Raw genomic sequence first — 64,827 nt, 5'->3', positions numbered from 1 at the left:
TTTGGCGAGCGAGAAAACAGTGTTGTTGTGCATAAATACCAGCCAGAAGACTAATATCACAACTGGAGAGAGACCGGTTGGAATGTAATGTAAAAGTGCTGTCTAAAATGTATAAAATATTATTGGAATGGGAGAAAAAGGATGAGCAAGTAAAATCCTCAATGATACACTGGGCAATAGATATCGGTCATAATATAGACATGGAAGCAAAGGAACAATTGGGGAATATGGATATAAAATTTACAGCGTGTTATGGTTTAAGAGAAAATTATATGAAAATGATATATTGTTGGTATCTAACACTGAGTAAACTGGCAAAAATGTATACATTTAAATCAAACAAGTGTTGGAAATTTAAAGAGAAAGGTTCTTTTTATCATATGTCGTGGTCTTGTAGTAAGGTTAAAGCTTACTGGAAAATGATATATAATGAATTGAAAAGGATGTTCAAAATAACCTTTGTTAAAAAAACCCAGAAGCTTTTCTTTTGGGAATTATAGCGACAGAACTACCTAAATTGTATAGAAATTTATTTATGTATGCTACTACAGCAGCAAGAATGCTACTTGCCCAAAAGTCCCAGCTAAAGAAGAATGGATACAAAAATTATGGAATATGTAGAAATGGCGAAAGTTACCAGAAGAATAAGAAATCAAGATAACAATTTTTTATAAAAGAATGGAAATGGTTCATTGAATATTTACAGATAAATTGCAAACAGATCAAAACATTGGCAGGATTATTGTAATAACTTGCAGCTTCATAAGAGTAGATATTTAAAGTAGATAATAAGATGAGTAATTTAAATGAAATTGGATATGCAGAAGATATTTAAAAAATAAATTTAAGGAACCGCAGAAAGAGGGGGAAGGATGTCAAACTTTGAAATGTTAAAATGAATGTAAAATTAATGAAATGTATAAACCTGAAAAGTATTTTTAAAAATTAAAAACAAACAAACTGGCCACTCATTCAAATTGTCTTCTGCTACAATGAGAGCCTCAGGTAGAACTGTGATTAGTGCAAATGGCATGTTTTCCTAGAGGTTATTCAATACACCTCAGTACATCATGTGAAAGATATTCAGAGTCTCAGCCAGAGCATTCTTTTGCTATGAGAGTAGACAGTAAATATTTCTACTCAGAAGACCTGTTGAATTCAGTGGGACTTGCTCCCAGTTGAGCAAGGATGGAGGTTGAAGCCGTAGGCACAAACTGGATATGTAAACAGAGATGTGTGAATGCATTTCTGAAATCTTTAAATTTTTACAAGTGGGGAAGGGTAGCTATCTGGATTGGGACTGCGGTGCAAGAAAAGGAGGCAATGAACATCATTTTATCATTCAGAACCACCACCAACACCCAGCACTATTATTTCCTGGGGAGATAAAACACGTAGGCACAGTTTCTGAAGAGTGTTTGTGTTAATCCCATAATTCTTCTGTGCAGTTATTGTTTCAAAGTCTGTCTAAGTTTGATGCCTACTTAAGAAGATCTTGTGCCCTTGTTTCGAAAGCCACAGGCGATTATGGTAGTAACATGTTGTCATGGTGCCATTTGGCCCACAATGGCCTCAGGATACACTTTTGGCCTTACACTTATGTCTGTGACTTAAAACAAACAATATGAAATTATTCACACATACACACGCAAACTATTTGGGTCCTAAAGGTAAAGGTACCCCTGACCATTAGGTCTAGTCATGGACGACTCTGGGGTTGCGGCGCTCATCTCGCTCTATAGGCCGAGGGAGCCGGCGTTTGTCCGCAGACAGCTTCTGTGTCATGTGGCCAGCGTAACTAAGCTGCTTCTGGCAAACCAGAGCAGTGCATGGAAACGCCGTTTACCTTCCTATATTTTTACTGTTTTTATCCATTTCCAGTGAAACTATTCCATTCAAATCCCCCAATAAGATAATTCTTTGATCGCAGAGATCTAATAAAACACTTTCCAATCATATATATATATATATATATATATATATATATATATATATATTCCCATTGCGTGCACATTGGAGACTAATGTGCTCCGTAACTGCTGGACCAAATCACATCAAATCAGGACAAAGCGTAACATGACCATCAAGGAAGGACCTGGCATCATAAAAATTCAAAAAAACCACACCTGACATACCTAAAATAAAGAATAAATGCAAAAAAAAAATGGTGCGCCTATTAGATGTCACAAGCAACAGCACTGACCTCACAACCAGCAACCAATAGAAAGGCGCCACCTAACTCCCGAGGCGACAACTTACAGCCGCTGCCTCAAACGGCTGCCCGCCATTTGCCGCCTAACTTTCAGCTGCCGCCTCAAGGGGCCCGACAATGCATAACAAGCAGGCAGCTGTTCGCAGAGAGGTGGGTGGGGGGTGGGGGGGGGCGATAGAGTTGCTACTACATGACCAAACCTCAAGAGACAGGAGAAGCCGGGCTTTGAGGCCAGGCAGCATTGTGAGGCCAGGTTGCTATGGTAACGCGGAGCAAAAATGGAGGCCACCAACCCCCGAAGAAGCCATCTGCGTGTGCGTGCGTGCCTTCCCAGGCCACAGCAATCGACAGCCGCTTTCCAGAACGCAAGCTCCATTTGCAATTATACAGCAGTAAGGAGGGGAAGATAGCAGGCAGACACGGGGGGAAAGACAGAGAGGAGGCAGGCGGAAATTCAACGGGAGAAGCTGTGTGGAGGCAGTCAGAAACGGAGGGAAATATGGAGAGGAGGCAGGTGGAAATTCAACGGGAGAAGCTGTGGGGAGGGAGGAAGAAACGGAGGGAAAGGCGGAGAGGAGGCAGCCGGAAATTCAACGGTAGAAGCTGTGGGCATGGACAGTTTACATTTTTATATAGATTCCCACTAAGATAATATTCTCCATTTTTTCTTGAATTTTAACAATTATGATTCTACCTTCGTTATCCTTATAAATTTGCTCAGGTTTTAGTTTGGGATTCACATATATTACCACCCCCTTCTTTTTAATAACATCTGAGGATATAAACTCCTCTCCCAATTTTTTATTAACCAACAATCTGCAGTGTTTTCTTATAATATGTGTCTCTAGGAGACAAATTATATCTATTTTTTTCTTACCCAATAAATGTTCCATTTGATTTCTCTTGGCCTTGTTGTTTAACCCATTAACATTCCAAGTGGTAATTCTCAATTCCATTTTGATCTAGTCTTACTGATTTTATTTCTTATTACTTACTTTTCCAAAAATGAGTAGATATCAAAACAATTAGTACAACAAAATATCAAAACTCAAAATAACAATATTATACACAATTAAAATCACATATCTTCTATTAAGGTATTAGATGGTAGGTGAATTAGACAAACATATTACTTTTTATTATATTCCTTCCTAGCCTTCCTCATTGTCTGACTCTGCTTTATTTCCTTTCTTTCCTAGAACATCCCCCTCAAAGGTTTTTCATATTTCCTCCAGAATTTCTCTATCTCAAGTTCTGTTGTTAACTTCTTCCTGCTTTGCTTGTAGGTGAACGAAATCCCTTCCGGAAACTTCCGCTTGTAGAAGATGTTGTTTCTTTTGAGCGCCTCTGGTTTTATCGTGTTTTTAATATTCAGTTAGGAGCCACCCAGAGTGGCTGGGGAGACCCAGCCAGATGGGTGTAGTATAAGTAATAAATTATTATACATGCTTTGCCTACTTTCCTTACATGACTCAACCAAGTTGCATCTTTCAGCTTATAGTCCTCCAAGGTATGTGCGTGTGAATTAAAACCCAAAACTCTCAATCAGATCAAAGCCTGGCTAGTCTAAGTTTCTTGCCCAACCACGCTTTCAAGTTCTGATAGGAGTTCTGCCAGCAGGGGTGAAGCAAGGGGGTGTGGTGGGGGTGGTCCCCCCCGGGTGTCACCACTGAGGGTGGTGACAAAATGCCGGGTGGCACTTACTGCGGGGCCTGCAGCGTGCCCGAGCCACATGTCTCTCCTGGGAGAGACGCAGTGGCTGGGACACGCACAGGCTCCGCTCTGCCCAAACGGTCTGCCAGCTGCCTCCCCCTCAGCTGTAGGTCAGCTGAGTGGGAGGAGGCAGGCAGACTCCTTGGGGGCCCCGCGGAGCATCCTGCCCTGGCTTGCCCTGCCCCATGGGCGGCTGGCCCTGCCCCATGGCACAGGGCACCACCCCAGGCGCCCAATTGGCTTGCTCCGCTGCTGTCAGCCAGAGTTTTGATACCAGGGTTTTGAAAACATGAAGAAGGCTGCAGTAGGCTCCAGTACATGCCTGTAGCTGCAAGGGACGTTCATGTTGCACCTGTTCCCTGGTCTTATTATTTACTTTTCCAGATTTCACCCCTACGTTGGCAGTCATGCACCTGACAGGTTTGAGCATTTGCCCACATAGAATGCATGACTATTGAAGCTAATGGTCAATGGAGCAACCGCTCCTTTTTCATCACCACTACTGGGGGTCAATTCACCATTTAGGAATACCTTTAAATTGCTCCCTTCATGTTCCTGAATTCCTGTGGTTACAATAAAGGTCAAACTCTGTGCACACAACCTGCCCTTGCCCTGCTTCTCTGATCCTATTCATCCCTCTGAACAAACCTTTCCCAATTTAAAAATAACCATCCGTATTACGTCATACACATTTCTTCCTTGCAAGGTATGCTACAGCAGTTTGAAATTCTCGGACTTGCATTAATTAATAGCACAGCTTCCATTCTTTCCCACAGCATTTCTGCTGTAGAATTGGCTACAGCTATTTGATAAGAAAAGGGGCCTTTCAGCATTTTCTTCTTCTTTTTATATACAAAGAAGGTTCTTGAGCTCTGTCTGAGGTTTGGGGAATTGGCTTTTTAAAAAACACTTTCTCAAAGCACTTTGAATACAGTCAAAGGTATTTTGGAAGTCCATAACATGGGACGGTCAGCCTGTTCTTTGCCATCTTTTCAGGAGGAGAACATGGAGTCATAGGTAGGTATGAATCTCCTTGTAATACAGTCGCACAAAAAGAGTTGCATTGTTTACAAGCTTTCTCTGACTGGAAACCATCTCCACAAATTAGGCATGGAATCTTCTTGCTTTTGTTCTGCAGACCTTTAAAGACAGAGCAAATATTAACACCCATTAACACTGAATTGCATAGTTACTGTAGCAATGCTCCTTTTACTAGGATTCTACAAAAGACTCTACAGAGAAACAATGCATACTCTCCAACATTTCTTAAATAACTTCAAATTCTTAAATAACTTCAAATATTAAATTGCTGATCTCCTAACAAAAAAAGATTGGCTTGACCCTACGGTCAGCTTCTGATGCTGAGAACTGGAAAATAGGGATCTGGGAGATTACAGAACAGTTAGCTTAACATCTGTTCCAGGAAAGTTAGTGGAAAGCAATATTAAATATGGAATAAACAAGCATGTAGAAGAACAAGTCTTGCTGAAGAATAACCTGCATGGCCTCTACAATGGTAATCTCTGCCTCACCAGCCTTTGAGAATTCTTTGTGTGTCAGCAAGCATATAGATAAAGGTGATTCTGTAAATATTGTGTACTTAGATGTTCAAAGTAACATGCCAAAGACTCCTGAGTAAGCTTAGAATTTGAAGGGTAAGAGGACAGGTCATCTTATGGATCAGGAACTGGTTAAGAAATAGGAACCAGAGAACAACTAAACAATTATTGCAGTGGAGGGTTGTAGAAAATGCTAAAAAATGATCAACAGTTAGGGATATGCAGTGTTCAGAGTGCTATGAATAAAAAGGACTATGAGAAGCTCCAAACTGGGTGTACAGGAAGTAAAATGGCAAATGTAACTCAATGTAACCTAGTGCAAAAAGATGCATATTGGGGCAAAGGAATCCTAATTTCACATATATGCTAGCGTGATCTGAACTCATGGAGACTGACCAGACACGAAACCTTGGGACTGTAGTAGACAGCTTGAAGAAGATGTCAACAGCAGCTGTGAAAAAGGTGAACTCCGTGTTAGGGATCATTAAGAAATGAACAGAAAACAAAACTGCCAATTTCATAATTGACTCCTACAATTATATGGTGAGACTGCACTTGAAATGCTGCGTACACTTCTGGCTCCTTCACCTCAGAAAGGATATAGATATGGGAAAATTCCAGAAAGGGGCTACCAAAATGACCGAGGAACTGGAGCAACTTGGCTATGAGAAGGATTACGATAGTGGCCGCTTTTCAGTTTTTTGGCGAGGGAACACAAGTAAGAGGTGGCATGCTAGAGGAGTACAGGATTGTGCATGGCGTAGACAAAGGTTCTTCTCCCTCTTTTATAGTACAAGGAATTATGGCCGTCCAATGAAGCTGAATGTTGGAAGACTGTGGCAGATAAGAGAAAGACACAGTACACAGTTGAACAATGGAATTCACAAGAGGTAATGACGGGCACCACCATAAAAGGGATTTGATAAATGCATGGATGATAAGGCTATCCATAGCTTCTGGCAACAATGGTTGTGGTCTATCTCTATTATTGGAGGCAATATGTCTCTGAGTGCCAGTTTCTGGGAATGATAAGGAAAGTGAGTCTTGCCTCCGAGTCCTTCTTGTAGGCTTCCCATAGGCATCTGGTTGACCACTGTGAGAACAGGAAGCTGGAGAACATGGGCCTTTGGCCTGAACTAGCAGGATTCGTCTTCTTAAATTCTTAAAAGTCAAACTTATAGAATTCTCAATGGTGGTTGTATAACAGGAGAGAAAGCTTCCTTGGTGTCCCTAAAATGTCAGTTTCTTTGGCTGATAACAGAAAAACCCAAATCCAAAAGCTGTCTGAAGTGGTCTGCTTCAGTTTGGGATTCATCCAAATCCTACGCCCATCCTAGTTTCAGTGGCCCCTCAGCATCACCTGCAAATTTCATCCACTTATGCCAATAAATGAATAAATAATGTCATTTCCATAGGATTATTTGAGATGGTTAAACTGGGAGAAAGCCATTAAAATTTTGCTTAACTTCAAAGTGAACTTCATAGAGATTTCCCCCAATATTTCTATTTTAACAAATATCTGCTCTATTTAGTTTAACAAATATTTGCTCTAATTAGTTAACAGTTAATCAATTTATTTTATTTTATTGTCATATTGATTTTCATATATGTATATATAATGGAAAAGTTTTATATTTTAAAGATATATGTAAAAGATTTTCATCCTCATTTTACCTGCATCTATAGAGGGCTGAAGTAATGTCCAGTCCAATGAATGTGACTTTTGAGAGGGAGTGGTAGGTTGACTTCCAATCTGAAGGCTTGGCTCATTAATGGGCTTTGACTTTCTCTTATCAGACACGGAGGTTGCTCCTCGGCCATTAACAATGCGAGGAAAGTCTATAGTTTGGGCAGGCTTTTTGTGGGTGTTTTTCCCTTTAAGGCTTTTCTCTTGCAACTTCTTGAGGGTCTTTGGCAACGGACAAGGAGCGCTATTTCCATGTTTTCCTTTTACAATTTGCTTGTTGTTGGCAGGTGTCCCCCGGTCTTCGTCGTTTTCTAGATTGGTTACAGGTTGTGTTACCCCCAGCAGCGGTTCGAGAAAATTAAAATTAGTGATGTTAACTATATGCTTTTTCAGTTTCTTAACATTGATTCCTTCCACGAAAAGGTCTGTAGGATTAAACGGTGGCAGATCCAACATGGGCTGTGCAGGAAAACAAAATGGTGGTTTTTCAGCACTCTTCTCTTATACAAATGGGTTTGTTCTCACAGTTATATACAGTGGTACCTTGGTTGTCGAACAGCTTGGCTTCCAAAATATCAACTCCTGAACGCCACAAAGTCGGAAGTAAGTGTTCCGGTTTGCAAATGTTTTTTGGAAGCCGAACGTCCGATGCAGCTTCTGCAGCTTCCGATTGAGTGCAGGAAGCTATTGCAGCCAATTGGAAACCGCGCCTTGGTTTTCGAAGGTCAAAGTTTGACCTCAGTACAGTGGTACCTTGGTTTTCAAACTGTTCCGGGAGTTGAACGGACTCCCGGAACAGATTGTGTTCGACAACCAAGGTCAAACTTAAGGTTGTTGAACTTAGTCTGTTCCAGGAGTCCGTCCAACTCCTGGAACAGTTTAAAAAAGCAAGGTCCCACTGTACTGAAGGTAGTTATATACTGATGTACTGATAGGGTGGCTGGATGAAAAGAGGATGGGGCTCCTGCGTCTTTCAGAGTTTCATAGAAATTTCAGTAGGTGAGGCTTCAGAAGCTGCCTCTGAAGATGGTTTGGAAACTTCAGCTGGTGCAGAATTCAGCACCCAGGTCGCTCACCAGTGCAAGGTGGTTTGAGCATATTACACCAATCCTGGCCTGACTGCCAATTAGTTTCTGGGCCCAATTAAAAGTGCTGGTTTTGACCTATAAAGCCTTAAATAGTTCAGGACTGCAATAATTCAAAGAACCACCACTCCCCATAGGATCTGACTTGGACCCTGAGATAATCATCTGAGGCCCTTCTTCATGTAGCTTCCTCATGAGAGGTCCGGAGGGTGGCAACACAAGAATGGGTCTTTTCTACAGTGGCTCCCCATCTGTGGAATGCTCTCCCCAGGGAAGTACGCCTGGCACCTTCATTATACATCTCCAGGAGCCAGGCAAAAACATTCTTCTTCAACCAGGCCTTTAGCTGGTGAACATTCTATGTTCTTTTAAATGTGTTTGTGGGAGTGGTGATTATGGGTTCATTTTGTCCTCGTTTTATTCTGTATTTTGTCTTTGTATTTTGTATATCTATGCTTTGAACCGCCCTGAGATCTTTGGATGAAGAGTGGTATACAAATTCAATTAATAAAATCAATAATAATAAATAATAATACCCCCCTCAATTATTTCAAGATTTGCATTTCATGGTTGGCATCTAAACACAATGAAGGTGAATATTTGAAAAGATTGACTCCCAATTAATCAGAGAGAAAGTTTAAACAATTCTTACCTGTCTCCAGAGAAGTTCAAACTGCCCAATGTCACAGTTCCTGTCATGTTTTCTGTCTATAACTACCTTGATTGTGTCTTCTTGAACCTGAGCACATAGGTTAGATGTTATTGGGGTTGAAGGGTACATGGTTGGACTACTATTGATTTCAATCAACCAAGGTGTAAAATCATTTCCGAGAATGAAATCTGCCCCGTAGAGTTCAAAGCTACTCCTCCGAGGTTCAACTTGGTCCTGAGCCATCTTCATTGTGTAGATTAATATTTTCTTCATGGAAGGATAGATAATATTACGCCAGACGTGGCCAAGACCCCTCTTTTGCAAATACTCTTGGAATTTGCTGCTTGTCCACATATTGTGATATGGCAACTGAGAACTGCGGTCTGGCGCGTTCTTGTAGTTCTTCTGGATGGAGTTATTGCAAAGGTGAATCGAGCTGCGAAAATGGGATGCAAGAATTGCTGTCATAAAGCATAGAAACATGGCACAGAAATGTAGAAAGAAAACCATTTTTGTAAAAAATAAATTCAAGGGGAAGTGTAAAAACACCCTACTTACATAAAGATATAGGCTTGGATCCAGGTTTGGTCATGTTTAAAGTAGTTTGATGTTTTATTGTGTTTTTAATATTCTGCTGGGAGCCACCCAAATTGACTGGGGCAACTCAGTCCCATGGGTGGCAAATTATTATTATTATTATTATTATTATTATTATTATTATTATTATTATTATTATTACAGTCATGACTAAACTCAAGTCCCAGTAATGTCAAAGCACTGTTGAGTTCCATTAAAAAGCAATAAAACCCTAAATGTATTAAAATTACTCAGTGATATAAAGTAAAATGAAGACATGGGAGAAGCATTGCACCTGACAAAACTACAGTTTGAAGCATCAGTTTTGCTTCAGTTTTGGTGTGGATTTGTGACTCCCAATGCCACAACAGGAACTTTGGACAACAGGGTCAGTCTTGCCATGCTACAGGGTGACAGAAACCACTTCAGGAATTATCAAAAGGTTTTGGATATGGGTACAGATGAAGGCGGGACACGGGTGGTGCTGTGGTCTAAAACCAATCAGCCTCTTGGGCTTGCCAATCAGAAGGTCGGCGGTTCGAATCCCTGCGACGGGGTGAGCTCCCGTAGCTCGGTCCCAGCTCCTGCCATCCTAGCAGTTCGAAAGCACACCCAAAAGTGCAAGTAGATAAATAGGTACCGCTCCGGCCAGAAGGTAAATGGCATTTCCGTGCACTGCTCTGGTTTCGGTGTTCCGTTGCGCCAGAAGCAACTTAGACATGCTGGCCACATGACCCGGAAAAACCGTCTGTGAACAAACGCTGGCTTCCTCGGCCAGTAAAGCGAGATGAGTGCAGCAACCCCAGAGTTGTCTGCAACTGGACTTAACTGTCAAGGGTCCTTTACCTTTACCTTTTTTTTTACAGATGAAGGCAGGCACTGGTGTTTGACTTTGCATTGGCCTTAATGAGGGAGAGGGGGTCACCATTGGGTTCCGCTTCAGGTGGCAAAATGTCTATGGCCAGCAGTGTTAGCAATGAAATATGACCTATCTTTGGTTGAGTTGAAACAAGTTTTCATTTCTTGGATCATTCTCATTAGGCTAGGTAGAACCAGATCAAATGCAATTTTATGTATTTAGGCTTTTCCTCCATTGTGGATGAAGACTAAGGGGTTAAAATGAGGTCAAACCTTTTACCTCTTATTCTGTCAACAAAATGTCATGGGCAGTGAGACATCCAAACTGCTGTCATGACAAAAAACAACTTTATACAATAAGCAAAAATGAGAATGTAAGGTCCATGGGGTGGTTGCTCGCGAGTAACCAGGCAAGACTCCAAACCATCTTTTAAGAGGTTTATTGTGCATGCTATTTACAGTGCAGAGCTACAAGTTCATGTCTGTATCAGTCACTCGCAGAATCCGGGAGTGGCCCCTTCCGGCTGTGACCCCAACGTAAGAGTTGCGGTATCCCAAATCTCCGCCTCCCCTCCTTGCGTTTCACCCCTCTGTGCACTTGGGGCACCGGAAATGGCATGTCTCTCTCCTTGCCCGCTGAGCGAGGGGAGTTCAGGGTCTCTCCAACATCCCCAGAGCCTCTGCTCTCAAGACCCGGAGCTGCCTGCCCCTCCCCGCTGGAGACTTTGCTGTTTCCTCCGCTGGTAGAGGAGGTGCTGCTGGTCAGGTGGGGCCGGGGCTCTCTGTAACATCCCAAGAGCCCTTCCACCACCCTGCGCTGAACCAGGGACAGTTCCCTGACAGAGATCAACAGCACACACTGCCTTCATGGTGTCATGATTCTCTCATAACAATGTCAACACTTTTATTCACCCTTGGTTTCATGTGCTCAAACTAGGTCCCACACAATAAAAACACTATAGCAGGGGTCAGCAAACTTTTTCAGCAGGGGGCCAGTCCACTGTCTCTCAGACCTTGTGGGGGGCTGGACTATTTTTTTGGGGGGGGGAGGATGAACAAATTCCTATCCCCCACAAATAACCTCAGAGATGCATTTTAAATAAAAGGACACATTCTACTCATGTAAAAATACGCTGATTCCGGGCCTTAGTTTGCCTACCCATGCACTATAGCATGGTCTACTGTGCCTGGCATGATCTGGTCCATGGGGTCACGAAGAGTCGGACACGACTAAATGACTAAACAACAACAACAACTGTTGGTTACCTGTGCAGATTGTCTAAGGAGAAGCGCTGCGTGGAGAATCTCAGATAGCTTTCTTTGTAGAACCATATAGTCAGCGGGTTCCAGTCTGTCACAAGAAACCACTGTCTAATATCAAACTTTGTATCAAAGATCAATAGAGGAGTTTCGATATACTTTTGGACAACCCACTTATGGTCCTTTATTGGAAACTGGTCCGTTGGTTCCACTAGTTTTAATATATCATCCAGTCGGTTCTTGCATACTATTTCTAGAAGACATGAAAATAAAAATGTGAATGGAATATGCGCAGCCTGCGGACCTAACATACAGAATAAGAGAACAAGAAGGACATATGTTTAAAGAGACTGGAGAATGTTTATTGAATATATGGGGGGGAATTGTGTACACTTGAAAATGTTGGCAGCATTAAGATAAATTCAACAGTGTAAATAAGTTTTGATGGATGTAATAGTGGAATACTGAATGGTTTAGTTTGTATAAAATATGCAGGGATTTATGTTATGCAAAATGTACCATGGAAAGAGAAGAAGGGAAGTTTTTGGTAGTTTAAGGTTGTTTAAATGAATATTCAAAATTGTAAAACAGAAAATTTAATTTAAAAAATATTAAAAAGAGAGAATAAAAATGTGGATATTTAAAATAGTGTATACAGAAAGCAATGCATGAATGAAAGGTGAGAAAATGTAGCTTTTGGGAGACTGTTGCTAAGTCGTATAGCACTTGACCTGCATGCAAAAAAAATAATAATCTCAGATTCAATCTTCACTCTCTCCAGGTAGGATTGCGAAGGTCTCCTGTTTGAAACCTTGGACAGCTGCTGCTGTTCTATTGTAGAGCTAGAGGAACCATTTACCTATTCCAGTGTTAGGCAGCTTCCTAATGTATAATTCCTGAGAGGCATACAAATTAGGGGTCATGCACTAATCCACATCAACTAATCCATGATTTTGAGTAACGCCCTGAATAAATCAATGTTCCGCTATTCTGCTATGTCTGGAAAGATTCTTGATTGTCCCTGTTTACCTGTTTGCCTCATTAAAAACAGTGTTTGTAGAATTTATACTGTTAAAACGGAAAGGGGTCAAACCGTCGTAAGAGGTGTTGAAATTTTGGGAGGTTGGATAGTTGCAATGGAATGGGTGGTGGGGTGCACATTTTTATTTATTTTTATTTGCGATTATTACTTTGTCAAAAGAAAAAAACAGAGAGGGGGGGGAGAGAGAGAGAGAGAGAGAGAGAGAGAAGTTTCAGGTTCATGGGTTCAGTAAGAGTTTGTCTAGTGAAAAGAACGAACATTTTACTGATTCTACTTCGGAATACATTTAGCTATATGTACCCCACACAATTTTGTTTCGTAATTTCCATTGTAACATATATATTAGAGAGAGATTAATGGAGGAGGTGGATTGATTTGCCAAGTACATTTTCAAGATGTTTTAACTCTCCAATGGTTTGACTTCACCCCTGAAGTCATACTTTCCCATTGTCTCCCGAGACAGGCAGATGGCAATTTAATAGCTTATGCCTACATTACATTGTGGTGGCAAAATCAGATACTGCATAAAATGCAAATATTTTCCTAATTATGACAGCTAGAGTTAAAGTATCAAAGAAACCCATTTAAATATATTTTCAGTTGCTGCTTTCCGATATAAATATTTGGGGGTGGGGGGAGAGCCCAGCTGTGTGATACACGGCAGCCCTACCATGTACAACCCAAGAGCCACATGTTGTGGAGACTGCTCAATCAGATCTCTCAGTTATGAAGACAAATTCGCCCACCAAGTATTCCATCCAAATAGGAAGCGTCAAAACTTGGACTCAGATTCCATGAGCATTACTTTAAGTGGCGATGGCCACAGACACTGGCAATTATGAAGCAAGCATCTGAGGTGTCAAGACAAGAACCCATCTGAAGGATAGCAGGCTGAAGCTGAAGACACTGTCATTTCTCCATTTCTCGTTCTAAGGCTGGGATTCAAAGTATCGCATGCCATGTTCCATGCACACATTAGGTGTCCTAGCAACGGTCTCCTGTGGCTTGAAAAGGCTTTTCCAGACTCTCCTGACTCAAAGATGAAGCCACTGGGAGCATGAGGGCTGCCACCAGAAATTTAAAAACAGGGCGCGCACACCTAAGGACATGCAGAAACACGCCACACTTCTGTGCATGAGGATCCCTGGATCCTGGCCAACAATTTAAAATATACATGTTAAGAGGAATGTAAGTTGAACAGTTAAAGCGCAAAACAACCGATCATTGTGCATATTCACCAGGCCTCGTGGAAAATGTGCACATGAACATAATTGTGCACATTTCCCAGTCAATATACATAATCTTATAGAGGCCGTGGGAAATGTGCATATATTCAACGATTTCTGTACATTCTCCAGTCATCACACATCATCCCCAACAGCCTTTGGGGAATGTGCATGTTGGCCAGGAAATGTACAAAATTCAACTGAGAAATGTCCCATTGGGGATTGTGCATAATGGCCAGAGAACATAAAAATGCAGTCCATTTGTGCATTTTGCAGGCTGAGAAGCAATACAACCTTATTTATAAAAGCCGGAGACAATACCGAAAAGTAAGAGAGTCTTTTTATATTAACCTCTTTGAAAAAGCACCATTATCAGTATTGTACGGGTGTACAATTAATATTTCATAGATGACTGAGTACACATATATATAACATTAACAACAACCCAATTAATAAATACAACCAACAGATCAGCAGTATGGGAACAATAAAACGGAAAAGTGGTTACTAATTCACTCCAAATGCCTGGGAGAATGGGATAGGATCGCTTTTACCTGCCAAGTGGAACCTATGAGAGTTTCTCCCATCCAGACTTCCCAAAAAGCATTCCTGTGCTTGAGTGTCTTTATTCACCAAAGGGTAATAATATTCCTACCTCTGCCACGGGATTTTGCTCCGGGTTTAATAATCCAGATGTTGTGGAGGCCATCGATATCTCGTTGAGGGTTTACTGATATAATTCTGCGCAAAATATTTTGACACTGAGTAAAATAGTTCTCTGCGTTACAAATCACTGCACCCTCACTGGGGGGGAAAAACACAACCATGTTAAAACTCCGTAAGAAACATGTTAGAAACGCTTCCTGCAATTTAAAATAAAAGAATTGTTATTTCAGGCAGAGTATTTGAAAATGGAGGGGGGCTAACAAACAGTCTTATAACAGCTTGTGGACTCTCTTGGTCTTTAAAGTGCTATGAAGAGTTCTTGTGGTTTTTCCAGGACAGGAGGAATAATTCACAATAATAATTTTCTTATTTGTACACTACCCGTCTATCCTGGTCAACCCAGAGACTCTGGGCAGCTTCTAGCATATACAGAAACTTTAAAAATAATAATAATCAAACATTGAAAACTTCCCTATACGGGGCTGCCTTCAGATGTCTTCTAAAGGTTGTATAGTTACTTATCTCTTTGACACCTGATGGGAGGGTGTTGCACAGAGTGGGTGCCACTATGGAGGAATTTCAGTACAGCCCTTTAAATTTGACTTGAGCTCCAATTACTGGGTGATTAGACTTCAGTGGAGGGATAGGCTCTCATTGCCCTGCTGGTCGATCTATTTGACACAGAGTTTTTAACTGCTTTCTCCCTCCTCTCCCATACAGCTCAGAGCATGCCAGCTTGGCTAAAGCACAGCTGCCGGTTGGGTCGGATTTAGGTTTGATCTTAGCTTTACCTAAGCTACTGAAGGTCAGGGCTGTGTTACCCATAGGTGCTAGGGGTGCAGGGCTCCCGGGTGCTGGGCTCTCAGGAGCACCAGGCTGAGAGTCCAGGGCCCGAGAGTTGAGTCCAGGGAAGAGCTCTGCCGCGAGTTCGGGGGCAACCGAGCCTGTGAGAGGCTGAGGCGGCCGGCCGGCTCCGCCCTCCTGTGCACCTGGGATTGGGCAACCTGGGGGGGGGGGCGGTGTTGGGTGGATCTTTGCACCCCACCGCCACATATGCTTAAGACAGCTATGCTGAAGTTAATGGGGCCCTTTATGTGTCCAGCTGCCCTTTGTCAACAACAAATTGCCGCTGTTTTTTTGTGTTGAATATATGCTACAGTGGTACCTCGAGTTACATACGCTTCAGGTTACATACACTTCAGGTTACATACTCCACTAGCTAACCCAGAAATAACGCTTCAGGTTAAGAACTTTGCTTCGGGATAAGAAAAGAAATCGTGCTCTGGTGGCGCAGCGGCAGCGGGAGGTCCCATTAGCTAAAGTGGTGCTTCAGGTTAAGAACAGTTTCAGGTTAAGAACAGACCTCTGGAACGAATTAAGTTCTTAACCCAAGGTACCACTGTATATGGTAATTTATGGACCTAATAGGTATCTAAAGCCATTTGCACCTGTTGCCATGCAACCAGTCCATGCAAAATGTAGGCACCCTATATATAGAAATGAGCAAACCAGTGATATTTTAGAGAGCAGGCTAGTAGGCGGGGCCCATTACTTACATCATAGGAGCCTACACAACACAAAGCACTGTTGCTGTATGTAGGTTTTATTTTATTTGTTTTTTATCTTATATTTTGGAAATGTACATCCAGTTTTTTTTCCTTAAAAATTTTTTGGGGGGCCCCCGAGAGAGTGGGGCCCTAAGCTATAGCTTGTTTCGCTTATATGTAAATCCGGCACTGGATGCCGGGCAGAGGCATCACTCATAGAGGATAATAGCAAATAATTCTGACTAGTGGCAGCACCTGATAGGCAGTGTTGCCAACTACCTCAACCTCCCTTACGCCCAAGTCCAAAAACCACTAGACCATGAGGGAAATCACCAACCCAGCCACGAAGCATTGATGTTTGGCTGATTAATATTCTATAGCCTTTTAAATAGGTTTGTGGGAGGGGGCTGCTATCGTTCTGTTGCTTCTGTTTTTTACTATTTATTTGTGCTTTTATATTGTGTTTCTATTTTGTGAGCCGCCCCGAGATCTTTCGACGGAGGGCGGTACGTAAATCTAATAAATAAATGTTATTTGCCACGGCATAACTAATTCAAACACACATTGGAGACACAGAGGTCATCACCAGTAAGCCTTCCATCTTTTGGAAGTGGATTCAGCTACAGCTAAAAAATGTGATTGGTTCTCCGTCATATCTCTAGGTTGGTTAGAAGGAGTGTGAAAGCTCATTACATAGTCAGCTCTGACATCAGTTGCTTCCGACTGACTCAGATCCTGAACATCCCAGCAGAACATCCCATTACCCTTCCGTATGTGGACAGAGATGCTCTGCTGAATGGCCTTCAGAATACAAGGAATACAACATTTCTGCATCAGCCAAGGGCCTAAACATTTTCAGAACATGGATTCTGAATAGACGGCTTTTTTTAATGTATTGCTTACATACCTAGTTTTGTGTCCCGTCCAACACAGCCACCCCAGCAGCTGTGGAGGAGGAGCAGTGAGAGAGAGAAAGGAGCCTCAGATGAACTTTGCACTTCCAAACTCTCCAATTCTATAAATGGGCCTCGGTTTTTGCTATAATGGGGAGGGTCAGATCATGAGAGAACTAAAATGATAGGTCCCATAGACTTCACTATTCCCCTAAAGTACACTCACAAGATGATACCCTTGAGGAGGAGGAGAGTAGAAGAAGAATTCGGATTTGATATCCCGCTTTATCGCTACCCGAAGGAGTCTCAAAGCGGCTAACATTCTCCTTTCCCTTCCTCCCCCACAACAAACACTCTGTGAGGTGAGTGGGGCTGAGAGACTTCTGAGAAGTGTGACTAGCCCAAGGTCACCCAGCAGCTGCATGTGGAGGAGCGGAGACGCGAACCCGGTTCCCCAGATTACGGGTCTACCGCTCTTCACCACTACACCAAACTGGCTCTCCAGTTTGAGCTTCATTTTAATTCATCTGAGATGGGTTTCTTCCTCCTAGATCCACATGATATTCCCAGTTCTTAGTCTGAATTAGAATTCTGCACTCAGAACCCCGATTCAGTAGAGATGGTAAGAAGAGTAAGGAATCAAGAGAAAGGGTCACAATCTTCTGTCAACACAGTTAGACGCCGAAGTGAACACTTACTGAATGAGAGAGTAGTACTGCTCAATTAATTGATTCCATTCTCTGTCGGAAAGTACAGGAGTAGCTTCTGCCTCCGAGTCAATGTCATTATGTTCAAATTGTGCAAGATAGGTTTCGCATGCTTTGCAAGCCATCTCGACTAGTCTTTCAGGGAGCTCCTTTGCTTTCTTATCATCGGAATCTACGGAATACGAAGCAAAGTTTTTATTATGATGCGCACTCTCCCTGCAGGCAAAACCTTCTCTCATCAGGAATCCTCTGTAAGGGACATGCAATTATTCATAGTAATAATAATAATAGTAATAATAATGATGGTGTATTGATTGTCTTCTACACAATCGTCTCAAGGTGATATGGAGTAAAAACAGCAAAGAAAAGATTGAAACACAAAGGACAGCAAATACGTCTTAAACAAAACTAGAACAATGCACAACAGGCGCATTTATCCTGATGGAAAAGCCTGTTAGAAGAAAAAATGTCTTCAATTGTTTCCATGACATGGTAGGATGTGTATCAGTCATTTCAGGCAAATAGCCTGAAGTTCAGATATTTCCATAAAACAAAAATGAATTGTCATATAGGGTATCAGTACATGAAGCCCCAGAGGCGCCATCTTGCATGACATCCTAACGGTGGGTCTGGAAAAAGCTGTTCTGCTGGGAGATGGAAATCTCTGAAGACTCTTGCTAGGGTTCTTCATACTCTGCTGATATATCACACTGGTTGAGGTGTGGTGAACTCTACCAACTGACTTCCGCCAACAGTGTCTAGTCTGGGTCTGATCCAAATGTGTCAAAAGACAAAGAAGCCTTTGAACGCCAACATTGCATCCCACATGGAAACTGATTTGCTTTACATCGGAAAACATAAGCTTTACTCCCTTCAGCTTTATGTCTTATGGACTGCCCTTCAAATATGGAAATGCCCCATTTTGAGATTTTCCTCAAAATTCTATCTGGGATTATGTGTGTACTAAACTTCAAAGTTCTGGCATGTGGGGAAATTTCTTAAACCCCCCATTTTGCCACATAGGCAGACAGGTGCCCCGTATTTCAGCCTGTCTCAGACTATATGTTGCTCCATTTTTAGGTTACAAGTTCATGGGGAAATACCCTAATAATGTGATACTCTTCTGATCTAGCACCCATCAAGGGGACCTAGAATTTGTCACAGCTTGCTAGTGCTTAAAGAAGAGCAGTGGTTCCAAAACTTGGGTCTCCAGCTGTTTTTTGGACTACAAATCCCACCATCCCTGACCACTGGTCTTGATAGCTAGGGATGATGAGAGTTGTAGTCCAAAAAACAGCTGGAGACCCAAGTTTGGGCAACGCTGTTCCAAAGCTTCAAGAAGTAAATGTTCTAGGACTGCCAGTTCCCATATGAGCTGTTCCATATACAGTGGAACATTGGTTGTTGGACATCATCTGTTCCGAAAGACTGTTGGACTTTCAAAACATTCGACAACCGAGGCGCCATGGGCTGTCAGCAAGTTCAATGGGGGAAATTGAGAAACACACTTCGGAAACCATTCAACGAAAGCAATTACTTCTGGGTTTTCGGTGTTGGGGTTCCAAATCGTTTGGCTTTTGAAAAGCTTGAAAACCGAGGTTCCACTGTACTAAGATTAATTAGGCCAGCCTTGCTCCAGATACCTTGATTTAAGAAGTGAGATTACAGTGGTACCTCTGGTTACGTACTTAATTCATTCCGGAGGTCCATTCTTAACCTGAAACTATTCTTAACCTGAAGCACCACTTTAGCTAATGGGACCTCCCGCTGCCGCTGTGCCGCCAGAGCACAATTTCTGTTCTTATCCTGAAGCAAAATTCTTAACCTGAAGCGTTATTTCTGTGTTAGCGGAGTATGTAACCTGAAGCGTATGTAACCTGAAGCGTATGTAACCCGAGGTTACTAAGACGTGTGTAAGAACCTGGAGTGGCACATCTGTCAGGCACCTATGTCAGATTTTTAAAGTGTCTTTTAAAGTGTATATTTCTTTTGCCCAGGCTTGAATGATCAAAATATGACATATAATGATTAGCACCCAGGATTAGTAGAATATATAATATATCAACCAATGGAAACTTCCAGGTCAGAAGGGTTTCCTTTCTGACAGATAATTGACCACCCAGAACTGTTTTCTTTTTTAAAAAAAATGTATATGCAATTTTATATCATTTTAATCTTGTTTTGAGCTTTTAAATTTTAAATTTTGTAATTGGTGTTTTTGTCTTGATACTGGTCATTGACCGTAATAAAACAACTTGTGTTTGTACACTAGTTGGTGGATTTTACACATTTATAAATTGTTTTATGAACTTCCTGTTTGGCTGCCATGGCGAACGGCTGTACCCATAACAGCAGAGCCCTTTCATGTGGATAGCAAGGAAAATATGGGAGTAATTATCCTCCCAAAAAACCCCAGGGCCGGGGGGGGGGACAGCCCACCCGCAGATCGTCCGATACCTGCTGCCCATCCTGAAGGAACGCGGGGGGCAGGGGGAGCTAGGTGCAATGCACCGTGCGTCTTGGCAACTCTCCAGAGCCGGTGCCATGAGCAGAGGACACCTGTTTTTTAAGATAAAAATTCGGACTTAATTAACAGGCATGCTCTGAACTAGTGGAGATAAAATAACTTGCTAATTTAACTGCTTTCAATTTTAACCTGACGATTGTCATTTGTCCAGTTTTAATTTTAATTTTAATTTTAATTTTAATTTATTTTGGGATGCATTTTAATTGAACAATTGCTTGTTTTCATGCATATTGCATTATTTATATGACGTTAGCTGCTCTGAGCTTGGCTCCAGCCAGGGAGAGCGGGGTACAAATAAAATATTATTACTATTATTGTTATTATTGTTATTATTAACCAGCCACTGAGAAGGACTCGATCTAGAGAAAGACTTTCGGCGTAACTAAAGGACAGTTGTTTGAAATATGTGAGTGGACGCTAAGCTTAACTACGAAATGGACTGTGTGAAATTTTGACTATGATTCTGGCATTGACCATTAAGGGAAAGATGAAAGGAATTCCTGATTGGAGTTATTGTGTTGCTGCGGAGGCACCATCCCATTAGCAGCTGGAAAGAGACCAAAGAGAAGAATTCTGGATATCTGACAGGGATTACTGGTGGACTGTAACACAGTTAAAATTATCCCTGTGAGCAGAAAATGAAAGTAACATCGCTGAGGAGCAAGAACAACAGCACAAAGGAGTGACCCACTTGTTGAATTAACTGATGGATTAATTGTATAGCCCCAGGGGTAGGCGAGCCTTTATTATTCTCTTTTGATATATTTGTACTTGCAATTTTACCTGGTAAAGCTACCCCCAAAGGCAACTGTTTGAAATATGCAAGTGAGCTCAAAAGAGCGACCTGCTGCCATTGTGGTTTAATTACAGTGGTACCTCGCTAGACGAATGCCTCGCTAGACGAAAAACTCGCTAGACGAAAGGCATTCGCTAACGAAAGGGTGACTCGCAAGATGAATTTCCCCATGGCCGCGACTTGCAAAATGAAAACGTTTTGCGGTGTTTTTCCCCCGTAAAGCCGCGCTTCCTCCGACTGTGCTTCACAAGACGAAATTTCCGCTATACAACAGCACTCGCGGAATGAATTAATTTCGTTTTGCGAGGCACCACTGTATAATACTGACTGGGTGAAGATTCTGGCAGCTACCCTCAGCGGAAGGATGGAAAGAATTCTGGACAGGAGTTATTGTGTTTTGGCAGAGGTACCAGCATGTTGAGAGATGGAGCGAGATTACAGAGGGGAATTCCGGATGCCTGCCGGATGGCGTCTCTTTGCTTGGGATGTGGCATATTATGGCTCCTGTGAGCAGAAACCGAAAATGGAATTGCTGGCGTGTAGATAACAACAGGGGAAAATATTTCATACAGAACTAAGAAGGCGAAAGTTGAAGAGACCAGTGGCTGCAAAAATAAATGAAAATTAAATGAAGGATTAGCATCAGAACGGTTTAATGATTCATTAAGAAATGCAATGTAATATTAGATGATCAGCACTTTGTGAAATTCAGAGCATGGGAAGTCACCCAAGGATATATAATTTGGCATTTATATTTGGCTTTTCGGGTTGTATTGTAATTTGGAATGTTTTAATGTGGTTTTTATTGGATTATTAAATTGGAAAACTTACTAAATATTATTTTTAAAAATATATATAAATTGTTTTAAAGCTGCTCTAGTCGCTCTTTAGATTTATTTTTCATTCTGTTATGTATTTATTGGTTTGAAGCAGTTACACTTAATTTTAATGTGATTCTAAGCTGCCTTGTTTACATGATCTAAATGCAGCTCGTTTCAACCAGTAACACCTCATGTTATTCTAACCAAGGCAGTGTCCAAAACTGCTCTTACCGGTTTGGTTGTTTTTTCTCTTTTTCTGAAACTGCCACCATCTTTTTGATCTTTTTTGCGTCCTTGTTCGAATTTTTTTGATGTGTTTTGCTGTTTTAAAAAGATGTGTTGCTATTATGCCATAATGCCATCACACAGAAGAAGAAGCTGCAGCAGTAAAATAAAAATAAAAAAATGCCTCAACAGCAGCAGGAGAGGCACAGCACACAAAATACCCCAGGAGTATTTATGTGGAAAGACTAAAATGGAAAAAAGGCAGCATGAACAGTAGTATTTGTGGTGAGCAACAAAGCACACACTGGGCACTTGAAAATGTTCTTGCAGTGTAGGCTATGTACACAATGTACATTTAATGCAAATCGCTTCACCCAAGGAATCCTAGGAACTGTAGTTTACCCTTCACTGGGCTACTTTGCCCTGCACCCTTAACAAACTACAGTTCCCAGGATACTACAGGGGAAGGTGTGTGCTTTAATGTGCTGGCAAGGAAGAAGGGGAACTAGGATTTGAGAGACAACGTAGAACAGAGCATGATGGGAACTGTAGCTTCTGAAGCAGGGCCTAAAACACAAAACCAGGTAGTAGATTAAGGGTTGGACTAGGACCCGGGAGACCAGGGTTCAAATCCCCAACAGGCCATGAAGCTCACTGGGTAATATTGAGCCAGTAGCTGTCTCTCAGCCAAACCCACCTCACAGGTTGTTGTGAGGATAAAACGGGGAGTTGGAGAGCCGTATATGCCACTTAAAACTCCTCAAAGGATAGATAAATAAATAAATAAATGGTAAAATAGAATGAAAACTAGACAACAATTCCATCAAAAGTGCATTTTCTCCTGAAACCAATACTTTGACACCAGTGCTTTCTCATTAACAAGCATGTTTTCACATTTCCCTTTTTCAATACAGTGGTACCTCGGTTTATGAACTTAATCCGTTCCGGAAGTCTGTTCTTAAACCAAAGCATTCTTAAACCGAGGCGTGCTTTCCCATAGAAAGTAATGGAAAATGGATTAATCCGTTCCAGGCGATGAAAAACAACCCCTAAAACAGCAATTTAACATGAATTTTACTATCTAACGAGACCACTGGTCCATAAAAAGAAGACAATAATCAATGTAAAGAAGACAGTATTGTAGATGATAAAAAATGTAAAAAAAATAATTCTTGCATGCACTGATGATGGTCATTGTTTGGATGGGGGGCTTTTATCCATTTCTGCAGTCACACAATCAACCAGTAGCTGAACTGGGTTCCACACAGTCACAAAAATGAAGTCACAAGCCACAGTCACAAGTCAGTCCCATAAATGCAAAAAAAAAGCTCCAAATATCTCCTCTGTGTTGTGTGGGTGCTCGGGACTCAACAGCCGACAGACTCAACAGGAAGCCTCTGATTAGCAGCGGCGGACTCAATTTCCAAATGGAACACATGTTCTTATTCCAAGGCAAAGTTCACAAACCAAAACACCTGCTTCCGGGTTTGCAGCGTTCTTCTTCCAAGTTGTTCCTAAACTAAGCTGTTCTTAAACCAAGGTACCACTGTATCTTAGAACTGAGAGCAACAAGCAATCGGCTGTAGAGAGAATCGACACTGCATATACACACTCAGTTATTTTGTTGAAATCGATAGCCTCAAAGTCAGAAGGGGAGCTATTGTTTGTATATGTGTAGCATTCTCGTTTCAGCAGCCTCAACTTTTGTAGCTGGAGTCAGTCAGGACTCTGCCCTCCCAGGCCAGGCTGGGGAAAGGGCTGCAAGACAAGGAACAGATCTTCCGGGACTCGCAGCCAAGATGGTTAGCTATTGATTGACACAATGTCATCTAACCTCTCCACAAACCAATCAGAATGAATGCACGATAAACTATGGATGTCAGAAAACCTCTCTGCAAACTTTGTGCGAAGAAATCAGGGTGAGTGCTCGATAAATAGGTCACCTGCAAGCGACCTTAGTCTAAATCAAAATTTAAAATAAGAGCACACAAAAATACTGAATTAACTTTTTATCTTAGCTTGTCTGTTAGCAATGGTTTTTGAAGGTTTTCCCTCCACTCGCCAACAATGTCAGAATGAAGATTTTTTTAAAAAAAATTGTAATATTAATACATCTACTATGTAATACCTTTAGTGGAAGTCACATCTTCTTTATCAGCATTAGGCCTATCTTTAAGTGGCCTGTTACAGGTATCACCCGAAATACGTGAATTGACAACCCATTTGATTATGGAAGATGCTGCTGTTTTCCTGAAGTCATCTGAAATAAATGACATATTATTTTGGACTTTGTCCCCTTAAGCAAAACACAATTTAAATGGCAGAGCCCTGGGGAGTTTTGTAAGAATTTGGTGAGAGCATTACAAAGTCCACATAAATCCAGTAAACATTTTGCTACTTGCTGGCCCCCGCAGGTGTCCCAAACCATAAACCTCAGTGTGGCAAGTAAATGATCACAGGGCAACTTTTAGTTCTGCAACTGCAAATGTATTCATGGACAGGACCGGATTTGGGTTTGATGAGGCCCTAAGCTACGGAAGGTAATGGGGCCCTTTATATGTCCAGCTGTCCTTTGTTGACAACAAATTGTCGCTGTTTTTTGTGTTGAATATATGCTATATGGTAATTTATGGACCTAACAGGTATCTAAAGCCATTTGCTGTATGTAGGTTTCATTTTATATGCTTTTTTCTTATATTTTGGAAATGTACATCCAGGTGTTTTTTTCTTTAATTTTTCTGGGGGGGCCAAGAGAGTGGGGCCCTAAGCTATAGCTAGTTTAGCTTATAAGTAAATCCGGCACTGTTCATGGATGGCCTGAATGAGTCACTGAGAATCCCCCCGCGCGGAAGGAAAATAACTCTGTGCATGTTTAAAAGTAAGTGTATAAAACATTTCTGCCTATCGAGGCTAAAACCGTGCCACATTCCCAAGACTGAAAGAAATTTAAAGCAACTCACCAATAAAATCTAGTTTCTCGTCTTCCATGCAAATGCCATAACACCGAGGGAAGAAAGAGTTTGGGTTGGCTGACACATACCATGGCAAATTCCTCATATGCAAACAAAGTCCAATCTTTAAATAAAACAAGGGTATTTACCTGAGGTTTGTTGCTTTAATAGACACGTGCAAGTCAAAAGAAAAAGGAAGGGTTCTGTGATTCTAAGAAAACAATCCTGCCTCTCTCCAAATGTGCAAAAATGATATATGTTCTAAGCCTGCTTACAGGGGATAGGGACGCGGGTGGCGCTGTGATCTAAACCACTGAGCCTATTGGAAGGTCGGCGGGTTCAAATCCCCAAAACGGAGTGAGCTCCTGTTGCTCTGTCCCAGCTTCTGCCAACCTAGCCGTTTGAAAGCACCCCAGCACAAGTAGATAAATACCGTATTTTTCTGTGTATAAGACGATGCTTTTGTAAAAAAAAAAAAAAAAATTAGGCAAAAATTGGGTGTTGTCTTATACAGTCGTACCTTGTTTTGTGACCGGGATCTGTCCCGGAGCACCGACCGCTAGCTGAAAAGGTTGCAGGGCAAAGTGTCGCGATTTAGCGTTTCTGCGTATGTGTGAGCGGTAAACCCGGAAGTAACCCGTCCCGGTACTTCTGGGTTTGCCATGGACGTTTGCTGGAATGGACACTAGACGAGGCGGACATTCACGGAGGTATTACTGCACACGGATAGTGAATGCAGAGGGGGACGTGCAATTAATGGCAGCAGCAAGCAGGAGGTTGGCAGTGGCGATTGGGCGGGTGATTGGGGGCTGCGGCAAGGCCTGCTAGCAATTGGCTGTGGCTGTGGCAAACGGGCAGGCGATTGGTGGCTGTGGTGAGGCGGGCAAGCGATTGGCGGCTGCGGCAAGTGGGCGGGTGGGCTGTTGGTGGCGGCGAGCGGGCAGACAATTGGCGGCTGCGGCGAGGTGTGCGATCAGCAGTGGCTGTGGCGAGCGATCGGCAGTGGCGGGCAGGTGGGTGAGCGATTGGCAGAAGTGACCTCCCCCACCCTCCCAAAAAGCTAAACAACTTAATTTCTTAATTTTGGGTTATAAAAAATAGGGGTTGTCTTATACATGGGGGTGTCTTATGCATGGAAAAATACGGCAGGTACCACTGCAGCAGGAAGGTGAATGGCGTTTCCGTGCACTCTGGCTTCCATCACGGTATCCCATTGCACCAGAAGCGGTTTAGTCATGCTGGCCACATGACCCGGAAAGCTTCTGTGGACAAACGCCGACTCCCTTCGCCTGAAAGTGGAGATGAGCGGGGCACCCCATAGTTGAATTCAACTGGACTTAACCATCCAGGGGCCCTTTACTTTTACCCTTTTTACTTTACTCTATCAGGTACTGGAAACGACCCTGATGTTGGGAAAGATGGAGGGCACAAGGAGAAGGGGACGACAGAGGATGAGATGGTTGGACAGTGTTCTCGAAGCGACTGGCATGAGTTTGGCCAAACTGCGGGATGCAGTGGAGGATAGGGGTGCCTGGCGTGCTCTGGTCCATGGGGTCACGAAGAGTCGGACACGACTGAACGACTGAACAACAACAAATCAGGTACTGTAGTTTCGCGGGCTGGAACTGCAGTCTTTGGACACATGTGTCCAGAGATCAGCCTTCGTTTTTTTAATTACATTTTTACTCCGCTTTCTCTCAGAGGAGCTGAGCTTGCATACGGTTCACATTGAGGGAGTTTACATGACGAGACCTTCTTGGTTTCAGCTGTACTGTGGAAGGGGGGGGGGAAACCCGGCTGTTTTTGGGAGGTGGGAGCAGGGTTGTGACCAACCAAGGCCCCCACCAACCATGCATTCAGAATGCATACGGGTATCGCAGCATTCTGATGAAAATTGCTGCCGTTGGTGGATTTTATCTTTGGACAGGAATGGAAATCGATCAAGTGAATGCCATCAGTATTTGTAAGAGCCTTAGTCGAAACGAAATAGAAAATTCTTTCCAGTAGCACCTTAGAGACCAACTGAGTTTGTTCTTGGTATGAGCTTTCGTGTGCATGCACACTTCTTCAGATACACTTCAGATGCATAAGAGCCTTATGCATCACTGAAGCGGCCCGCAAGGTGATTTCTGATTTCCTAATGGGATGGGAGGGAGTTTGCCAGCTAGCAAGCACTTAGGCTCTGATTTTCTCCTGTTCAGTAGCATCCCTTCTGTTAAGTCGTGGGTGCAGTGTCTATGTGATTTCAGCTCTTCGTGTAATCAGCTCTGGGTAGTGATTCAGCATGCTAGCAAGGATATGCTAGGAGTCAAGTCTAACAAGAACAATCTCCTTTAATGCAGTAGGAACTTGCCGGAGGGAGGGAAGGGGGTAGAAAAAGGGAGGTAGTTTTTTAAAATTATTGTTAGAATAGCTAAAATTGGTTAAGAAATTAGAAAAGTTCAGAAGTATATTGAGGCCGAGGTAGAGAAGAAAATATAAGTAATTAAGTTTGATGTATTAATGATTTTAAAAATGTTAAGGAGGAAAGAAATGTAGTATAAATTAGATTTGAAGATGATTGGAAAACTGGGAAATGTGTTTTTCCTTTGAAGTCAACAGGGGGGATTTGAGGAAGTCAATTTAAAGATGAAATTGAAAGGAGTAGGAATACCTGGCCCAGGAAAAGGGTCAGCACTAAGCAATGATTTATGCAAAATGATGAGTTAAATGTGAAATTATATTATATGTGCTCCTGTGGATTTGGATATTTTGCTCTCCTCGGTAGGAGAGGGGGGAGTATGAAAAATTTAACCATGTAATGATTTGTGCTTTAAAATGAAAAATCTTATAAATTTTAAATAATAATGATGATGATGATGATGATGATGATGATGATGCAGTAGGAACTTGACTGACTGGAGGGAAAGGGCGAGCTCCCTTTATACTCTCAGAACAGGAGTGGGGGAAAGGATACATTTAGATTTTGGCGGGACCCAATCAGAGTAAGGATCCAAATTATGCCAACAAGTTAACCAATAGCAACTGTCACCGCCCCCGTCTGAATTACCCTGGAGCGGGAAAGGTAGTTACAGAACTAGCAGTGAAACTCATGTATGCATATTAAACCAATACATAACACCTTCCATTCAGGAAGCAGTGCTGCCCAGACCCCAAACATGGCATGGTGATGCAAAGGAAGGAATCAGACTAGAGGTCTGCAAACTATGATCCGCAGGCCAGATCCAGCCCAATTGCCCTGAGGATCCGGCCCGTGGACATTCCGTGGATCAGCAATTCTGTTTGTTAAATTTTTCCGTTAATTTTTTACGGCGGTGCCATTTTTTTGGTGCGATTTTTTCCTTCTCTCCCTCTCTGGAGAGCCAGTGTGGTGTAGTGGTTAAGAGCGGTAGACTCGTAATCTGGTGAACCGGGTTCGCGTCTCCGCTTCTCCACATGCAGCTGCTGGGTGACCTTGGGCTAGTCACACGTCTTTGAAGTCTCTCAGCCCCACTCACCTCACAGAGTGCTTGTTGTGGGGGAAGAAGGGAAAGGAGAATGTTAGCCGCTTTGAGACTCCTTCGGGTAGTGATAAAGCGGGATATCAAATCCAAACTTTTCTTCTTCTTCTCTCACACACACCGCAGGGCCTCCTCCTTCCCTCCTCCTAGCTTCTCCCCGCCCTTCTCCGCACCCTGCATCTTGGAGGAAAGGCTGGGCTGAGCTTGCCGAGCGCCATTTTGAGAAGCGCCTTTCCTGACCCAGCTAGCCCTTTCGGGCTGCTCGTCCCTCCACCGCCGCCCACAGCCTCCGCCACTCACAAGGGCAGGCACAAGAGCTGTGGTTGGCAGAGCCCAGCGCAGCGCCTCTCTCAGCTGTGGATCCCGTGCCTGCCCTTGCGAGTGGCAGAGGCTGTGGGCGGCGGCGGAGGGACGAGCGGCTCTGCAGCAGCATAGGTAGGCAGGGGGAGGGAGAGAAGTCCCCTCCGCAGCACGTGGTCCAGCCCGCCACAAGGTCTGGGAGATGGTGAATCAGCCCCCTTCAAAAAAAGTTTGCTGACCCCTGAATTAGACCAAGGCACTCGCCCATTGCAAAGGGCCAGTTAACAGTAGATAACTTATGCATATAAAATCCTGCAAGGAAAAGGTGGCAAGCGTTGGAGAAAATCAGGAAGGAGGTGGAAGCTGACAAGTGACAGCTTGTGCTCTGTTAGAACCTGGGTGGAACAATACTGTACAATCCTTCTAAACAAGATGAAAGAAGAGGTTCTCACCGGTAAGTGGTATTGATCAGTAATAAGTGTAAGAAATCAAAGCTCACACAATTAGGATGTGTTCCCTAATCAATACCAATGCTGAGCTTTCTTTATTGGTGGGGTGGTTTCCGACAAAATGGGTGGATTATTATTATTTTTAATTCCTAATAGTATTCCAAAACGATGTGGGGGGTGGAAAGGGATGGAAAGCGCCGATTCGGCTACAAGACCGCTTTTTTTACACAGATATTCCCAAACGTTGCTTTCTTTACACTTCTGATACCAGAAGTCAGCCACTGCTGTAATGGCAAGTTATCCTACCCACTATTTACAAGACTTACTTTAGTTGTAAAAGAGCCAGTTCTTGCATAATGGTTCATTATCTGATCAATGTGGAGATTATAGTAATCAACGGCATCCTTTTTTATCGTCCAGTAAAAGGTAGTTTCTTCATTTCTTACCAACCTAGACTGGCCCAAAGAAGACTGCATTATGATTCCACCAGGAAAATCCTATCCTATTAACCCAGTATTTATCTATTTCATAAAATTTGTATGCCTCTTGGTTGTTGTTTCTTCTGCGTGTAAACCGCCTTGTGAATGGTCATGTAGAAAGGCAGTATACAATTTAAAAGTGAAATGAAAATTAAACGAAAAAACCATCAAAGCGGTTTACAGAAAAAGACAAAGGAATAAAATTATCACAAAATGTTACCACCAGAATTTAACAACAACAACAACAACAACAACAATTTATTATTTATACCCCACCCATCTGGCTGGGTTTTCCCAGACACTCTGGGCAGCTCCCAACAGAATAGTAAAAACACGATAAAACACCAAACATTAAAAACTTCCCTAAACAGGGCTGCCTTCAGGTGTCTTCTAAATGTCTGGTAGTTATCTATCTCTTTGACATCTGAAGGGAGGGAGTTCCACTACCGAGAAGGCCCTCTGCCTGGTTCCCTGTAACCTCGCTTCTTGCAGCGAGGGAACAGCCAGAAGGCCCTCAGAGCTGGACCTCAGTGTCCGGGCTGAATGATGGGGGTGGAGACGCTCCTTCAGGTGTACTGGCACAAGGCCATTTGGGGCTTTAAAGGTCAGCACCAACACTTTGAATTGTGCTCGGAAACGTACTGGGAGCCAATGCAGATCTCTCAGGACTGGTGTTATGTGGTCCCGGCGGCCACTCCCAGTCACCAGTCTAGTTGCCGCATTCTGGATTAGTTGTAGTTTCCGGGTCACCTTCAAAGGTAGCCCTTTATACAGAAAGTTTAAAACCAACATAGAACAGACTGAAACAAATTAAAACTCATGCAGACTTTCTAAACATCTGGGTTGGCTTGTCTAAATAAGAATATCTTCAGCGGGTGCCAAAAAGAATACAGTAAAGGCACCTGCCTGATTTCTATACTTTTGCAAGTGAACAAAACTACAAGTGGCATTTGTCATGTGCTTAAACAAGCATGCGTAACCTGGTCACTTTTATCTTGGAGGGGGGGGAAACAGGTGTAGGCCTCTGATTTGGAACATTCGCTGAATTCTGCTCACAGTCTCACACTGGTTTTCGGCTAAAGGTTGCCCTCTATTTGGGTGCAAGTTGTCCTCAAAAGTGTTGTTTGCACCAACTCTGCTTTCTCTCCAAAAAAATAACAATTGCCGGGTTCTGCACACTTACTTAAACATGTGACTAGTTTCATGTTTCACCGTGATCTGCCCGCAAACATTGGTCCCATGTTTAGGGGCATATCACAGTGCCATGAGAGGACTGCCAGTTTGTAATTGGAAATGAGGTGATTAAATGCTCCAGTGAACCCATCCAGACAAAACGGTCCTTGCTACATCTCACATAGCTGTGGTGGCTTTGTAGGTTTGGGGGAATTGCAAAATCTTTCGGGGGGGGGAGCCTGAAGGAGGCGGAACCTCACAAACAGCCCAATGAGGACGAAGCTTGCTCCGAGGCAAAAATATGTTGCCTAGCGGTGGAGAGGTCTGTGGAAAACCAGGGGAATGAAATCCAGAGCAGATTTTTCATATATATTTCACAAAGGTTGCTTCACTGGAACGCTCATTACCTCTGTAACCTTACCATTATATCATGGATGTCACTTGAATTGGCAATCTGACCTTCCTCATCGCGCAAAGTAGTTTTGCTTTCTTTTCAGAGAGCCGTGAAAAATAACAGAACAGGAATCATCAGTATGTTGCTTTCAGGCAAGTCAAAGAGATTGCAGCAAATTAAACTGAGCAGGAACTGAGAGGAACTGAGTTCCCTTACCTTTTAAAAATCAATTAATTACCCAGTGCCTGAGCCAAAATTCCACCTATATCTGTAATCCAATAAAGTTGTGGCCATTTCTAATCCAGTTTATTAATCCCATTTTACAGAAAGCAATTTACCAGGAGTGAGCTTCTTCACTTTTTGAAATATGGCAACCCTTGCTAAGCTTCCTTTCTCCTTGAACTGAGTGACAGTCCACCATGTGATTCTTCATCTCTGGGATAAAAATGCAGGTTTTCAAATTTGATGGGAGAAATAGTAACTAAAATGTAGTGTTGAGGCAAACTGACCCCCCAACACATATTAAGCATGGGAGAAGTCTAGTTTCACAGTATAAAACTCATCTGAATTAAGAACTGAAATCCCTTTCTTTCCACAACATATGTGTATGTCCTGTCCATTGGCTCTTTTTTCACCTGCGCAGATTTTCAACATTTTGTGAGTGAGCCTTCTCCTTAGCTAGCTAGAATGTTTGTGAGCATTCTGTGACATCGTAGTAGCTAAAGCTATGGGCAGTGATTTTTTTTCTGGGGGAACGGAGGGGTATGCAGACCCCTAAACATTTTGTGATTCTAAGTTTGGCCTCATTGAGGGGCAGTATTTCAATTTGAGTAGGAAAATGAGAGTACCCCTAATTTATTTATTTATTTTTTTAAGAAAAAAAGCACTGGCTATGGGAAACTTGAAGACAGGCAACAGGCAACTCTTGGCTGTGAGAAAGAAAAAAGCATGCAAAAGCATGCAAATAATTCTCCCTTCGCCCCATGATAATCAAGTTAAACCATTAAGAACTACCAAGGCAAAGGTAAAGGTACCCTGACCATTAGGTCCAGTTGTGTCCGACTCTGGGGTTGCGCGCTCATCTCGCTCTTTAGGCCGAGAGAGCCAGCGTTTGTCCGCAGACAGCTTCCAGGTCATGTGGCCAGCATGACTAAACCGCTTCTGGTAAACCAGAGCAGCGCACGGATACGCCGTTTACCTTCCCACCGAAGCATTACCTATTTATCTACTTGCACTTTGATGTGCTTTCAAACTGCTAGGTGGGCAGGAGCTGGGACCGAGCAACGGGAGCTCACCCCGTCACGGGGATTCGAACTGCCGACCTTCGGATCGGCAAGCCCTAGGCTCTGTGGGTTAGACCACGGTGCCACCCGTGTCCCCAAGAACTACCAAGAACTACCAAGGTACCCTCAATAACTTTTTCCCCTAAAGGTCAAAGCAGGAAACTACAAAACTTGCACGTTTATTTCTAATATTTTTATGCCAATTTCTACACAGATAAAAAGCAGGGGGAATTATTTGAAAGGGGTAATACATTTGAAGGGCTCTTACCCGATTTGACAACGCGTTCAGCGTCATTCCCTTCCTCTTTGTGGTCCGGAATGTCGCCTTTAACGGTGTGCTTTCTCTCTACCCAGCCTCTCTTCCTTAAAGATGCACGAATTACCGGGTAAGGTCCGCAGATTGTAAAAATTCTCTTTTCCTGAAATCACAGGCAAATGCCTTTCAGGCTCAGAGCAGACAAGATGGAGGAGATCTCCAATGGACAGCTCGCACAGTTTCATTTTTTTAAAGCAATTTAGCATCCCTATAATATTTTTAAAGCAATTTTGCATCCACCTCCTTGGACAGCTCTTGGAGGCCTCGCAGCATACCATTTAACTGCCCCGATTTTCCCTGGACACCCCTGAATTACAGAAGCCATCCCAGCTTATGATTCGATCCCGGAATGTTCCATTTCCCGCCTCAGCGCCACCGCTGCCGCTGCCACAATCGAGAAGAGTCTTGCATGAGCCAGTGAGATGTTGACGATGGCGCCAGGGACCATTTTCTAGGGCTCCTCTGTACAGCAGTGTCGAGAGGCCATCGTTGCAATTGCCCAAAAGGGAGCAACAGTACAGGTGAAACTTGAAAAATTAGAATATTGTGGGAAAGTCCATTTATGTAAGCAATTGTTTTCATTATCTACTGGAGTTTAATATATGAGATAGACTCATGACATGCAAAGCGAGATATGTCAAGCCTTTCTTTGTTATAATTGTGGTGATTATGGCGTACAGTTGATGAAAACCCCAAAGTTGAAATTGTTAATCATCACAATTATAACAAATAAAGGCTTGACATACCTCGCTTTGCATGTCATGAGTCTATCTCATATATTAGTTTCACCTTTTAAATTGATTTACTGAAAGAAATGAACCTTTCCACGATATTCAAATTTTTCGAGTTTCATCTGTACAACCGCCCAGGGCATCGTGGGCAGTGACAATGATAATCCCCCATCAGAGCAGCAGCATTAGTCTAGCCCCCTGAAACCTGGAGCCAAGCTGGCCTATACATCTGCCTTAAACGTCAGCAAAGTGGTGCTGAGAGATGGTTAGCCTCTTCTCCCCTTGTTACTCCCTAGTCTAAAGGCAACCCACAGGTTGAAATTCACTCTGAAGTGGGAAACATTTCAGTACCTGGATGATTTCCCCCTTCAGGTCCAATAGTCGCTTCAGGGTGTGGGGAAGGGGGCAATGTAAACCAGGAGAGTGGTATTTGAAGAAAGGATCTCAACCGCTTCACCAGCAGCCCTTCCTATTTCTCAAAAGGGCCATGTTTTGAACCGGGGCTGCGAATTACATCTTAAGGAGTGAGGAAAATCCCCGTGAGGCAATCCTATGGATGCTGTATTATCCTTTGAGCAGGAGTTGCACAGGTAACAGAGATCTTTCTCCCTTTGTCATGTTTTCAAATGCTTGGCAATAGCAGGAACGCCAGGCCCTTAAGCTTTTCTGTATTGTAGCCATCGGTGCAACTACAGTGGCACCTTGGAAGTCAAACAGAATCCGTTCCGGAAGTCTGTTCAACTTCCAAATCGTTCGTGAACCAAGACGCAGCTTCCGATTGGCTGCAGGAAGCTCCTGCAGCCAATCAGAAGCCGCAGAAGCCCTGCCGAACGTTCGGGTTCCAAAGAACATTCGCAAACTGGAACAATCACTTCTGGGGTTGCGACAAAACTTTCCACTGGTGAGGCATTTGACTTCCAAGGTACGACTGTACAGCTCTCATAATACCTAGATTCCCACACATGCACAAAAGAATCTAATGCACCCCCGTAGTGTATGTCTTTCCTTGCTTGGATGAGGTCCTCTCCATTGTGGCAGTGGCACAACCACGTCCAGTAATTCATAGAAACTTGGGAGTAGCAGGAAGAGTCCCACAAAACTGCAGGTTAGGATTCCGGGGCCATCACTAGGAGCATCACCGTCCAAGTTTAATCCCCCTCCCTTCCTGCTCTTCCAGTCATCTCCACAGTGCTATCCAAGAGGGTGAATGTGTCAAAGAGAGCAAAAGCCAGACAGGGAAAGGCTATCCTCCAAGATCTCTAGGCCCTGACACGTCCCTGGCAATGTCACGGAGAGCACAATGATGGCTACAGGCTCTTCAAACCATTCCAGTACCCTCAAGTGTCCGTGCCATTCAGGAGAATTCTGGAGCTGTGAGGAAACAGCAGCTCCAAAGCCACGGAGTTGATCTGGACCCGGTCTGGCTCTACCTCATCACTCCGTAATAGCAACTTGCTAGGGAGAAATAATAAATGTGAAAGCACCTGAAAGCACTGTTCAAAACTCCCATTTTTCTAGGCACATTTTGCAACAGGAAATTTCCTTAGCACAAGCAGTTTCTGAGCTCTGGGCGCAGTAGTGCACCTAAGATTTCAGATTAAAACTACCGAGTGGAAGGAAAGGAGGACCTTTCTGTGCCTCCCCACTTCCAGCCCCGCTTAAGACCCTCTTAAGAATATTAGGGGGTTGGGCAGGGGAAGGACTAGACCATGTGAAAAATGAACATAATATTTTAGCTGCAGTTCGTTCATTTTTAGCTTTGTATTCTTGTTATTTAAAAAAGCGTGCCTAGACATTCTGTTGTTGCACCCGTAACCTAGGTTTAGGGTGCCATTTAGCTCCTAGATTTCATATCTCAGTTTCTAACACTGCCTGAAAGTGGTTTGAGAGGCAAGACATCAAGTCTCCTGATCTGCGTGCAGATATTTCTGTTCTCCGGTTTCCACCTCTGGACAAACAGCTGCAGCAAGAATTGACAAACCTACAAAACCTGTTTACCAGAGGCAGAAGTGGAATGAGTCCAGAACTTTGAGCAGAGAATCTCTCTTTCAAAATTTTTCTTGACTCTCAGGGATGGGGAGGTTATGTCTTCAGACATAAACTGAAAAATTGGGAAACGCTCATTACAGGATGGAATAGGAGAAAATAAGCCAAGAGCAGTGCTGAATTTGCAAACTGCTGCCGTGTGGGCTTTTGAGTTTCAAGCAATGGATTTTTTTAGAATCTTTTTTTGTTTGTTTGTTGGATGCATTCCGCTTTCTTCCTCTTTCAGAATCAATGGTACCATATTTAATGAAGCAAATTTGTTATACGCATGCCAATAATACAGTACAACCAATAAATACTTTGGATTTAAAAATTTCTAGTCACATATACCCTGATGGCCTTCTCTGTTAAAAATCTTGCAAGTTTGTATTTGTCAATTTTGGGGGGAGGAGGCAACTCTTCCACAGTCCTCTGGGTCAGCTCTAAAAGTATAAAGAAAATATCACATTACCAAAATACAAAATTGGTTATTCAATCAATACAAAGCTGCTTTCGTAGATCCCATTCACAGACATCTTTGGCATTTACAAGCTGTGCTGACACAAGAGAGAGCTAAAAATTAATCCCAGGACGAAAGAGAACAATTTAGCATAGCAATTTAGCATAGTATTCCAGCATCAAGTTATTTATTTATCCATCCCTTTCCCTTATTTATATCTTTATCATCTGCACTTATATCAGGGCGGTATGCCACATCAAAGAATAAAAACAGCAAAAAGCATTCACAAAAACCAAGATCCAGGTTTGGGGCAAGTACTCTGTGGTGAGAGAGCCCCAGCAGAAATTTAAAATCACAAAATATGCAGCAAAGTAAAGAGTGGAAATCTAGGTTATCAAACCTTTAAAATATGCCCTTGTGAGTTCCTTCCAAAGTTTCCCTCTTCCCCTAGCATAGAAAAAAACACCACACATTTGGTGAGCTAAAAATGGTGCACGGTACTTACAAACTCTCCAAATGTCAGATTCATGTGTTTTCAATACATCAGTCAGAAAACACAGGCAATAAAATTTAGTTAAAGGGGTGGTAAGTTCCTAAATTATTGGTACAGGAATACAAGAAAGGGTTGTTAGAGCCGTGTGGTCTGAATCTGGAGCAACCAGCTCCAACCTCTTTACACGCTGAGCTTCACAGGTAAATGGAAGGGAAACAAAGGCTTAATTATCTTCCTTCTCCAATGACCTAGCTAAGCCTGGCAGGACAGCTTTCTCTATGGCATTAACCCCTTCATGCATTAATTAGACTTAAGCATGTTGGTTATATGAGGCTGGTTATCCCACACCAGGTGCTGATGCCAGACCTCTCATAAAAAAGTTACGTGCCATAGCGGAAGAAACATACATCAGTCAGCACTGAAAACATGCTCATGTTTTAAGAGGGAAGAACATCAAATGAAATAAAATCAAACTAGAGTTTTGAACACTGTGTAAATGCCACTGAAACACACAACCAGTTTATTACAACACCCAACCCATTCATTCTCCAGTAAAGTTAGCCAAAGGTAATGGCAATGAGTCCTTTAAGGCCTTAGGGCTTGCTCTTAAAACTCTGCCCACATATACTCTTAAGTCTCTGCCCACAGAGAATAAGGCTTTATTGAGCTTTTTTCCCCTTTCTCTTGGAATGTTGCCGCGGGAGAGAATTCGGCAACAAATGCCTTTACAGTGAGGAACATTCCATGTGAGCAGAAGCTGATGCCAAGATCGTTTGGGGGATTATCATCCTGAATTAACAATCCTTGCGCACGTAGACAAGAAATGCACCCCCCCCTCCCAGTTATTTCAGCTGCACCTCCAAGCTAATATCCTGGGGCCAGTCTGGACTAACCGTGAACTTTGGTTTGACTTTAATAAAACAGAATCGCTCTCAAGGTTCTAGGCCCCTGCCCACAATGGGAGATTTCTTCATAGATCATATAAGATGAAATAATTTAAAATTTTTCCTTTTACCCTTCCAGCAAGGTGTGGAACAGTGGCGAGATGTTATCCGCATACCACACCTATCCAAGAGTTGCTTTGTTTCAGGAAACTGAAGAATCACTATTGAAAGTTGTAACCCTATGCATACTAACCAGCTAAGAAGCCCCATTGAATTCAAGGTGTTTTACCTTGGGGAGCAGGGGAGCCAACGTGCTCCACACATTGAGGGAGCCTGGCATCACCAGCACTCTCCCAGCGGCAGCAAGCTGGGGAATGGGTCGGTGGTGGGGAGCAGGGAGAGTGAAAATCTATGTCTGTGGTTCCCGGCCCACCCGGCCCCACCCGACGAATCAGCCAGTGGTAAGGGATAGTGGCCCCCTCATTATTGGGGGGGGGCCTTTGGCCTCCTGCCCAGAAATATTGAGGGGGCTGAAGCCCCTTCCATCCCCTATAGTTGGCGCCCCTGTCCAATTTTCCTTCAAATACCCATATTATTTTTGTTTGGATTTCCTGTCAGAATACACTCAAAGTACGAATCAACCTTTCTGACCCAATTCCCAATACATTTCTTGAACACAAAGTTGCTGGAGACATACCAGGAAACAGTCCCTGGTGGCACGAAACTACAGGAAGGCAATTGTCTAAAGCGATTTTCAGGAATTTTTGAGATGGGAGTTCAGGCTTTGCCAATCCTGTTAGAGGGGACAATAAGAACAGAATAACAGGAAACCTGAGAAACAATCCATGAGGTAGCTATAGCAGTGTTTTATTTATGTGACATAATCATACTGTGTTAATTTATGCCTGCACTGCTGAACATGGGATCTCTTACTGTAGCCCATCTGTAAGACTCCTAACAAACAGAAAGAATACACTTCCAGGAAGTAAGATTACTTAAGATCGCAAACCAACAGAAACAGCTACAGACTATACTGTAGTTTTTAAAGATCTCTGAGTATCTTCCTAAGATCTTTAACACATGTTACATGAGATGTGCATCTAAATGTGCTTTAAAAGGTGCTGAAAGGGGCATTTCAGTGATTCTGGGGGAGCACAAACAAGGGCAAAATTTGGGGTGAACAGTAATTGCATTATGGGACTGCTGGTAAATGACATATTTTTACCTCAATTTTTTAAAAAAGCAAACAAACCTAAAACTACAGAGGGCAGGCGTGTTACCCTCACTCTGATATGGCTTCATGTTGCCAGTGTGATAGTGTCTGAAGCCAAGTCGGAGTGAGGGTGATGCTTCGTGCCGTTACTTTGGAGTTTTGTGGGTAATAATAACAACACAATGGCTTTCTGGTTTTAAAACTGGTGCCCAGGAGCAACAGCTGGGAGCAAGATGACAAAGTTGTGCATCATGTAGTTTCATGCGTCAGAGAACCAGTGTTGACTGTGGTTCTCTGTTGAGTGTACATGATTAGCGTAAGAACCAAAGATTTCCTTTGCATGAAACTGTAATATCTCATCCATGCATCCTATTTCCAACAGTGGGCAGCCACTCGCTCACTCAGATGTGCTCTTACGAAGGGGGCGAAATCCTATGCATACTTACCTGGGGGTAAGTTCTACAGGAGTCAGCAAAACTTGCTTTGGAGTAAACATGCATAGATTTGGGCTCCCCGATCACCTCTTTGCAAACCCATTTTACAGGAAGTTGGGGCATAAACCTTTCTTGATTTACTATTAAATGAAAAACTTAAAAAATATACATAGGTCAACAGAATTGACTTGAGTTTGGGTCTGGAAGACCATGTTTCCTAATGCTTGTGGGTCACAAACTCATTTGCTGATGTTGGGCAAGTCCTGATTTAATGATGCCACAATGGGCAGCAAGAATCCAGCAGTGGAAGAGAGCCAGTGGCTACCACGGATGGGAAAGGAATCAGATTTCAGACTGTATTGGTGCTTATGAATTGTTACCGCAACGAAGCAGTGTATAAGGTCATGTCACCATATTTGGGGGTCATCTCTAAAAATATTAATTTGGAGCACTTTGATCCGTCGATTCCCTGCCTTTGTAAAGGAGATCTTGAAATCCATTTTTTACTTACTAACTTAAAATCTTTTTTTTTTTGCTGTAATTAGTAAGACAAAACGAAAATGATTTGCAAACACTAACGATTTTCTCCTTCATGTTTTGCGTCTTCGTTTATAGGTACCAGGAACGGTTTTCTTTCTATATGAAGCCGGTTCATCCTGTCATTGTTGCTTCACTGCTTTGCAGTAATCCTGCAAACTAAGAAACATTGCATAACTGAAACTCTGCTTCCAACAAAAGGTGCAGAGAGGCTACACATACAAGCCAAATGCTTTCATTTGGCTAAAATATTTAGATCTTTTTAAGTAATAATAATAATAATTTATTATTTGTACCCGCCCATCTGGCCAGGCCTCCCCAGCCACTCTTGGCGGCTTCAAACAGATATTAAGATACATTAAGCTGATGGAAACCTTCCATTTTTGTTCCAGGGTGCTTTACCCACCATTTTATCAAGGGCACAGCATGGGGGGAGCTGCTGAGGTGATGGCCCCAAGCACATGGGGGGACTCTAGCAGGGTGGCACGAGGAGGATGCAACAGACATGTGGCCTTCCAATCAGTCTGCCGCTCTGTCGCCGCATTTTATTACATAGTAGACAGATACCTAACAGTCCCCAAAACCATCAACAGAATGAGTCCAATGGAATTGAATAGATTACCACATGGTTTCCTAAAAGGACAGGAAAAAACCGTTAGGCAAAACAAAGATAGCAGTGGCGGAGCAAGCAAGCCGATCAGGCGCCTGGGGCAGGCGGCACACGTGCCATGCGCCCAGGGGCAGGGCTTGCTGCTCGCGGGGCGGGGCCAGCCAGGGCAGGGTGCTCTGTGGGGCCTCCAAGGAGTCTGCCTGCCTCCTTCCACTCAGCCGCCCTACAGTTGAGGGGGAGGCGGTGGGTGGACGGTTTGGGGCAGCACAGAGCCTGCGGGTGCCCAAACCACCGCGTCACTCCCAGGAGAGACACGTGGCTCGGGAGCGCTGCAGGCACCGCAGTGAGTGCCGCCCGGCATTTTGTCCCCCCCCCAGTGGTGACACCCAGGTCAGCCCGCACCCACCACACACACCCTTCCTCCGCCCCTGAAAGAAAATTGTGGGGAAAGCAATTATATAATTGTTGATCGATTCTCTAACTTTAAAAAAAATGCTTTCTATATTTATATTACTGCTGCTTTAAAAGAGACCGTACTTTCCTTGAGAGAAGTCATCCTTCTTTTTTGCTAAGCCTTCTTAACAGAATTCAGAAAAGACATTTGGGCAGCCCAGTGCTATGCTTGCTTACTTTAAATCACTTCCCAAGTAAAGACGCGTGGGAGCCCAGTTTTACTAACTCCTTTTGAAATCAGGGGGGACATTTCTGAATAGACATGGACAGATCTGGGATCCAAGCAGAGCACAGCAGCGCCACAACCACTTTTGCCATGAACTCAGAATCCTGTGATTTTGACCTTGAAATCGCAGTACACCAATGTGAATGTAGCAAAATGCAGATTTTCCTTTTCAGTGGAAATTACGCATTAAAATTGTGTTCTGTTCAGTACTTAATTCTTGTAAGGGCCGTCTCATTACACTTTGTGTGAAGGACAAAGTAGCGTGTTCCCACCCACCAACCTACTTCAGCTCCATAATCCTACTTCAATTCTGACTACAGGACAGGATTCTCCAGCACACTTGAGGGCATTAGGAAAATTTACAGGGTGCCGCCTGAGGCAGCTATCTCGCATTTCCTAATGGTAGAGCTGACCCTGTCCAAAGTTCAGATCTATTCCCTCAGCCTTAAAAACACTTTCCTTTAATCCCAGATGTGTTGAAGCTGCTTTGTGATTTCTTAACGAAGTCACAGTTATACAAAACCGGTGAAAGCCAAGGATGTCGAAGCCATGTTTTACTGATCCTGCCATTTCTCAAGGTATTCCAGCTCGTCCTTAGCTGTGTTCTCTCTTCAAAGGAAAGCAGTTTTTCTTTCTACCTCCTGTTTTCTATCTGCTACTATCATTTCATTGGGGTGTAGGATAGGCACTCTACACCTGCACAGAGGTAAACTATTATTGTTTCATATGGGCTATAGCTGAGTTTAGGAATAGAAAAATAGGTTCCAGGGCATTCTGCTTAGAATAATTCAGACAACCAGCTTAGGTAGCATCTCATGCTTGGTTTTTATAACATGCCAAATTCTGACAATCCATTGAAAACTGGCTGTAATAGACCAGCAGCAATATCATGTGCCAGTTACAGTTATGAGAGAAACATGGTATAAATCCATCACTGCTTTTAAATTAAACTTGTTTTCTTCCTCTCAGCCAAACTAGGTAAAGGTAAAGGTAAAGGTAAAGGGACCCCTGACAGTTAAGTCCAGTCGCGAACGACTCTGGGTCATGTGGCCAGCATGACTAAGCCGCTTTCTGGCGAACCAGAGCAGCGCATGGAAACACCTTTTACCTTCCCGCCGGAGCGGTACCTATTAATCTACTTGCACTTTTTGGCGGGGTTTCGAACTGCTAGGTTGGCAGGAGCTGGGACCGAGCAACCGGAGCTCACCCCGTCGCAGGGATTCAAACCGCCGACCTTTTGATCTGCAAGCCCAAGGCTCAGTGGTTTAGACCACAGCACCACCCGCGTCCCTGCAGCCAAATTAGGGCACCCCTCTAAAGACCATACACTAGACTTAGATAGCCTCTGTGAAGAAAGCAAATCTCAAATAGGAAATACTAGCGTGGCTCATGGCCCTACGTGGGAATCTGCCATCATTACTCTCAGTGAAATTCTTCTTTCAGGAAGAACAGAAGTACATGTTCCCCATTCAGTCGCTTCCAGTGCAATGTCTCCTTGTAGAATCAACAGGGACACCCAAAATGAACAGATCAAATAATGCTTTCTGCTGTCACTGCAAAATAAAAGCAGCAGCTGTGTTTATGTTCCAACAAACCACTTCCATGGATTGATGTGGGAGGTCAGATGTACATCAGATTCTCCCAAATCATTCCATAAAGGATCTTAAGGCATATCACAGGTCTATGTGGTCAATCCTTTGATCCTCTTGCTCTCTGTGTCAAATATATATGTATTATACCTGGGCATCTCAAAAATGAAGTTATTGGCTTTAAAAGGACAATGATGGCATCCTTGACCGTTTTTCCTTCCAAATGCTAATCTTACCCTCCAGGGAACAGCAAAGCTCCTCTACTTGGTGACACTGGAGGCTCCTCCCTTAGTCCCTTTCCCTCACTAATAGTTACCCATCCTCCCTCCCTAACTACCATTGTGACCTTTGCAGGTAGGCAACGCTGTGCATTCTGGGTGGTGGTGGAGCTGTAGCTAAAGCAAGCTTTTCTCTGGTAGGGTTACCACCCGATGTTTTAAAACTTATAGACTTTTTCTTTACTTTTTATAGTTACTAAGATTTCTTCAAGCCTCATTGATAGTCACTGGAAATATTTAGTTGCAAATTTTGAAATGATTCTTGGCAAATGAAGACTGGGGCCATAGCAAAGGGGTTCCAAAGTGGTAGACAGTTCCTAGTTCGAACACATGTCTTTGTGAGGAGACCTAATCTTGCCTTCCGAGTCAGGATTTGATCGTGCAAGAAGCATTCGTTTTCCCTTTTGAATGTGCCAGTTCAGCATTCAGTGTTTGTTTACAAGAGACTTGTAAGAACATTACTCTGGGGCTACTTGAATAAACTCAAACTTTTTGACATGATGTTAAAAACTTAATTTTACCCATGCAGGTGTTTACCTCAAACTCCCTCTTACGCTTTTTTTGCTGCTTGATTATATTTTAATGGCTGTGTTTTAGTGTTCTTTGCTTTTAGCAAGTAAATTATTTTTAGAAATAAATACAATTCAGAAATTATTACTGGGGAGCAGAGAATTATTTGCCAAATCCCAGCATTCTCATTCTTTGATATATACTTTATATACTGATATATACTTTATAGCCCAAGTATTCTGTGTCTCTGTAGCATAATACAGTGGTACCTCAGGTTAATAACTTAATTCATTTTGGAGGTCTGTTTTTAACCTGAAACTGTTCTAAACCTGAAGTACCACTTTAGCTAATGGGGCCTCCCACAACTGCAGCCGCGCGATTTCTGTTCTCATCCTGAAGCAAAGTTCTTAACCCGAGGTACTATTTCTGGGTTAGCAGAGTCTGTAACCTGAAGCATCTAGGTACCACTGTATTCTGGCATCAAACAAAGGAGCAGATAAGAGAAAGGGCTATGCAAATAGTAGCAGACTTAGTTCTCAGGCTCCCATTGAAAACTGTAGTACAAAGTAAACCAGCTGTAATTTGAGCAGGAAAAAACGTCCCCCCACACTAGGCACCAGGGTTGGGGAAAAGGTGTAGCCCACTTGAGTAGTGTCTCTGAGTATACTTTCTTACTCCACACACCCCATTGATGATGGTTGACATTCACTTTTACAGGGACAATGATGCAGAGGGGCAAAACTGCTCATCTCCCAGCAAGTGGCCTGGTCACCATGTGAATAATGTGCCTCTGTATGCGTGACAATACACCACACTCATTATAAAGGGTATTTCTCCCATTTTGCATCAATCAACAACAATGTACACCTAGAACCGACTTGTGATAAAGATGTTTATTTTATACAAAAGTAATACGCGATTCTCAAGGACTTAACTCCTACAAAAGTGTAGTTTATAGGCAAAAGCATCAATGATGACACGCATTTGTAACTTTATAAATGTGCCTGTTAACATCAACTGAATACCAGTGGTTATATTAGTTCTCTTGCAATAAGCAAGACCTACCACACAGCTACTTATGTTTAGCTGTTCGGATGGACTTAATTTCTAATTGGCAGTTTCTTGTTGTAGAGTCAGTTTGCAAATAAATCATCACAATTAAGATGCTAGTACTATAAAATGAAAGACACACTCTGTTGAAACAAGTTGTGTTGCAAACTTGAAGCTATACTAATTTCTAAGTTATTAGAAAGACATGAGAGAGGTTTTAAAGGAAGACTGCATGGTGCTAACATTCTGACTAGATTCTACTATTTGGAAACCACAGGGAAGTGGCCAATAGGGCTGTCATGGTGTTTGTGACTGTGACCATAACACTTGCAAATGCAAAGGCTAGCATGCCCTTATTCCTGCTTCAGTTTCCTAATTCCAGATTACTGGGCCATTTGCACCACAACAGCTTTCCAAGCCTTCTCTTTGTCAAAATCCTTCATGCTGTTATTGGAAACCTACAAAAATAAATATCAAACACTGTTATTGACAAATTAGAATGGAAGAATCCAGACTAAGGGTAAAAAAAGATGATACATTAGATGTGTGATCACATTTCCACGTCTTGCATTTTTATAAGAAAGTAGTAGCAGTGAAGCTGCCTAATCCAGGTTGAGACTGCAGTGCAGGGGAGAGGGATCTAACCCCTTCATGCCATTTTCTTGACCAAAAATGCCCCTTCCCCAACTGCTGTTTGCCCAGGCAGCTTTGGAGGCATGTACCAGTTTATCTTTGGGGGCACTTAGCCATTTCGGGGGGAAATTTTCATTGATAAAATGGCATTGGAGGAAAAACTTAAAACAATCCCCCCTCTCACTTTACTGCAGTCCCAATTTGAATCAGGTCCTCACCCTAGATTAAGCATAAGTGGTAAACCAAGAACAAACTTCGTTACAGCTTGTGGTTTGCCTAGAACTATGAGCCTGGGTCTGGAAGTAACACTAAGCGAAAACCATGGCTTAGTTCCAGACAGCACAGCAATGGTAGGAGCACTGTAGCCAAAATCTGCAATTTAGGAACCCACATGTTTGCTCGTTCACACTTAGCCATGTCAATATAACATTCACTTACAAATAAATCTGTATTTTAAAGAATAACTGTGATGGGTGATGGCAACAAACCCTAGATGATCAGCAACATTCCGTAATTGCAGCAATTTTAAAGTGAAATTATCCCTCACCTCTGTTGTTTTGTACTCTTGTTTGTTCATCTGTGGCACAGCCCACACTGAGTCCCGCATCTTCATTTTTGCCTTGAAGCTTACACACAATATGACAGTGCCAGTAGTCAGGAAAGCTTGAATTAACAGCATCAGCATTAGAAGCAGGAGGAGCACGTCATAAGACTGCTAAAAAAAAATAATGCATAGAAACGGCTTTAGCCTTTAGGGGTGCTAACTGTTACACACTTTTCTGCCTCCAAATGTCACATTTACTGGAAGCACCTGCAATACACTAGTTTCCCCTTACTTCCAATATAAAACTTCTATATCCTTAAAGGCCATTCTGTCCTGGTTTGGGAGCCAGTGGCATATTTTGTCACCATTTATTAGCATGAGTTTTCCAATATGAAGTGTGAATGCCCAGGCATACTATATTCAAGTGTGTATATTTGCTTATTGTGTGAATGCAAAAGTAAACAGATTTACAAAGTTTTTCTATAGTTTGACTTGTAAGAAAACAGATTTTTACTTATTCCTCCTTCTCTCTGTGCCCAGCCATTGCCAACTCCCATGAAGGGCTGTGATCAGCATTTGTTCCCACTCAGGACTCAAGCAATTGGTAATGAGGGTGCCATTGCATACCTAGCCTTTCGGCAAAATTCATTGCCCACTGACCAGGAGGGAAGGCAGGGGGGTTGACATGGTATGATAGAGCCAATCCAGTGCTTCTGCACAGTGCTAACCTCCCTATCGCCTTGCAATTCTCCCTCCCAGCAAGCAGCAGCTATGGGCCACATTTTGTATATGTCTTATAGTCTCATTAGGGAAATTATGGGAAAACCACAAAACATTATGGCAGATCTGCTGTACTCCTTACAGTATATACTACATAGACTTACTCTAAATAATTGCTAACACTGGGTATAAACTGGCAAATAATCTCATGATATTATAGGAACTAAAATTGTAGTTTATACTTCCCCACCTCTTACAGTGCACAAAAAATAATAATTTATGCATTACAATATGCACAAGAATAAGGACAGTGTACAAACTCAAACAGTAGCAGTAGCATAATACATTGGGAAAAGGTCACGTACCCTATGCTTCCATATCTCATATTTTAAAGTGGCTAAGGCCTTCATTTTGGACATCTGTGGTTGGGAGTCCCAGCACATTCCATTACCAAAGCACATTAAGTAATCATACCTGGCAAGAACAAACCTGTCAAGCTTCACAGTGTGACTGAAATTATTTCCTGAAACTGACGTTCTTGGCAATATGCAAAATTGCAAGCAACAGATAAACAGATTTCAATCAACTGATAAGCATCTCTAAAACATCCCAAGAACTAGAAATTGCACAAGTGATATCACAGGGGGGAAATGCTACAAACATTCACTAGCTTTTACTTAGCCAGCATGCTATGGTAAACTGTAAGAATGCAGCCAAATAATGTATAGGTAATTTAAATGTGCTACATTCCCTGTCTGATCTTGTTCCCCTTTGGCTCCTGATCCTGGCTCACAATTTCTCAGCCTCCAAAGCAATGCTGCTTGCACACAACACAATACTCCTACTTCTCTCCCTACGTGTTCCAAAGTCACACATTAAAAAAAAAACCTGAATCACAGCATTTATAAAAGTGAGGACTATTTAGAATAGAAAGAAGTAGTTTGTACGGAACACTGTGGCCTTGGTCACAATACACTGACAAGATAAATTGATTGTTTGCTTGGTAATTCAAAAGCAATACATACTTTAACTGTTGGTGGATAGTTTTTAAAGATGTCAACAATTCGCATGATACTGAAGGACAAGTATCCTGAAGCTGTGAATAATAATGGAGATGTAACACTGCTTATGGCAATCAGGACTTCTACCTAAAATTAAACATAGCATTATGATTAGATAGATACTCGTTATTAATTGAAAAAAGATTCATGGTTGCATGTATTCTTGTGTCTCTGAGCAAGCTTGCATAAATGAAGTTTGCTGCAATTTATTCATAAAAAGAAATTCAAAATGTAAGCTTAGTCCCTGGAAAAGTGAATGAGGAGTATGAAGTATTTACACTAATGAATATTTTAGAGCTCATATTAATAAGTGTGTATTCAGAGCACCCAAGGTATTTGTAGCATCTAGACAAAGGCCCAGTCCCCTCTAAAGAACTGCATGCTATGCTCCATTTGTGTGGTGCTTTGGATAGTGGAGAATAAGGGAGAAAGACAACAAAACAGAGATGGGGGGGGGGAGGAGAATAAAACATTACGCAAGCAGCTGAGACCAAAAGTGACTGCAGATGTACTTAGGCTGCATTCCTAAGCACACCTACTAGGAAGTACCATTGAAACCAATGGAGCTTACTTTTGAATAGACATACATAGCATTACACTATTAAATGCTTACAGACTCTCCAGCTTTGAAATGCATCACAGCATAGGGAGAGATATGACTATGTAAGAAAAAGCCAAAAAAACAGAGCAGGTGAAAGATAAGATCATATAGTTTGATACTGTATGTGAGCCAGTAAAGAATTCTCACTATGCTCTATGCACAGTAGCTAATGTAGCAGATACTAACATTTTGGATGGAATGGAGAGCATCAAAGTGCAATATATAAGGATTGCAATGTTTTTTGGACGTAGAAGTACAGAGCATTTTGACCCACTATCAATCTCCTATCCAATCAGATTTTGAAGAAACATAAACATCTACTGTATAAAGCCAATATGTTGGAGATCACTAAGGCATCACTGGGCACCCAGAATATAATGGTTCCATTATGCCTCCTTCATAAACTGTGTGAAAAAATATCATCACTCTCTGGCCCAAATGAAGAGATTTGAAATGGCAGAAATATTAAATCAGTCTAGTTGCTGTTCAATTTTCAGAAAGTTCCACTGGACCTATTTTCACCATAACATTTATGATTGCATCAGTCAATTGAAGTGCCTCCACTGGACTGTTTTAATAATATACTTACCAAGCATTTGCTTGGATATTCAGCGGCAACATGACTTGCAATGGCACTGGGAAAACACTAAAAAGAAACTAAATATGAGAAAATGTTCAGGACCAATCAGGATATATTTTGGCAGAGCAGTGCCTATTAGCAAATATAATGATTACCCCAACTGCACTCTGAATCCTGAATGATTTCTTGTTGTTTTATAAGAAGGAAAGGGGTGCTTTTCAGGGGGCACTAAGACACCACCAAGTAGGCAACATATTGCTGTTGCTTGAGGCGGGATTCACTCCAACAGAATCTCTGACTGACCCCCTCCTCTGGAGTGCTAGCAAGCTTGGTCAGAGAGTGAACTATCACTCCAGTAAGGGGGGGGGTCAATCAGAGATGCTGTTGGAGTGAAGAAACTTTTTCCTGCCTTGAGAAAGAAAAGGAACATGCTCCCCACTTTGCAGAGTCCTAGTGCCCACTGGAAAATTATAGAATACACACTATCTACCGAATAGATTTAAAGAGTAAACCACTGCACATTTATTCAGTGGTATGTCCCGCTTTATTCAATGAGGCTAGAAAAGTGGGCATTTGGTTATAGCCCTAATGGGATATACCATCTCAAACTCTTATTTTGCACCAACAAGTTGTATGTATATAGAACTGAAGGGTTAGTTTGGATGATGCCTGTGGATCCCAACTAATTTTGTATATAAGACATGGTCAACACTGGATGTAACTGCTGAACTGATCAAACTAGTTTCTTTTAAGTTAATGGCCCTTCCCAGACTTGTAAATACATTTTTAACGTGTCTAAATAGATGGCCATATTGCTATAGGTAAAGGTAAAGGGATCCCTGACCATTAGGTCCAGTCACGTCCGACTCTGGGGTTGCGGCGCTCATCTCGCGTTACTGGCCGAGGGAGCCAGTGTACAGCTTCCGGGTCATGTGGCCAGCATGACAAAGCCACTTCTGACGAACCAGAGCAGCGCACGGAAATGCCGTTTACCTTCCCACCGGAGCAGTACCTATTTATCACTTGCACTTTGATGTGCTTTCAAACTGCTAGGTGGGCAGGAGCTGGGACCGAGCAACGGGAGCTCACCCCATCCCGGGGATTCGAACCGCTGACCTTCTGATCAGCAAGCCCTAGGCTCTGTGGTTTAACCCACAGCGCCACCCGCGTCCCCACCCTATTGCTACAGAAACAAGTTAATGCTAGTTAACTTCTGGGAGGCAATAAGCCTCCCCATCACCTGGCTGAATGCCCCATCATTTTGTGCGAAGGAGAACAAGAGGCAATGAGCTAGCCTTAGTGCTAGTTTGGTCTGAACCTGGAATGTGATACACAGAGGCAGGGGCAGAGGAAGGGGGTGTGGTGGAGGCGGTTCGCCCCAGTTGTCACAACTGAGGGGGGTGACAAAATGCCACCTGGCATTCACTGCGGGGCCTGCAGTGCACCTGAGCCACGCGTAGGGCAGCTGAGAGGGAGGAGGCAGGCAGACTCCTCAGAGGCCCCACGGAGCGTCCTGCCCCAGCTGGCTCTGCCCCACTGGCGGCTGGCCCCACCCCTGGGTGCAGGGCACGCACGCCACCCCAGGCGCCCAATCGGCTTGCTCTGCTGCTGCACAGAGGCTTGACTTGCTGTGGCGTTGGCTGGGTGGGTGAGGGAAATCTCTAGAAACCCTGTGCTTTTTTCAGGGGAATTCGCCAGAACTCAGTTCCAGCATCTCTTAGATGGGTTCCGAAACCTCTCATGTGAGTTCTGGCACCTCTCAGGTGAGTGCCGCTGCCATTCTATGAGAAAGAGGGAGGCATTCATGGTGAGTTCCAGCACCTATTTTCTAGAAAAATAGCACTGTAAAAACCTAATAGGCAATCAAGATCTGTTGGACTGTTAATGTCACGAGTCCCTCCATCTTGTACTCAGGTTGTATATATGTATAAATATGACCATATATTCTAAATTCACCAGTCTCCAATGCCCTTTCATTCTAAGGAAACAGAGCCTGGGTAAATGCTGGAAACTCTGGAATCTCTTGCTAAGTTATTTGTTCTTTTTTCTGATTCACATTATACACACACACACACACACCCCTGACTACAAAGGACCTGGGCTCTTTTCCAAATAGACCTGTAAACTAAGACACAATGTGGTCTCCCACCTAATTCATACTGTCAGCACATGGATTTCTGCTTGTGCAATGGAAACATTCCCCCTCTCCTCCCTGCCTGCACACCCTAAATTTGTTCTGGGGGTTCTCCCAGCCCTCCAGAACAGATTTGGGGAGGGGTGCACACAGGGAGAGGAGAGGGAAAGTCCACTGCACAAGCAGAAATCATTGTGTACACGAAGCAAGTTAGCTGAATGCTGACCAAGGGTACCAACCTTTCTTATCTGCACAGAATGTTGTTACTTAAAGGTATACAAATGCTGCTAATAATAATAAAGTGTGACGGTTTTACAAGAATAAGTAGAATGTTCCTAACATATACGTATAAGACACTGATGGTAAATTTAAAAACCTGTTATTTATCAAAGTGAACAACAGCTTATAAAAAGTTATATCCAATGATGTAATACTTACAGCCACTAAAATCCAAAAGAAGGTTACTGAAAGATATGGCCCTGAAACTAGCACATCCATATTCAAAGCTATTATTCCACCAAACACAGCAGAAATTCCAATAATCACTTCAATTACCTAAAGAAGAAGGAGAATTTGCTTGGGATTTTTATATAATAAAATATTCATAGCAGATTCTTAAGAGACTGATAAAACGAAGATCTCTTACTGAGTAGGATTTTAGGATCCGTGTTGGAAAGCTGACATTATTCAATGTGATCGCACTATCATACATTGTCGTCTAAAAGGAGGGAAAAGATGATCAGAGTAAATAAACCATTAACCAAGCATTAGTCATCTGGGTGTTGAAGCTACCCACAGATTGGAAGAACTTGCGACTTGGTAACTTACAACTTTATGTTTAAAAACTTAGAAGGGAATTCATGTTTAAACTCATGCAACCCATGACTCACATGGCTGTGTGTGTTTTATGTGAAAAGGGCCTTTTCCTCCTGCTGCTTCCACCTGTGTGCATAAAATACTAAAATACAAGACACACCAGCATAATTTCTCCCTCTCTCCCTGTCAAGATATACAAATTATACATCTACACAGGTATGTATAGGTACCCAAATATGCCTGTTCATTAACATGACCCACTCATGCTGAAGCACTGCAGCTGAAATGCCAATACCATTCATAAAACAGCTTGCTCAGAGATAGGGGATTAGTTCCAGAGATACTGCAATGAAAGAAATTCTGGCAGCTGCACTGTTCTGTAAACTGTTAAGCAATAGCTAGCAGAAAACTAGGCACAAGGAGTTCAAGTGTGCATCTTGAGATGTTGTGAAAGACCTTGTCCAAGAAATTGTGCAACACCTTGTGCTAACACCAACATAGCTTTCAGTTCTCTTTTCTCATGTACACATATTGTGCTAAGGGAGGAAAAATCATTCAACTCATGAAAGATCCTACCTAAGGTTAGCTAGATAGAATAAATTGTTTGAGAATTTTAGTCTTACTCTTCTACTGCAAACAAGTTTTGTTAGTTTTTAAGGTGAAATAAGGCTATTTGATTTTGTAGCTCCTCGTTTCCTTGTGTTCTGTAATTTTCATTTATCTACATGGGTGAATACGCTCGCAAAGCTATAGACTAGGCATGTCCAAAGTCCGTTTTGGGGGCCTAATCTGGCCCACCGGTTGGTTTCATCCAGCCTCTGTGGCAGTTTATTTCCTGCGGTAAAATCCTAAAAAAAAAAAAAACCTTCAACAACTTCAGTCCCCCAAAAAGCTCAACAACTTCAATTCAATCCTACATAAAGCTCAACAACTTTTGGGTAAAAAAGCCCAACAACTTCAATCCTAAAAAAAAGGTCAACAACTTTGGTTGGCCCTTTGGTCGGCCCTCACGGCCCTTCACTTAATCAAATCTGGCCCTCTTTGAAAAAAGTTTGGACACCACTGCTATAGACAATACATTGTATGGAGATGTTGGACTGTCTAGACTATACGTAACTATACAGGCCCAGTGTATTCACAAGAAAATTGCTACAGCAAAGACAGATTTTCTGTACTTGTAGATATTACAATGTGGATATTGATTTAGGATGCAGCATAAACCTTGGCCACTTCCCGGTGGGGCTTAACTGAATGGCAGAGTCACAGTTACATCCACATCCTTGCTGCATGTACCTGCCTGGGCAAAAGGTGGGGCGTCAGCCTGGAGTTGGTGCAGCAATCAGGCCCAATGCCATCATGTGACAACAATGAGGCTGGCTTGGGATGGCTCATTCCCTCCATGCCCCATTTGGTGAGCCGAACAGGAAGCTCCATGCCAGCAGAATAATGCTGGCATTACTTCACAGTGAAGACTGGCAAGACTAGACAGAATAATATCTCTGTCCAATCCACCACCACCGAGCCCAGTACAAAGTGGGATTGCATTGCACTGATAATCTTTGAAAGTAGCATGTGCTATCCGGAAAGGAAAAAGGAAGCTCCTGATCTTACTGCCCGAAAGATGTTTGTATGAAATCTGTAATGCTCATATAAAATACAGGAAAAAAGAGTTACTCCTCAGCTGAAATGCACCCCAAAAACCCCAATATTCAGTAGTACACAGGTATCATAGCTATATGACAGAATCACAGTGGCTATGTTTCTGAGGCAGTATGCAAATATGAAGGAGAGATTGTAGAGAGCCTTTGGGCTATTTTAGAAATATTTAAGGAAAAACTTACTTTCTTCCTCCTGCAGCACTCCTCGTTAAACCTTGCTGAAATTATTACAGTAGTTGCCATGAAAATTTCCAGTAGAATGAGGAGAATCAAGTTGAAATTTATCTGTGCATAAAAGGTATTTTAAATTCTTAGATTAACATAAATTTATCTACATACCGGTAATTACTATAGTGTAATGTCACCCGGTCCAATCCAGAGCATGGCCTTTGCAATGAAAAATGGAATCATAGCAGCACCATTGTTGTGGCTTCTCATGAAGTTTGGCTAACCATTCTAGTTTAGCCCCTCAAAACATGGGATATAGGGAACCATTTCACACAAACCTTCCATGTGGAACAGGATCAACACAGTTATGGTTTTTCAATGGCTAGCATAATGCAAATGCAACTTTTGAATCAGCTCGCTCAATTTTTTATACCTAGAGTTTTGAGAATGAGATTTGCTGCCAATCTGTTTGACATGTCTGATCATTTGTTGCTTGAACTCTTAAGAATGAATAATAATATAGCAAGGAAAGAAGCGGAAATGAAATGCCCAAACACATGCCAGCATTAAAACATTAAAAGTATTTTCCTATAAAGTCTCTTCAGATTTACTGTAAAAAAGCAGCAAATTATGAAATAGTGCCTAAGTAGCATCTGATTAACTTTTTGAAAGATTATATATACAATGAACAAAATAGGCAAACTCAATATCAAATAAACTAATTATAGAATTGATCTTTATTGTTAAGAACTCACATTTACTGCTGTAGGGTTCAAGACAAGTTTGCATCCAAACCAAACTAAACATGTTGTTGTGATAGCAAATGTAGAAACAAACAGCATCTGAAAATTGGGTATCTGTAAAAACAAAAACAAAAAACAACACACACACACACATTAAGAATATTTCATTTTTGCTTTAATTAAAGAAATTAAGTGGTAACAGTCATTCCAAGCTTATAAAATACTTACCACATTAACTTTGTTTCGGGCTATGGCAAAACTCACAGCTGCTGAGGGAATACACTGGAGAGAAATTAATGAAAATTAAGAGTACAATTTACAAACTAAACTAGAATTTCATGAATAATAAAATTTCCCACTGAGTATAGAATAGACATATTTTGCCTATGTGAACATAGTAAATCACAGCAAAAGCCCCATCTCACCCATAAAGTTTGTTGGATAATTTAGGCAAATCCATTATCTTTCAGACTAAATTTTTGTTCGTTGTTTCTTTCTCTTTCCGAAACCCACTTTTTCTGTCTCTTGCTCCCTACTCTCTTCTGGCAAGTCTGAACTTGCAGAGGGATTTTGAAATTAGGCTGCAGATTACCTACCACTACTGCCCTAAACATAAATTTACTGTGATAAAGATAAGAGTCGCAATCCAATCTACTTAAGATGTTCCCAAGGGCTTTAGCACCTGAGAGGGGACCACTGACTTAAAACAAAACAGCAGACCCCAAATAACCCAACCCCCCCCCCCACTTTTTGAGACCTAACGCTCTGTTTCAAAAGTGATTTGCCATGGAGTGACGGGTAGGTGAATGTTTGGTAAACACATCCAAAAGCCCTGTGACACACATGATGCATGGTACAATGAATGCACCCTGAAAAATGCTACAGATATGAAAGATAATCATAATAGAAAATAAGAATGTTGTTTTAACAAAATCCACAATGGCCACAATCCAATACAGGGATGGACACATTTAAACTCAGTTCACTGAAATAAATGTGTTTAAGAATGCCTAATTCTTTCAGACTGTATAGTGAGCAAATGTTGAACAGAACTTGGAAGGCTTGATACCAAGGTGGGTATGAGGAACAAGTGGCTCTTTGGATGTTGTTGAACTCCAACTCCCATCCAACATGGTCAATGACTTTCTGTGAATAGCAGAGAGATAAGATACAGCTGACTGTTTGAGGCAGCTGGATCAGAACTGTTGCCCCTTGGTCAGCACCCGATTGGCACCCTGTTTTCCATTAAGCTTCAGAGATATCGGCAGATAGGTATCGGGTAAATCTGGTTTGATTGCTTTGGGATACAGTAGCAGGCTTTATTCCCTCCTCAGAGTTCATTTCCTCTTGCCCTGAAGTTGTACTACTCGACTAACTAGAGCAGGATCTCTTGCACCACCAATATGACTGGGGAAAGAGTTTCCTGCCCCAAGATTAGCATAACCAGAACAGGGTGAAGCAGTGTTCTTGTCCTTCCTCTTTAAAAAGAGGAGAAAGCCGTTATTTCCTGATTCCATGCCCAAGCCAGCTAGAGCAGCAAAGACCAGCAGTAAAGGCCCATGGTGCATGCCACCCTTCTAATTCTGTTTCTGGATCAACTGGGTGGGCTTCTTGCAGCCACTTCAGAACCTCTAAATCTGTCCCAGTTACTATTGTTACTTGACCTAGTCAACAATGGCAGATACCCATCTTCATTTACACTCCCTGACTTCAATTTAGAGCCTACACTTGAGAGCATGTCTTGGATGGTTCCAGTGTGACAGCTGAGCCCCACTTTCTCATCATCTAAAAGCACAGAGTCCCATTGACACTGAATTGTCACAGAATTTGGCTCCTATCCACTTGAACTATCCGTGACTTAAGGCCACACTCTGATGCATTAATTAATATGCCATGATATTTACTTCCAAGAAGAAATTACTATTATTACTATTCATAATACTTATATAGTGCTCTTCATCTGAAGATCTCAGGGCGGTCCACAAGATTAAACGTCAATTGCTCATTGGCAATCTTCATATACATGAACTGATAAACTCAATGTCTTCCACATTGCAGTCAGAAAGGATAGAATGCATAGGACTGGGTTTTTAAACTTCCGCTGTAGCTAACAGAATCAGTTGGACATAACTCACTCAAGTCCCATTGGTGTCATAACTATTTTAACTAATCAGGGCCTTTTGTGTGTGTGCGCACGAGAACACACTAAGAACAAAACACCAGAGATAAAAGATACTTACACAACCCCAGCTTCATTCTTAATAATATACCCTGAGAGAGAAGGACATTTATAGGATTCTCTGTGCCCCTAAAATTTGCTCATGTGATGTTTCATTACATTGTTTATTTGAATATAAATAACACACAATAACTAAACATTGCATCTGCTATTATAAACCAAGTGTTTAATTGGCAAGCTGCTGCCAATTATTTTAAAGCAAACAATTTCTCTGAAATCAAGAGTGAGGAATTATCTAAAGAGAGCAGGTGTTAGCAGTTTAATTCTGGATCAAGTGGTATATCTGAGATAAGACTTTTGAAGCATAATGAAAATAAGATAATTGAATTATATTTCTAATTTATATTTCTAGACAGCCACAGAAATTAAAAAGAATGCTTACTGAACCTGCTGCACAGCGCAAGTAATCCATTTCAGATGGAAAAACATTCCCCAAATAAAGTGAAAATCCAGAGGTAACAAGGATGCAAGTCTGAAATGAAGAAATTGACATTACTTTATTAGTATAAATTATATAGCTAAGCAACTTCATGAGAATTGGCAGTTCTTTTAAAAAATGAAAATGCTAGAACCATTAACAATTGTTTCTCTGTGTTGATACTGAAACCAAACATCAAAAGATCTTTATAAGTCAAAAGAACATGTTGTCTTGCTGCTTAAGTTCTAGAACTATTGTGCAATGACTTGGCAACAATATAAAAGAGTAACAACATGGGAGGTGTTCGTATTTAACTAAATAAAAATAGATATCAATAAATACATTGGATTTGTGGGAAGATTCACACACACAAACAAGCACTTTCTCTTGCTCTGCGTGATTGTGCACAGACACTTTGCATGTAAAATAACTGCGGGAAAGCAACTTCAGGAAGTGAGGGGGGTGGTTAACCATGCCTGATTTGCTACTCCTGCTCTCTAAATTGTACACGCTTCATACCCATTTGCTTTTACATGCTACATCTTAGGATTTTAATAGGATGCCAAATATCAGTTTAGATCTCCATGTGAGGCAGGGGAATGAGAAACTTGATGTAAAGAAGCAGAGAGTTGAGCCCTTTCATCTCCCCCACCCCATGACCGCTTCTTTGCTCTAAATTAACAACCCAAAACTACATGTACAGTAAATAATAATAATAATAATAATAATAATAATAATAATAATAATAATAATAAATTTATTGTTTATTATTTATACCCCACTCTGGGCGGCTCCCAACAGAATATTAAAAACACAATAAAACATCCAACATTAAAAACTTCCCTAAACAGGGCTGCCTTCAGATGTCTTCTAAAAGTCAGTAGTTGTTTATTTTGTTGACATCTGATGGGAGGGTGTTCTACAGGGCGGGTGCCACTACCGAGAAGGCCCTCTGACTGATTCCCTGTAACCTTACTTCTCGCAGTGAGGGAACCTCCAGAAAGCCCTCAAAGCTGGACCTCAGTGTCCGGGCTGAACGATGGGGGTGGAGATGCTCCTTCAGGTATACTGAGCCAAGGCCTTATAGACCACAACTTACATTCCAGGCATTGCGCCTAAAGCCAAAATTGTGTATAGTCAAAACACATTGTGTGCAATGGCTAGGGTTGCCATATTTCAAAAAGTGAAAATCCGGGCACAAAGTTGTTGAGCTCTTATGGCTAAATCACAAAAGTAAAGGAAAAAGGAAGTCTTTTTAGCTGTTTTTAAGGGAAATCACCAAAAACGACTCTGCCGACATGGGTTGCCATACATTCGGATTTCCCCAGACATTTTTGCGATTTCCACCCGGACACTGCTTCCGACTGCAGTATTCTGGCTATGTCTGTATGGCAACCCTAGCAATGGCAGGTGAGATTGCTGGAGTTTCCCCCCCTGTATGTCTGCCCCCTTTTTAATTAAAAATAAAGCCAAGCATGTAAAGCTGAATGCATACAAGTTAAATGTGTGTAAGTTGCATGCTTACTGTTTCATACAGTTTGAAATATTCTTGGAGTCAAGTGTGGATTTCATGCTCTTTATTTAGCTCATAGTAGCGAGGAATGGAAGTTTCCCCAAAAAGTCTGCTTTATATACATTATTTACACAATGGGCCCCACGTGATTGGCTAATTCCGGGATAGCCTACTTCTGTATGCCAATCGGGTTGCGGATTCACTTCCACCTGGAACTGGATTGGGTGGCTCCTGCGGACCAATCAGACTGCTGCATTCTGGATCCTATTGTTCTAGGACCAATCAGGCTGCTGCATTCTGAATCCTATTGTTCTAGGACCAATCAGACTGCTGCATTTTGGATCCTATTCAACTCAGTACATAACATAGTTCTACCCTACAATAAAGTCGGGAATCCTTGAATAAAATGTTTATTTCACACGTTACTTTATACAGTATTCAGAGAGGATTTAAGTAAGACTCTTCATACTTAAAGAGTTTTAGTGGAAATATTGCCTCCACAATGTTCTTTCCCATTGGCTTCCCTTTTGCATCTTTGTACAATATATTTCTACTCACCTCTATGTATGGTGAGAATGAAAGTAAATATTGGGTATACCTCATTCGTCAGTTATCCCTCACTATATAAAGAGATAGTTACAGGTAGGTAGCCATGTTGGTCTGCCATAGTTGAAACAAAATTAAAAAATTCCTTCCAGTTGCACCGTAGAGACCAACTAAGTTTGTTATTGCTATGAACTTACCAATAACAAACTTAGTTGGTCTCTAAGGTGCTACTGGAACTATTTTTTTTTATTTTGTTTCATATATAAAGAGAGTAATGTTGCACTGGGAGAGCCCACATTTATTTGAAAGCGGGATTTTCCCTGAGTCTGCAATGTTGGGAAATGCCACAGAAATTCAGCTGTTACCTTCTTCACACAATGGGAAGGGGTATGCAAGTCCTCTGCTCACTCCTAATCTCACTGAATGTAGAGGTAAGAGTAATAAGCATTATCCAAACCGTTTATTTGGATATTACAAGACTGTTGCTATTTTGGGGTGGGATTCAATCACATACAGGTAAATTCTGCTTGCATAATTATAGATGACTGGGAGGTCTTGCACAACAGACCTGTTTTCCCCAAAAGATCATACTTTTGTGATGTGATAAGGAAAATGCAATGGAAAGTGTGCGATAAAATTTTGACACCACATTGTCTAGCCTCCCTGCAAACAAATTAGAGTGAATGTTCATTAAACAGCCAACATTGTCTAATTTCCCTACAAACAACTCAGGATAAATACCGGCTAAACAGGTCACCTGCAAGCACACTTAGTCTCTGTGTGATTCTTTCTTTCAGCCTTTTCTAATGCTTGTCATCTCTCTTCCTTAGTGTATATTTTACTCCCAAGCACGAGCAATCTTTGGGAATCTCAGTGTTGTGGGGTCTATATATTTTAGCTGGAATCATTGTCTTTGAATAGACTGAAATTGCTCAGTATGTTCATAAAAATAAGCGGCACTCTTTATGATGCTTCCTCTATTGACAGCAAGAATTCAGCAAAAGATAGCAGTTAGCTCTGTTCACTCGCAGCAACAATTTAGGAAAAAGAAAATCTTACTAAAGCAGTAAATTAAAGTTAACTAAAGAAAATAAGCTCCTTTCTTGGCAGGCATGCTTAACAAAACAACGAAACTTCTCAGCAAAGACAGCTTGTCTGCATCTTGTGGCTATGCAGTGGAGCATGCCAAGTATTTTTTTAGTAGTTCTTGTTAAACAAAGTACAGTACTCAAGGGAAAACCTCAGGAGCTTCTGTCACTACTACTACTACTGAACATTTATTTTGCAACTATAGTGTGCTAGCAGCTTCAGTGTCTAACATTTCCTGTTAATAAGCAAGCATATTATATTATTTAAATTATTATGGCCACAGTTATGCTCCAAAGTATTCCCAAGAAGTAGCCAGAACTATATTTTTCACTTTTATTCTCATGTTGTTGTTGGCATCCGTCTGTCTCAAGAGAAAATGGAGTGTGCTTCTGGGGGTGAAGTCAAAGCACTGTGTTAGCAGTACCCGAGTGACCTCCCTGGGGTGCAAGCCTGGGCAGTGTGTATGGAGGTCCTGGGTTGCCCAAACAACAAAACCCGCCCTCCCTCTCGACCTCGTTGACATGTTTGCCACCAGCTTTGTATAGGGTTTGTTCCTTGGACTTTTCTTCTCCTAATGATATCCCGCAAAACAGCAGAGGTTTAGGATCAGAGTTTTCCTTCTCCCAGGTTGACTTCCCAGATGGGAAGGGCTACTTCCTTCAACAGTACATGCAGAAACCACTGGACCCACTACTGGTCTCATTCGCTTAATCTGCTAGAGCCTGTCTTTGCATGCAGGGGAAGTCCCTAACTCACCAAGGCTTTGATACTCATCGGCTACCTTCACCTGGTTTAGCCGGCCAGTCAAAGCTGTTTCCTGGGGTGTGGCTGCTGTCACATGCTGACAGCTTCTAGGAGCCATGGGTGAGAGTGGAGTGCAGGTTGGGGACCAAAGCTGGGCAAATGACCTCACACTGGAGCCAACTTTGGCACCCAGAATAATATACTGTATTTTTGCGCCATAAGACGCACCTGACCATAAGATGCACCTAGTTTTTTGAGGGGGAAAGCCCCCCCCCTTTGAGGATCAGTTCAAAGTTGTGCATCTTCTTTTGGAAGAAGAAAAGCCCCATTTGCAAAAGGAGCAGCTCAAAGTTGTTGTGCTGCTGCTTTTGCAAAGCAAAAAAGACCCCTTTGCAAAAGGAGCAGCTCAAAGTTGTTATGCTGCTGCTTTTGCAAAGCAAAAAAGCCCCATTTGCAAAAGGTTCAGCTCAAAGCCCTTTCTACAGTTTCCAGACAGATAATCTAATCAGCCAGTCACATGTCGCTGGGGAAACCAACAGCCTTCCTCTGCAGAAAAGGGAGCCAGGGACCTTATCTCTCTCCCCATCTCTTGCTGATCAGCTGTAAAGCGGCAGCCTTTCAACACCCCCTTCTCTCTTTGTAAAAGAAAAAGCTCGATCTTCTTTTGGTTCCTGGGCAATTCAGCTCCAGGGACCATGCATTTGCTCCATAAGACGCACAGACATTTCCCCTTACTTTTTAGGAGGAAAAAAGTGCATCTTATGGAGTGAAAAATAAAGTATTTGTGGGGGCTGCCCTCCCAGTCAATGGACAAAGTTGAAGCCCTTTGTTGCAGGCATCCACAATCTTCAGCACGAGATGGCACCTATGCTACCTCAGGAGCATGATGTGTGACCCACCAGAGGTACCACTCCTCCCCTAACACTTCATACATCCTACAAATTCATCACATGCTTCAAAACACACCAAGTGCCAAAAACTGGGTGGAATTTACTTCTAGGTGAGTGTATATAGGATTGCAACCTACATAGACTTACGACTTCTTAGCAATGCCAGTTATAAAACTACGAACTATAATAAAATTATTATGGTAACACACTCAGAAAACAAACAAACAAGCCTACAAAAACAAAAAACAAAAAGTCAAACTTAGGAATGTTATTTCAGTGGTAACCATTGTACATTATAGTCATTCGTGTGGTTTATACATGCATGGTCCATATTGGTTGGAAAGGTTTTGAAAACCTTGAATTTATTCTACGTGCACAAAGCCACTTCCGCCTATAGGCAGGAGGTGGCGTTGCGGATATCACGACCCGAGCACGAGTGCAGGGGCTGATACACAGCCCCTGCACGATTTGAGGATCCCCGAAACTTCTCCCCAGTGGCTGATCAATCAGGTCGGCTGAGGGGAGGGGCCAACAGCCCTTTAACTAGAGACGGCGGGAATCCTTCCCCCCCTCTTTTCGCTGCCCCCAGCTGCATCGATTCTCCCGCCCACCCACCCTTTAGGTTAGCTATTGACCTTGCTATGGACTCCGGTTGGTTGCCCCAGTTGGCTGGGGGGCCTGGTAGGACTTTTTCCCATTTGGACTAGCCAAATCAGGTTTTTTTTACCTACCTCATAGCAATTCGTCACAACTTTGGTTTTGGCGGTTAGGCATTGGATAACATCAACAGAGGTAAAAAGGGGAGGTAGCGCCATCACCTGCCCCTCATTGGAAGGGTATTCCGTTAAAGGTTTCCGGGGGCGTGGTTCCGTCTGAAGCCTAGGGAGGTTAGGGCCTAAGCCACGCCCCAACGGTGATCACAGAGGCAGTTCCCCTTGATAAGCATCAGGGGTGCTGCCCTTGCTGGTTAACCCTTCACGGACCTCCAACACCCAGGTTGAGGTCAGATATAGTGGTTAGGATCCAATGCTTAAGCCAATACCGCTCAACATCCATAAGCAATAAAGTTGTGGCCTTTACGCCCATTTAATTTGATACAATGTGTCCTGTGTCATTATTCACCTGGGAGGGAGGGATATAGCCACGCAATTTAAAATACAATACAATCACATCTTATGCACATTTAACTCATGCAATTTCAACCATATGTGGTTGAAGACCAACTGGTTGAAATTCCAGAAGTTAAAGCCAAGCAAGGCAGAATGCTTAAAAACTCTTTTTGCGGTAGGTTGGAAGGGACCTAAATGGCACTCTCCTGGTCATCCTGCCGAGAGGGCCTCATTCTGCAAAAGGACCCCTTTATCCTTTTCTCAGAGCAAGAGGAGAGGAGGCAGGGAGGAGTAGTGGAAAGGGCAGCAGAGAGCCTGCTCTCACCTCCTGGCTGGAAAGGCAAGAGGTTAATGAGGTGAGAACATAGCCTAGAGAGTACCAGTTTGTCATGCCCCGCACCAGCCCTCTGTGACAATTGTGTCATTTTGCCATATTGGGCTGGTATGGCACCGGACGAAAGTGGCACTGTGGTCTAAACCACTGAGCCTCTTGGGCTTGCCGATCAGAAGGTCAGTGGTTCGAATATGTGCAACGGGTGAGCTCCCGTTGCTCTGTCCCAGCTCCTGCCAACCTAGCAGTTCGAAAGCACACCAGTGCCAGTAGATAAATAGGCGGGAAGGTAAACGGTGTTTCCGTGTGCTCTGGTTTCCGTCATGGTGTTCCACTGCACCAGAAGCTGTTTAGTCATGCTGGCCACATGACCCGGAAAGCTGTCTGTGGACAAACGCTGGCTCCCTCGGCCTGAAAAGTGAGATAAGTGCTGCACCCCATAGTTGCCTTTGAGTGGACATAACCATCCAGGGGTCCTTTACCTTTGACCACCCCTCTGTGACAATTGCATCATTTTGCCATACTATTGGGCTGGCACTGGTAGGACTTAATTCCAGTAAATGCTACTTTTAGAAAATCAAAACTTTCCAATTTCAAACAGATTTAATGACATGGTAATAATGTAATAAAAATTAACCTACTATACTTGCTCAGTACAACCTTACCTATTCAGCCCTGCCCTGACCAGGCCAGGATAACATTTCATACTTACCCCCATCAGCAAAGAATATATCCATGTTTTATAACTAAAACACGGATGAAACCTCTTTGATAGTTGAAGGTCACTTGATTTAATATCTGGAACATAATTTCCATTCTCTTGTTTTCCACGCTCCAAGGTTGGCATTCTGTCATAACTAAATTCTTCCCTGTAAGATTCCTCCTTGGTCATGGTGCTTTAAAGTGAAAATAAATTTCCCTTTTATTTCTGAATTTGGAGTTCCCAATAAATTTTACATTGTTTCTATATTTGTTCAGGGATCTTGAGCTAAGAACGTTCTTTTTTTACTTCAATGTATGCTTCGAGTTACATATTTCTACAGAACTTTCACATTAACATGGCTAGTTTCACACTATTAAGCTGTGCTCCTAACAATTTTCATACTCGAAAGTCCATTCCAAGACAGTAAAAGAGACTGAATTGTGAATTATTAAGTAAATACTGTAGACAATTTTAATCACAACACAATCCTATGCATGTCTACTCAGAAGTCCCACTGAGTTAAATGGGCATAATAGGATTGCACAGTGAATAACTATTTTCAAACTAGTGCACAATTCTGTACTCTACATTATAATCATATTTAGCAACCCCAGTGTACAAACAAATCAACAATTATACTTAATATTTCATATAGGCCAGCATCCATACAACGAATTAAACGAGTATAATTAAATATATACAAACCATTTAACAACTTCTACTTTTTATAAAGAGCTTGAATCATATATATATATATATATATATATATATATATATATATATATACACACACATACATACACATACAGTTTCCTGACTTTCAGTTCTGCATAATTATCAACAGAATGGGAAATAAGCACAATTATGACAACAGCCATATACATACTTCAATGGGAGTAAGTCCCATTAAACTCAGTGGGGCTTACGTCTGAGTAGAAATGTATAGGATTGCATTAAAAACACACTGGAAACTAGCAGCATACAGTACTTGATGACATGACAAAATAGTTTGTTGTTATATAAATGCAACTTATCCATTTTACTTATCCCCCCAACTCACTTAGAATAATTACGGAGTATACCGATTACTAAAACTTAACCACATATTTACCAGTTGTTAAAAACTGTTATACTTACATTCAACTGAAAAATTAAAATTCAACTTTGAATAGTTTTGTGAGTAAAGTCCGTACACTT

At 42.3% G+C, this 64,827-nt stretch overlaps 2 protein-coding genes across 2 annotated transcripts; both read right to left on the bottom strand.

Moving 5' to 3' along the window:
- Nucleotides 1–4,754: 4,754 nt before the first annotated feature.
- On the bottom strand, nucleotides 4,755–42,867 carry TTLL8 (tubulin tyrosine ligase like 8). The gene is made up of 15 exons (XM_033163326.1): nucleotides 42,789–42,867; nucleotides 39,717–39,833; nucleotides 38,188–38,283; nucleotides 36,005–36,096; nucleotides 32,850–33,000; nucleotides 31,326–31,393; nucleotides 29,579–29,707; nucleotides 25,013–25,127; nucleotides 24,181–24,312; nucleotides 17,675–17,855; nucleotides 14,526–14,674; nucleotides 11,609–11,855; nucleotides 8,909–9,344; nucleotides 7,159–7,630; nucleotides 4,755–5,065 (listed from the first exon to the last, which is right to left on the bottom strand). Exons 2-15 carry the CDS (start codon nucleotides 39,790–39,792, stop codon nucleotides 4,860–4,862), a joined length of 2,550 nt encoding a protein of 849 aa, XP_033019217.1. The 5' UTR covers nucleotides 39,793–39,833; nucleotides 42,789–42,867; the 3' UTR covers nucleotides 4,755–4,859.
- Nucleotides 42,868–44,213: 1,346 nt separating this feature from the next.
- Nucleotides 44,214–63,839, bottom strand: MLC1 (modulator of VRAC current 1). Its single transcript, XM_033162997.1, has 11 exons — nucleotides 63,640–63,839; nucleotides 56,670–56,759; nucleotides 54,277–54,330; nucleotides 54,061–54,162; nucleotides 53,321–53,422; nucleotides 51,310–51,381; nucleotides 51,102–51,218; nucleotides 48,539–48,595; nucleotides 47,313–47,435; nucleotides 45,571–45,738; nucleotides 44,214–44,848 (listed from the first exon to the last, which is right to left on the bottom strand). Exons 1-11 carry the CDS (start codon nucleotides 63,817–63,819, stop codon nucleotides 44,774–44,776), a joined length of 1,140 nt encoding a protein of 379 aa, XP_033018888.1. The 5' UTR covers nucleotides 63,820–63,839; the 3' UTR covers nucleotides 44,214–44,773.
- Between the last annotated feature and the right edge of the window lie 988 nt (nucleotides 63,840–64,827).

The sequence above is a fragment of the Lacerta agilis genome, chromosome 10, assembly GCF_009819535.1.
Source record: "Lacerta agilis isolate rLacAgi1 chromosome 10, rLacAgi1.pri, whole genome shotgun sequence".
Taxonomy (NCBI): Eukaryota; Metazoa; Chordata; class Lepidosauria; order Squamata; family Lacertidae; genus Lacerta; species Lacerta agilis.
Note: the sequence above shows the minus strand (reverse complement) of the source record. Positions and strands in the feature narration are given on the sequence as shown.

Bases quoted from the DNA above. Each gene is read 5' to 3' on its own strand.
- MLC1 (XM_033162997.1), bottom strand. From the start codon at position 63,819: ATGACCAAGGAGGAATCTTACAGGGAAGAATTTAGTTATGACAGAATG. The intron at 53,423-54,060 runs GTGAGTTCTTAA...TTTTATGCACAG, and splicing joins TGAACCCTACAGCAGTAAAT to ATAAATTTCAACTTGATTCT. The intron at 48,596-51,101 runs GTAAGTATTACA...GTTTCTTTTTAG, and splicing joins TCTTTTGGATTTTAGTGGCT to TGTTTTCCCAGTGCCATTGC.
- TTLL8 (XM_033163326.1), bottom strand. From the start codon at position 39,792: ATGAACCGGCTTCATATAGAAAGAAAACCGTTCCTGGTACCTATAAAC. The intron at 11,856-14,525 runs GTAGGAATATTA...CATGTCTTCTAG, and splicing joins AGCAAAATCCCGTGGCAGAG to AAATAGTATGCAAGAACCGA. The intron at 7,631-8,908 runs GTAAGAATTGTT...TTTCCTGCACAG, and splicing joins TTGAACTTCTCTGGAGACAG to CCCATGTTGGATCTGCCACC.